This window comes from Lolium perenne, chromosome 6 (genome assembly GCF_019359855.2).
Source record: "Lolium perenne isolate Kyuss_39 chromosome 6, Kyuss_2.0, whole genome shotgun sequence".
NCBI classification, from domain to species: domain Eukaryota; kingdom Viridiplantae; phylum Streptophyta; class Magnoliopsida; order Poales; family Poaceae; genus Lolium; species Lolium perenne.
The window spans coordinates 5,478,901-5,550,989 of NC_067249.2; the positions used below are offsets into that span (position 1 = coordinate 5,478,901).

Consider the following 72,089-nt stretch of genomic DNA (forward strand, 5'->3'; position numbering starts at 1 on the left):
TTATGATTTCTAGGGTTTGTGCCTCTTTTATATGAACCCTGCTTCTATCCTTGCATTGACACACAAGCCTGGCTTGCTTGGTGACTATGTCGTTGCATGGCCTTGTTTGTTCGCCTAGCACACTTGAGCTGTGTGCTCTCATATGCTGAAACTTGAGCCCCTGGTGTGTGCTCGTGTTTGGTCTGCTGCTTCTGCCCTTATCTTGTCTTGTCCCTGGTTTTGGACAAGCACAAGTGTGTGGTGACGATTTGCACTGTCCAAACTGAATATTGTGTTATTTGCTAACTGTCCAAACTGAACCTTGTGTTAACACTTATATTCTGGCTAGTGTTGGTGTTTTATTATTGCAGGTTTGTGAAGATGGACATGGCCAGAAGATATACTTCAAGTCATATAGTCTAGTTTTAGTTTAGGAATAATAATGTAATCTTCATTTTCATTTCTGTTTATTATTCATCAATTTTTGTATCAAGAATATTGTAAAGACTTTGTAATCTGTGTTGTGATATCAATAAAGCCCAAGTTTTTGTTTATGAGCTTTTGATTTATGTAATATTTATATTCTGGAATGAATATTGTATTTATGATTCCCTTTGAAATTCAAAGTGATTTGAATTCCTAAATTGTGTTTTAAATTATGAATTCCATTTTATATTGTTCAATGTTTATTGTTAAATGTTTTAACACTTGTCAAATGAAATCAATTCCCCAAATCAACAAGATACAAAAGAGATCATGTCGAAATTTCCCTAACTCACATTGCCTAACCCTAAGTGCAAAATGAGAGAGAACCTCGATCCCTCTTAGGTTTAGTTGCAATAAGGCGCGAAAATTTCCCCCGTTTTGCGATGAAATGCACATCCCATTTCTAAATCTACCCTTCGTTGTTCCTATGTTCTGGGTTATTACAGCCTCTCCCCCTTAACAGAAACTTCGTCCCGAAGTTAAGATTGGTACCTGAACATCTCTGGGTAAGACTTTCTGAGTTCTTCTTCCGTCTCCCAAGTGGCTTCTCGCTCAGGATGATGTTGCCATTGCACTTTACAGTATTTGATTGCCCTGTTTCTTAACTTCTTCCATTGTACTTCTAAGATCTTTTCAGGCCTTTCCACATAGGTTAGATCAGATTGCAATTCTATTTCTTCATATGTGATAGGATCGTCCGGTGCCTTCAAACACTTTCTGAGTTGTGATACATGAAATACATTATGAACTTGACTTAGTTGTGCCGGTAACTCCAACTCAAAAGCTGTTCCTCGATTCTGACTGATTATCTTAAATGGTCCAATATATCGAGGGCTTAGCTTTCCTTTCACTCCGAACCTCTTAAGTCCTTTCATTGGGCTAACCTTCAGATAAACCATGTCTCCCACTTTCGGTTCCCAATCTCTTCTCTTTAAGTCAGCGTAACTCTTCTGACGACTCTGAGCTATTTTGAGTCTATCCCGGATCACCTCGATGACGTCTTGTCTCTCCTTGATGTAGTCTGGTGTAAACTCCTTGTTTCTCCGGTTTCAAACCAACAAATTGGTGATCTACACTTCCTTCTGTACAATGCTTCGTACGGTGCCATCTGAATGCTACTCTGATAACTATTGTTATATGAGAACTCCGCTAAAGGTAAATGGTCCTCCCATGAGCCTCCAAAGTTCAGAGCACAAGCTCTAAGCATGTCTTCTAGTATCTGATTGGTTCTTTCGGTTTGTCCTCCGGTTTGTGGATGATATGCTGTACTGAAATCCAACTTGGATCCCAAAGATTCTTGTAGTTGTTTCCAGAATGCTGATGTGAAAATCGAACCTCTATCTGAGACTATCTTCTTTGGTACTCCATGCTTACTCACAATTTCCTTCACATATATATCCACAAGCTTTTCTGCAGTATCTTTTGTGTTTACGGCTATGAAATGAGCACTCTTGGTAAGTCTGTCCACTATTACCCATATCATATCCTTCTTCTTACTAGTCATTGGTAAACCAGTAACAAAATCCATTCCTATTTCATCCCATTTCCATTCCGGTATCTCTAGTGGTTTGAGTAATCCCGCAGGACTCTGATGCTCTGCCTTCACTCGTTGACATGTATGACATTCCGAGACATATTGTGCTATTTCTTTTTTCATGTTGTTCCACCAGAACATCTCCTTCAAATCCATATACATCTTCGTACTTCCCGGGTGTATGGAATAAGGGGTTTCATGTGCTTCTTTTAATATGATTGACTTCACTTCTGGATCATCTGGTACACAGATCCTTTTCTGGAAGTATAATGAATCAAAATCCCCTAGATGAAATTCTGATGGTCTTCCTTCGCCAATCCTCTTGATTTCCTCTTGAATGAACAAATCATCCGCTTGCCTTCGGATAATCTCATATTTCAAGTCTGAGTACATTTCATCCATAATCCTCATGGTTGCTATACTTCCTTTGACATCACCTTGAATAAACAAGATCTGAGCATCTTCTAACTCTTTTCGAAGTTCCTTTGGAATCTCCCATTCCGTAGGTTGATTCTCCGTACTCTTCCTACTTAGGGCATCTGCTACTACATTAGCTTTGCCTGGTGTATAGTTGATCTTAAGGTCGTAATCCTTAATCAACTCCAACCATCTCTTCTGCCTCATGTTTAATTCCTTCTGGGTGAAGAAATATTTCAAGCTTTTGTGATCGGTGTATAACTCACACTTGGATCCATATAGAAATTGTCTCCAACTCTTCAAAGCATACACAACTGCCGCTAACTCGAGATCATGTACTGGGTAGTTGTGTTCATGTGGTTTCAACTGTCTTGATCCATAAGCTATTACCTTCCGATCTTGCATAAGAACACATCCAAGTCCATTCTTGGAAGCATCACAATACACCGTGTAATCCTTTCCAGGTTCAGGAACTGCTAACACCGGTGCTGTGGTTAATTTATCTTTGAGTGTTTGGAAGCTGGCTTCACACTCATCAGTCCATACAAATGGAGTATTTTTCTTGAGTAACTTGGTCATTGGTCCTGCAATCTTCGAAAATCCCTCTATGAATCTCCGATAATAGCCTGCCATACCAAGAAATCCTCGTATCTCCTTAGCATTTTTGGGTGATTTCCATTCCAATACGGACTGAACCTTGCTTGGATTCACCGCTATGCCTTCTTTGGTTATAACATGTCCAAGAAATTCAACACTATCTAACCAAAATTTGCACTTGCTGAACTTCGCATATAGCTGATGTTCCCTCAAAGTTTGCAGAACTATCTTCAAATGCTTGGCATGTTCTTCTTTATCTTTGGAATAGATTAGAATATCATCTATGAACACTATCACAAACTTGTCCAAGTACTTCATGAATATCTTGTTCATCAAATTCATGAAAATTGCTGGTGCATTTGTTAGTCCAAATGGTACAACCAAGTATTCATGGTGTCCATACCTTGATACAAACGCTGTTTTTGGTACATCCTCCTTCTTGATCTTGATTTGATGGTATCCTGACCTTAAATCTATCTTCGAGAAGACTCCCGCTCCTTGAACTTGATCAAAAAGATCTTGAATTCTGGGTAAAGGATACTTGTTCTTGATGGTTACATTGTTCAAATTTCTGTAATCTCCACACATTCTCTTTCCTCCATCTCTTTTATCCACAAAAATAACTGGTGTACCCCATGGTGACACACTTTCTTGAATAAATCCCTTGTTCCAGTTCATCTATCCGAGCTTTTAGTTCCACTAACTCCTTTGGCCCCATCTTATATGGTGGTTGTGCTATTGGTGCTTGTGCACTGAATCAGATCGATTGTGAATTCTATCTCTCTATCGGGTGGCATACCCGGTAGTTCCTTAGGAAATACATCCTTAAACTCATTCACTACAGGAATATCTTCAATTCTCACTTCCTTCAAGCTATTGAGTTCCAATCCGATCTCCAACTCACTGTACTTATCTCCTTGGAACACTATTCTACCTCCGATGGAGTTGCGAAGTGATACTGTTTTGTCTCCACAGTTAATCACCGCTCCATTTTCTGTCAACCAATCCATCCCTAAGATGACTGATATGTTCTTCATGGGTATGATGAATAGGTCCGCGAAATATACACAGTCACATATGGTTAGGACTTGTGCTTCTTTCACGTGGGTTACTAAGATCGTTCCCCCCGCGGATAGAACAGTTATAGGGGTTTCTAACTTAGAACATCTAAGCCCGAATTTTTCCACAAACTCCAATGCAAGAAATGATGTGGTTGCCCCAGTATCAAATAATACTTTGCCAGGATGAGTAAGAATGCTTAGCGTACCTAAGACTGTTTGATCCGACTCTTCCGCTTGTTCCAAAGATGTGCAATTCAGCTTTCCATAAGGCTTTCCCCTCTTATTGTTGTTGTTGTTGTAGTTGCGGTTGTTGTTGTTGTTGTTGCGGTTGTTGTTGTTGTTTCCACCTCGTCCTCCAGAGCTCTGTCCGCTCCAAGATGACTTGTTCGGACACTCCGGCTTGATGTGTCCTTCCTTCCCACAACCATAGCAGATGATTCTGGGTTTCTGACAGTCCTTCTGCAAATGACCCTTTAGGCCACAATTGTTGCAGATGATCTGGTTAATTGGGTTCTGACTCTCGACCTCCCGGTTGTATTGATTACCGTAGTAGGTCCGTATCGGGGTTTGAAACTCCGATCAGGGGTTGGTTTACTGATTGTACTTCCTTGGCTCTATACGAGCCCTCTTCCTTCGTCCTCCTGGACTTGCCTCGTAGTCATCCTCGAAAGTGATTGCCGAGTCAATCGGTTCTGGAATTCGGCAGTCCGTGCCAACCTCAGTTGCATCTTCATGTATGGATTCATGCCTTTCATGAACCGCTTCTTCCGCTTCTCCTCGGTATCTACATCCTCAGGTGCATACCTGGATAACCTATTGAAATCCCGAACATACTGCATGATTGGTGCAGTATTCTGTCTTAGTTCTTCAAACTCTCTCTTCTTTAGCTCCACCACGCTGTCCGGAACATGAGCATCCCGAAACTTCTTCTTGAACTCCTCCCAGGTGAATACCTTATCTGGAGGGTGTACTGCTACAAGGTTCTCCCACCATGATGCTGCTGGTCCTGACAACGTATAAGTGGTATATCTGATCTTCTCCTCATCGTTGCAACCAACGGTCTTCAATTTCCGTTCAGTATCCATGAGCCAATCTTCAGCGTCCATTGGTTCTGGAGCTGATGTGAATGGTAGTGGTCTTGCATTTTGGAAGTCCGATAGTGTTACTCCCTTGCCTTCATTACCCTTCTCATTAATGACATGGGTAAAGAAATCCTGCATGTTTTTGCTCTGGCTTTCCTGGTAACGCCTCCTATCTTCCTCCATTGACCTCATATACTATTGGAAGTCTGGGTGCAACATTGGGTGTGGTGGTGGTGGTGCGTTTTCTGCTCTAGCTGCTGCATCTGCCTCCTCTTTCTCTCTTGCTTCCCGCTCTCTGCGAGCCTCTTCGGTTTCTACTAACGCCATTTCCCCCTAGTCCTGTAACAAAGAGCGATTACTCATAATTACACCATGCGAATGTTTTCTGAGCTCAACTCATTGCCCAGAACTAGTCACACAATGAAATCAAGAAGCAAATCCAAAACAAACATTTATTATGTATATACACCGTATAATACATAACACACTCACAAACTTATATTACATGTGGTACATATAAACCACTTATTTGGCTCAAAGCCCAAGCCAACGGGAATTTAAAATACGTTCTATTACAATACCACCTAGATTACTTTATTCTTCCTTGGAGCTCTACTCCTCATCGTCTTCATTCGCCTCCGCGTACATCCCTGGGGTCCATCCGGTACAACGGTCTGTCCTCCGAAGACCGTCCGGAATGAAAGTTCTTCCCGTAGGTATGTAGTCTGAATCGGACGAAGTGCTGAGACAGAGATCTATCATGCCAAAGTAACTAGATAAAGACTCATACATATCCCCAGTGGAATACAGCTCCTCTTCTCCAGTCATCCATGGAGGATTCCTATTCACTTGACCCCTTATCTTCTTCTTCTTCTTTTTCTTTGTTCCAGAACTCTCACCTACGACGTACTGGAATGTTTTGGGTAATCCCATCTCCAAATCTAAAGAAATGGAGTTGGTGTCTTTCTCTTTCTGCTCAAAGCTTTGGTTAACATTCTGGTTATCCGCATCACTCTCATCTCCTGTATCACATGGAATTGGCTCCTCCTCATCACCGAAAGGTTCCCCGAAACGCCAACCCGTCGAGTTCTCGATCGGTGACTCCGAGCAGTTTATGTTCCATGACTGGTCTCCCCCATATCCAGTATCATACGATGCTGACACGTGTGGATAGTGCGGAACAAAGTTAGGTGTAAGTGGATCTCTTGTAAGTGGATTTCTCTTGGACCACTGGTCACTCAAATTTACATCACTGTCTGGGTTAAAGAAAGGTGTAGTATGTTGTGGTTGTGCCCTCAAATCACGCATCCGAGTTTGGACTTTATCAGGGTCCGTGAACTCAGCTAGCATGTGGTCAATCTCACCTCTCATCTTCATGTGTAAAAGGTACATCGTGGTCAATAAAGACTTACAGCTATCCATGTGCTGTGCTGCAGCTTCAGGACTTCTGTGTGCTAACACCAAATGATTCAGAGTGGGATCCTCATCTTCCTCGGCATGAGGTATATGAGAAAACTCTGAACATAGCAGTTCTACTGACTTGTGCTGCCTTATCTCAAGGATTGCCTTGAATAGGCCCATATGGTAGGCTGTGGTGATAGTTTTGGCTTCTCCGTATGGCATTATACGACTCATCAGCAGTTTTTCAGGTAGTTGGACCGATACTCTGCACTTGGCTAGGATTTCCCCATCATAGTAAGTATACTTGATAACAGGTATCCGTGGATCGCAATGAAGTTCCTTCAGCATCCCACACAGGAGAGCTGTTATTGGTCCATCATAATCACCGAGCCAACCCTCAACCTTCCTCAAAGTCCTCTTAGGAAAAGTATTCGCCATTATGGCTGTATACAAAAGCAGAATATTAGTAGTGATAATGCATCATAATAGCTATAATAAAGAATTATCGCACTAAAATATATGGTTTTGCTATTCTCAAGTGAATAATCACCATATTTCTAGAGAATCCTTTACTATTTCTACTAGACTCCTACAGGTTTCTTCCCTATACTAGGTTTTTCCAACCTAAGGTCGCAACATTTGCTCTGATACCAGCTGCGGTGACCCAAAGATACCACCGCATGTTGTAGTATACAAGTCGTTGATATGATCTTTGTGAAGGGGCTTCCTCACAAATTGCCATATCCCTCGTAGTGGTACAACGAAACATTGCAGGTCATAACACTCCATACTTTATTACAAACATTGTCTTAACAAGTTGGTATTCTCACAGGTCCTATGAGAACACCCTAAGATACTACTTAAGTACGATTACAACTCATAACAAATATAAAGAGCTCAACAACTTATTTAGGTAAGTTCTACGTTGCTCGGCTCTAAGATACTAGGGTATGTCACTACTCCTCCACCTCCGTGTCATCTGGTCCGTAGACTATCCCATAGTCTACGCCTTCCACTCCGCCGCTAAGATCAGGTTCTTCGTAGACCAGCTCGTAGCTTCCTTCTGGTGCTCCATCGTTGATAGCCTCCACTTCCGGATCACAGTCTAGCAAGGGTGTCGAAAGAAAGTGAGTACAGAGGTACTCAGCAAGTTCTAAAAGAATAAAAGGTGTTTGATGCACTAGCTACGACCATTGATCAGGAAATCGCAGGTCAATGCATGTTTTGAAAACATTTCTTCAAAAGGTTGCTTTTATTATGAAAACTATGCCCGTCAGTCTTCACAGGTTGACTAGAACTTCGTGGAGTTCCTTTCCTGCCGCGTTCACAGTTCCCTTCCCGGAACAGGGAGTGACAGCCACAATTTGATACACTCTGCAGAGGTGCGTTACTTTTCCCACAAGAGATCTCACCCTTTTTGCCATCCGCAGGGACTTGCCCCCGTTCACACTTCCTTTGGTGTGAGGCCAGGTATAAAGATCCAAGCCCACACCGCCTTCTCCGCGACTGCAAACCCACCCTTTTGTCCACCCGCACACCTCCAGTAGACTTCCGATAATACGGCTTTACTCATGGTGTACTTTGGACAATCCTTCATAGATCGTAGAGCCATCATCACTAATGGATGGGGATTTAAAAGGCTATCCCAACCTACGGCAGTGCCTCCAGCACCCCGCCGGCTCTACCAATCCGTTGGCGTGCAGAAGGGAAAAGATACAGCTGGCTTCCCCAGAGCCATTATAGATCTCATGGTCAACGCGATTTGTACGGCGCTAGAATCACTGGACGGCATTGGTAATTAATCCTAGGGTGATATAACCCATTGCAATGGAACCTCCACCATATCAACACATACCATGGTTCCATTGCCAGCCACATAGTCATATTCATAGTTGGAAAATAACATTTCATTTGCGATGCAGGAATGATAAGTATATAGCTTTGCATTAAAGTAATAGAAAATAATCAAGTTGACATGAGCAAGGGTGAACTTGCCTGTGGACTGCGAGATAGTGCAGTTCAATGCAGTTGATGGAACCTGGACCTCGGGTTCTGTAAGAAGCATCATTGTCCGGTAAGGACAATGTTATAAAAATCCAAATAATGCAATCATGGATGTATTATTTTATGTTGAATCCCTTTACCCCGTTGAGTTATTACAATTTAGGGTTGTATTTAAGATTTATGTCTTTGACGGTAATTTACAATTGATTTAAAAGTATTAATCATTGTAATTCACACAAAGTATAACAATTCAAAGTAAAATGGTTTTACTTGATGATTACCTTAGTCATTTCAAAAATAATTTGAAATTATAGAGTTACCTCCATAGTTTTTGGAATAAAAGGGAATATAATATTTTTCTGGGAAAAATACCCTTTTTCAAAAGAAATGACTTGGAATAATAGAATTTCATTTTGAAATGTTTGAAAATAAGTATTTGAACTTATTTGAGATTTTCCTTGAATTTTAAATACAAGGAAATAATAATTTAAAATTCCAAGTTATTATTTAAATTCTGAAAATTCATAATTTTGAATTTGTTTCATAAATTCCATTTCATATTTTATTCTGGTTAAGATTTATTTTTCATTCATAAATCCAATTTTTATTGGATTTTTAGAGTTGTTTATGATTTATTAAAATTTGGTAAAGTTTTGGTCTTTTATTAAATGTAAAAAGACCAAAATACCCCCTGGACTCATATTGGGCCCAGCCCAATAACCTAACCCAGGGACGGCCCAATAAGGCTGGCCCCCTTTTGGGTTCGGTGGCGCCGAAGCGGCCCACCTCACTCACTTTCACTTGACCCTCTCACTCACTCGACCTAACCCTAATCTCTGGCGACTCCCGTGGCGATGGCGTCGCCGCCATGGCCGCCGCCCTGCTCCGGCCATCGCCGGCCTCCTCTGCCGTAGCCGTCTACCGCTCCTGAACCGCCGCGAGACGATCTATCGATCTGTCCGCGTGGTTTCCTCGATTGCTTCTTCTCCTGGCGAATCGCCTCCCCTCTGGATCTCGTGGAGAATCGCCTCGGGCGATTGGGAATCTCCGACGAGCTCTCGCCCTCGCCGTCGACGTGTGCGCCTCCGAGACCGACCTGGCGCGGGTGCTGCTCGCAGCGCCTGTGCCGTCGTCTCCATGCTGTGCTGCTGTGGTGGTGTTCGTCGGCGTAACGCCGGCGACTTCCCTGGCTTTGCAGCTGCTATGGCCGCGCGGGCACTGCCTCGCCATGCCATAGCTTCTGCCTCCAGGCGCGGGTAAGGTCTTCTGCTCCTCCTCCTTCTCTTCTGTGCGCCTCCCTTGCCACTGTTCTTCTTCCTCCTCATGCTCTGTTGCTCTCTGGTGGTCCTGTGATCACGCAGAGCCATGCTATTGCTGCGCAATCTTCCTGTGCCTCGGTTTACTGCACGCTCAGGGTCAAATTACCAGTTACTGGTACTGGCACATGTCGATTTGCTTGCTATTTATGCTGTGCTTAATTCTCTGCTGCTCCTAGCATGCTCTGTACTTGCCATGCTCTACTGTGCTTGCTCAAGAGCTATCTATGCCATGCTATGATTGGTTATGACTTGCTTATGCTTACTGGTCTATCATGCTTGCTTGGCTAGGTGTATTTGTGATGCATCAGTGACACTTGTGTGTGTGCCAGTGGTGCCTGTGATACGCTTCAGTGCTTCCTATGCAAGCCAATGATCCTTTGGATCATTTCTTGCTTGTTGGCTAACCTCTCTGTGTAACTTGGCTTGCTATGATTGATCCATTTGATCAATTGATTGTCAGTGATTGTTTACTGGCTAACACTGTGGCTATATGATTCACTTATCTGGTGATGCTGATGCTCAAGCATCACTGTGCTGTTGCTTACTTGTGCTGTTGCTTATTTCTAGCTATCTAGACTTGCTCTAGTGGCTATGAATTAAGTTGTATTGCTTAACAGTATGCTGCTGTCATGCTTAGCATGGATCTGTGATAAATTCATGCTTGGATTACTTAATTATGATGAACTGCTTGTGCAGTGATGATTTAAATGACTTGCTTGTATATGAATTTGCTGTTCATGATTCTTTTACAAGCAATTAAAGTCTGAATCCATTACTGGATAGTGATGTGATCTATTTGGCTTTCTTTTAATTGGTGCTAAGTGTGATGTGACCTCGCAGCCTTGCTACCGATCGGTTGCTCACCTAGTTGGTTGGATCTTGTTGGCTACTCATCTTTGCTTGCATATTTGGGGATCATAGTAACTATGAATGCCAATATGCTTGCCTGTGAAGAAATCTAGGGTTTCTGATGGTTGCATGCTTAGGATTTTCTGTGTAGTCTTAGCTGCTAATCCTTGCTATCTACTGGTGCTATCTGTGCATGTGATCTTGCTAGTGTGTGCATCTGTGCATGATTTCTAGCTTCTGTGCACATGATCTATATCTGGATGGTTTCTATCTAAGTAGCTTTTGACTGGCAGTAATCCTTGGTGAAAACCAAGTGATGATCTACCCATATGAGCATCTCGCTCATCCCATGCTTATGCATATGATGGATTAGATCCATTGGATCTTTTCCAGGAACTAGGTATACCTTGTTCCAGCTCCTAGAAAGAAATGTTTTGTTGATGCAGACTTGGGTTTGTTCACAGCCCTTCACCTCCAGATCTTGGATGATCTTCTAGGTCACCATGATTTCTGGTGGCTTAAGTGGTTGTGTGTGTTGGTTCTGTTCTTGCTCAAGAACTGGATGAACTGAGCTTGTTCTTGCTTCACCCTTACCTGGTGAATCTTTATCTGGTCGACTGGTTATGATTTCTAGGGTTTGTGCCCCTTTTATATGAACCCTGCTTCTATCCTTGCATTGACACACAAGCCTGGCTTGCTTGGTGACTATGCTGTTGCATGGCCTTGCTGTTGCTGCCTAGCACACTTGAGCTGTGTGCTCTCATATGCTGAAACTTGAGCCCCTGGTGTGTGCTCAGGTTTGGTCTGCTGCTGCCCTTATCTTGTGCTGTCCCTGGTTTTGGACAAGCACAAGTGTGTGGTGACAGTTTGCACTGTCCAAACTGAATATTGTGTTATTTGCTAACTGTCCAAACTGAACCTTGTGTTAACACTTATATTCTGGCTAGTGTTGGTGTTTTATTATTGCAGGTTTGTGAAGATGGACATGGCCAGAAGATATACTTCAAGTCATATAGTCTAGTTTTAGTTTAGGAATAATAATGTAATCTTCATTTTCATTTCTGTTTATTATTCATCAATTTTTGTATCAAGAATATTGTAAAGACTTTGTAATCTGTGTTGTGATATCAATAAAGCCCAAGTTTTTGTTTATGAGCTTTTGATTTATGTAATATTTATATTCTGGAATGAATATTGTATTTATGATTCCCTTTGAAATTCAAAGTGATTTGAATTCCTAAATTGTGTTTTAAATTATGAATTCCATTTTATATTGTTCAATGTTTATTGTTAAATGTTTTAACACTTGTCAAATGAAATCAATTCCCCAAATCAACAAGATACAAAAGAGATCATGTCGAAATTTCCCTAACTCACATTGCCTAACCCTAAGTGCAAAATGAGAGAGAACCTCGATCCCTCTTAGGTTTAGTTGCAATAAGGCGCGAAAATTTCCCCCGTTTTGCGATGAAATGCACATCCCATTTCTAAATCTACCCTTCGTTGTTCCTATGTTCTGGGTTATTACAGACATGTCAGAAGATTATAATATGTTTGGTGAAATTCCGCCCTTCAAAGTGAACACTGACCCAAGCATTAAGTTAAATGATGAGGATGCTCCATGGATACGGCACAATCGTAAGCAAGCAGGGACACAAGGGAAGAAATGATGTGTAATAATTTATTGTACCAAACTTTGTTGAATGGATCATGTGAATTATATTATCTGTGATGTGTTTGGTGTCCATTTTCGAATGATTCGATTGATTCGAGATACCACTGATGATACATGAAATTTGGAGTGATTTAGTCATACTCCTGCCTAGGCGTATAATATGCATACTCGTAGTCTTCATAGTCGCCGCCGTTGTACTGGTAGTCGCCGCCTTCTAAGTTGCCGCCGTCGTCGTCGCTGCCATCGTCGCTGTCGTCGGGCGGCGCTCGTGGCTCGAACTGAGGGTAGCGCAGGCGGGGGATATCACCGGCCATGATGTAGTCCATGACGCTCTGTAGAGTCCGGCCGTACCACCATAGCCGACAGCCGGCCTCGTGGAAGTTCCCAGGAGGCAGACCGTCCTCCTCATACCTGGCGAGCGCCCTCTCACGCCGATTGACGAAGAAGGCGTCCCAAGTATGCTGGTTATCGGGATGCCAGCGGGGATTCATCCGCTGCTCCGGCGTGAGGTCGAGGTAGTAGTGGTTCGTGATGGCCGCCCGGCGCGCAGTACCCTGAGGGACGGGAGGGACCTGCACGCCTCCGGCGCTCAGGCTCCAGCCGGCGGGGACGCGGTAGCCCGGTGGGCAAGGGTAGTTCGAGGCGCAAAGCTCCTCCACCTGCTGGTAGGTTAGAGTAGGTACGGTGGAAGCCATGAGAGAGTGATGAGAGATTGTAGAGATGTGATAATGCTGGCCAAGCCGGGCTACATATATGTAGTGAGAAATGGCGGGAAAAATGGGAGCGGGAAGATAGGAGGCGGGAAGAAAGAGGTGGGAAGAAAGAGGCGGGAAGACATGGAAGAAATGGCGGGAAGAAGAGGAATCCAGAGCTGGTCATCTAACCTTTAGTCCCGGCTGGTGGGTGCAACCGGGACTAAAGGAAGACAGAGGCGGGAAGACAGAGGCGGGAAGAAATGGCGGGAAGACAGAGGCGGGAAAGAACTGGCGGGAAGAGGGGCGCGGGAAGACAGAGGCGGCCGGGAAGAACTTGTGGGAAGCGGGGGGCGGGAAGATTGGAGGCGGGAAGACAGGAGGCGGGAAGACAGATGAGGGAAGAAATTGGAATTTTCTGAATTTTTTGATATATTATTTGTATTTTTAACATTTTGAAATGAATTAGTTTTATTTTTCTGAATTTTTTGATATATTATTTATATTTTTAAGATTTTGAAATGTATTAGTTTTATTTTTCTGAATTTTTTGATATATTATTTATATTTTTAAGATTTTGAAATGAATTAGTTTTATTTTTCTGAATTTTTTGATATATTATTTGTATTTTGAAATGTATTATTTGAAATGAATCTGGAAAAGCACCTTTAGTCGCGGTTGGTGTCCCCAACCGCGACTAAAGGTGGTTTCCGCGGGAACCGCAAAAACTGGCGAAAAACAGACACCAACCGCGACTAAAGGGTGACCTTTAGTACCAACCGCGACTAAAAGCCTATGGGTATAAAAACTCGCGCGCCGCCCGCCCACTTCATCTTCTTTGCAGTTCATCGCGCCGAAGGCGTGCCGCCGTCGCGCTCGCCCTCGACAACGCCGTTGCCGCCGCCGCTGCTGCCCTCGCGCGCCCCGGCCGCCCGTCCTCGCCGTACGTCCCTCGCCGGCCCGCCGCTCTCACCCGGCCGCGCGCCCTCGCCCGCCGCGCCTTTGACCGCCGCGCGCCTTCGCCCCGCCGCTCTCACCGCCGCCCCGGCCTCCGGCCGCGCGCGCCCGCCGCCCCGTCATACAGTGACAGAGAGAGAGGGAGATCGAGCGTGAGAGGGAGAGAAGGGGCCGGCCGGCCCTTTTTTGTTTTATTGTATTTTTTTTGTTTTTTTCATTAACTCACAATTTGTTAATCAAAATTGTAAACTTAAAATTTTGTAAACTTAAAATTTGCTAATTAAAATATACTTCTAAGTAACTTAAATTAAAAATAGTTCTAGGGCACTGTCCCCGCGTGTAGTTGTAACTTAAATTAAAATTTGCTAATTAAAATTTTTGTTTTTTTACGAGAGAGAGAGGATCGGAGTGGGCGGCGAGGGGGCGGTGCACTACCGCCCTTTCGCCACCGCCACCGCCACCGCCCTTTCACCACCACCACCGCCCTTTCACCACCGCCACCGCCCCTTCTAACCGGGATTAATTAGTTTTTACTACATGTTTTCAGGAGTGACATATGGCGGACGATAAAGCCGACCCGATTAGGGAAAACTATAATGCGGAAGTTGAGGCACATCTTTCCGGCATCATAAACGGTGACATTCCTTATGTGCCGGCCGAAGAAGATGAAGAAGAGGATGTCTCTTCTTATCTGAACCTTGACGGTGAAGGTGAAGGAACGGACACTGTCGATGGAGGTCAACCGTCGACAAACGACGATGGAGATAAGCAATTAGCAACCACCTCCGGCGAGGTATATATATACATTGAGCCTCTGGTGATACAAATTTACCAATTTGAATAAATATGTGTATTAACTCGACTCTCTTTCTTATTTTAGCCCTCGGCCGGATCATCGAAAAAATCGGTGAAGACAAAGCGTGGCAAAACCAAGACGCTGAAACAAGGAGTAACATATAACATCGATGTTATCAGTGCAACCGGCAAGCCGCTGGAGCCCGAAGCGCATTATACCAAGTTCATCAACCAATGCGGAGTCGTTGTTAGAGACAACGTCCCGATCACCGCCCAGGAATGGCATGAGCCAGTGAAGGCACATGTTGGTTTCAGTTTCGTCAGCAAGAGAACGAAAAAGGATTGCTGGAGAAAGCTTATGGAGCATTTCATTCTACCTCCGGAATACAACAAATACGATGAAGAGGGTAACGAGGTGGAGGGTGGACGTCAGAGGAGGAGGCTAGTCAAAGAGTTCGCTCTTCAGAAGATGGCCGAAGCATTCCGGACCTACAAGAAAAATTTAGCGGCTAAATATGTCGAGAAGGGGAAGACTCCGGATTTCAATGGACAGTATGAGAAGCTGAAAAATGATTGGCCCGAATTTGTGAGGCAAAAGCAATCGGAGCATTTCAAGGCCATATCGGAAAAAAATAAGGCAAATGCGGCTAAGAAAACGTACAATCATATTATGGGGCCAGGAGGATACCGCCTTTTGGAGCCTAAGTGGTAGAAGATGGAGGACGACCTGAGGCAGCGAGGAATCCCTCTAGGTACAGAGGGATGGGACCCAATGGCCAAAAGCTGGTGGTACGGGCATGGGGGATCGCTAGACCCGGTGACAGGGGAGTGTGTTCACCGACAGACAAAGTTTAAACCCACCGAAGCCCTTATTGACGCAATGACCAAAGCTCAAGAGGGGAAGATCAGGTTCAACAGAGAGAACGACGCGCTGACATTTGCCCTCGGGAATCCTGAACATGGAGGACGTGTACGAGGCAAAGGCGCCATTCCGTGGAAAGTAGGGTTTTCCCAGGAAAATGACCCGTACAGTTACAGAAGCCGTAAGAGAAAGACGGATCGGGATACAGATCTTGTGGGGCACTTGGCATCGGAACTCTATGAGATGAAGAAAATTGTGACTGAACTAGTAAAATAAAGATCATCGTCACGGCCGCATGAAGATCATCCAGCGGATGTCGGAAGCCAGCAGCGGAGAAGCAGCGTGGCTTCCACGGAGGCCCCGCCGGCTGATGCTAATGCACCCTTGCTGGCTCCGGCTGGTGCTAATGCACCCTTGCTGGCCCCGGCTGGTGCTAATGCACCGACGATCGATATTACTGCACCGGAGCCTCCTCGCTACCCCGTGGACGATGTAAAGGAGATGAAAGAATGTGATCTGCATTATCCAATGGGGAACATTTCCATGAAGGTAGCCATCGGCACTGCTTTACCCTGTACACCTGGAGCACTCCACCACAACAACCCCATTGAAGATGGTTATGCTCGTGTCACGGTGGAAGACATAGTCCAAGGGTTTGAGGACCTAGAGATTGACTATGCTACACCCGAAGGGGCGAAAATACTTGGAGATGTCAAGCGCCAGTTCATTCTATGGAAAAAGAAGTTCATCAAGTTTCCAGGCGAGGCGCCAAGGCCAACAAGTCCACCCCCCTCCGGTGGTGGTGGTGGTGGCGGTGGTGGTGGTGGTGGTGGTGGTGGTTCACCTACACCTCCTTCACGTCAGCCGACGCCGCCCCCCAATCCACCTCCGGCGGGTAAGCAGCCGCCGCCCCCCAGTCCGCCTCCGGCGGGTATGCCGCCCCCCAATAATCCACCTCCGGCGAAGAAGTAGAAGCAGTCCTGGACTATTAACCCTGACCCTTATGTACCTAAGACCACAAAGGTACCGGAGCCATCACTGAAGCCTCTCCTCCCAAGGCCTTGGGAACGTAGTGTCGAGGAAAGTGACGCGGCCGCGGCTGCTCACCATGAGAAATGGAAGGCGGAAATGAAGGCGAAAAGAGAGCCTGAGCCCAAGCCAGTATTTTCTGAGAAGGAAAAAAAGTGGGCTAAGTCATTTTTGAGCACACCGTCCCAAGCCGAGAAGAATATGCCTGACGACTATGGACGTGAACTTCGTAGGCAATCACTCATATTGAAGAAGAAGAAAGACTTGGCGGAGAAGGAGAAGAAAGCCTTGGAGGAGGAGAAAGAAGAAAGTAAAAAAGCGGGAAACAAGTTGCCCAGCTCGGGGAACAAAATAAACAATCGATCCCCCCGCTCATAGTGAAAGCCGCCGGTCCGGATGCTGAACTAATGGACCCCGCTATCATAGAAGCTGCGGCAGCACAGGGAATGACTGTAACGGGTGCTAGAGAAAAAGCGGCCAAGATCGGTATAACTCTTCGTGCAGTGTTAGGCCTTGAGGAGGCGCCAATGAGTAAGTTAGCAATTACATATGTGCCGAATGGGCCTCTCGTTGAGCCTGCGCAGGAAGAGGATCTACCAGCACAAATGCAAAATCTGCTACGTTGGTACAAGGGTTACATAAAAAATAACGCCGACAAAGAATATATTTATGCGGAAGTTAGACATGAGCATCACTTCAAACATTACTATATAACAGTTCATATTAGTGAATTGTTCCAGCTGTTCAATCTGCGCGAGCTCGACAAATCTATCATCAGTTGCTACGTTCTGTAAGTGATTTATTTCTACCTCATCTTGTTCATTGCCTGCGCTATATATATTGTCCTAACTATATTGTTGTGTACGCTATTATGCAGAATGAAGATTGGGGAATGCCAAAAAAGGAACATCCATGATGTTGGGTTCATTGACCCACATATCGTTAATGGATATGTGTTAGAAAGACACCCCCGCGACGTGGAGCAAGACCTGTGGGATTTTCTTACAAAGCAGCAACTCAAAAATCAAATTCTATTCCCTTACCATTTTGGGTGAGTGTTTCTGTCTTGAGCACATTCTCTTTTGTTTACTCCATGCATGGTATGTCTAATCGATGAGTTATGCATGACTGTGCATGTATTGTGTCCGCAGGTTCCACTTGATTCTGCTCATAATTGAATTTCACACCTCCAGAGTTCTCATCATGGACTCTCTGAATATGGATCCAAAGCTTTGGGTCGACATGAGAAATATGCTGCAAAAGTAATTATTTTCAATCATTTGCGCTCTATATCGATCGGCCTCTTTCGTTCATTTCCTAATATGAAGTAATTAATAACTCCCTTGTTCATTTAATTTTCTTTGCCCTGTAGGGTTTGGAGACGGTTCTCAAATCAAACGGTCGGTGAATTCAAAAAAGAGCTAGAATTTAGAAGGTTACTGTCTGGGGATATTCAGCCACCGGGGACCAATCTATATGGATACTATGTTTGTGAGTTCATCCGGAGATACACCTCTGAGCGGAAGCCGTCGGATAACAACGTCAAGAGGAATAACTTCCGGAAGACGCTTAGTCCAGAAGCTCGCTTCCGACCAATTCAAGAGGAACTAGCAGGATTTTTGATGAGGGAAGCCCTCCATCCTAAAGGAGAACACTATTACGAGGACTTAGAACTTCTGATGCCGTAAATTGTGTATGGAAACTTGTTCGAAATTGTATATGGTCATCCGAGATTGAATATATATTGTATATTCCTCTTGAATTCTTCTTGGTTCTAATTTCAAACTTGTTTGAAATTGTACATTCATATGCATGTATATAGTAGCGTAGAATATGTGTACTGAAACTTCTTCAAAATTAAAATAAAACACAAAATAAAATATAAAAGAAATAAAACAATACAAATTAAAAAGAGACCAGATTTAGGGGGGGGGCTAAAACCCTAAACCTGCGGAGGCCTTTAGTCGCGGTTGGCAAGGTCCTCCGCCCCGACGCACGCCTGCCGCCCATGTGGACGGGCCTTTAGTCGCGGTTCATAAACAACCGCGACTAAAGGGGGGCCTTTAGTTGTGCATATTTAATCCCGGTTGCGCAACCGGGATTAATGGCTGTTGCGAACCGGGATTAATTGCCCTTTTTCTACCCGTGCGACTTCTCTTCTGGTAATGAAAGGGAATCGCCGAGTAGCACGCACGACTCAATTGATCGAGGAAACGCTACAACTGGGCTTTTATAAGCACAAGATTACTTCCTTTGTCGTGCTGGAAGTGGAGTTTCCATCGGATCCACCAATCTCTTTCCCGATTGTGACGAAATCAGATCTCCGGCTGTGACCCAGTTAGCAGGATCGAGTTTGTACCAAACATGTTATCTATTGTACGATACGATGAATCGTGGGACAGACCAAGGCGTTCACAGCGAGGGACGAAAATATTGTGACGGACCAAACCAGGGAAACACTTCGTACTTTATTATTAGGTATAGATATAGATATAGATATAGATTATAGATTAGAGATTATAGATTATAGATATAGATTATAGATATTATAAAATATAGACAGATATTCAAACAAATTCACATGATAAAAATTTAAAAAGATATTCACAGACACAAATTTAACGCGATATACTTACAACTTCAAAATTAATTAATTAAATATGTTACTAATAAATTCGAAATTAAATTACGTTAATTAAAATTCTTAAATACTAAGATTATTTTTGTGGATTTTTGCAGGACCTTGGAGGCTGGCGAAGCCAACGATTCAGCCTACGGTGTATACAGTGGTTGTGTAACCCCTACTTGGTACTCACCATATGCATCGTAAACTATATTTAACAAAGATAAGATTCTTTCAAGCTTTTTCAAGTCTTAATTTTACGGATGTGTTTTTTGTTGGAAATATGTTCTAGAGGCAATAATAATATAGTTATTATCATATTTCCTTATTCATGATAAATTTTTATACTCCATGCTAAAATTATATTGAGCGGAAACATTAATAATTGTGTGATTTGTAGACAACACCGTGTCCCTAGTAAGCCTCTACTAGACTAGTCTGTTGGTTAATGATGGTTAAGGTTTCCTAACCATAAACATGTGTTGTCAATTAACAACGGGATCATGTCATTAGGAGAATGACATGATGGACAAGACCTAACTAAGCAAAGCAATACGATCGTGTCAATGTTTAATTGCCGTAGCTTTCCAAATGTCAAATATACCAATCCTTAGACCATGAGATTATGCTACTCCCTAGTACCCAAAGAATACTTTGAAGGTGTCAAACGTCACTTCGTAATTCGGTGATCATAAAGGTATCTTTGGGTATCTTAGAAAGTACTTGTTGGGTGGTATGTATGAAGAGTGGGATTTGTCAATCCGTGTAACGGATAGATATACTCAGGGCCCGCTCAGGTAACGCACATTCTATATCGCTTGCAAGCACGTGATTGATGGGAAAGGAGAGGGTCAGTCTAGCGCCAACATGATGCAGAAGAAACCCTACAACAAGAACAAAGGGAATAACAAGCCCGCTTTCAATAAGCCTGTAAAGACTACAACCGTCAAGAAGAAGAAGATCAATAAAGCTGATCTAAGCTGATTTATCTGTGGAGAGGTTGGCCATTTTTCTATGGACTGCCCAGAACGTGCAGACCGCAAGAAAAAGACGAAGAATGTCAACGTTGTGACCGCTTGTAATACTGATGTGTATGGTAATCTCTTTACTGTTTTTCGGTATTTCAATCTCCATGTTGGTGGATTGATACGGGTGCTAATATTCATGTGTGTTCTGACATCTCTATGTTCACTTCTTACCAGATCATCCGAAATTCTTCCGTCTTGATGGAGAATGGGTTACATGCTTTTGTTCGTGGTGTTGGCACGGTATATCTGAAGTTCACTTTGTTTGTTGCGGAGAGGGAGTCATGTTGGACGATGCACTTATCCCGTCTGCTTAACTCTTGTAAATTTTGGTGCTGTAACAAACTGTGGCGCGTTTCCTTGCATATTAGATGAGAGAGTTTTTTTTAGTGTTGTCCGGTGGCATTCGACATGTAATTAGTGAGAAGTGTGACACCATATGAGGTGTGACACCACCACGGGTTTCACCTTAATAGTAAAGATATGTAAATATACTCGCCATGTCCAGAATTACTTGTCGCAGATTTATCTAGATACGTATATATGAAAACGTGTTTTAGTGTATAAATACATACAAATCTGGACAAATCTGTGAAATCTAATTCGGGACAGAGGGAGTATATAGTTCCGTGTGCTTTGTTTTTGACACACGGAGATTGTACTCTTCCCGACTCGGCCTCCCAGTGTACCTTTTCCCGGGAAACAAACTATCCCGCTGTGTGTTTTCCCTAATTTCCCTTGTGTTCTTGGCACACGGGAAAGATGCATCATTCGAAGATGAATCCAGCCATTCAAGATGAAGCATTCAAAGATGAATCCACTAAAGACTAAACCATTGAAGATTAAATCCATTGATAACCATATAAAACGAACCCACTGACACCATTAAAGATGAAGCCATTAAAGATAAAATATGTTGATAACCCTACAAAATGAGTCCACTAAGCCGAAATTGCATCGGGTAGTTATTATGTACAAGATGAATCCATGGATCCGGAAATGCGTCGAGCCAGTACTAGATAACCATAGAAGATGAATCCACTGAGGACCACAGAAGATGAATCCACTGACCCGGAAGTGCATCGGATCAGTATTTATATAACCATGAAGGATAAATCCATTGATAACCATAAAAGTTAAATCCCCTGATAACCATAAAAGATAAATCCACTGACCTGGAAGTGCCTCGGGTCAGTATTATTTACGATAAAACCGATAACAACCATATAGATGAATCCACCGGAAGTGCATCGGATCAATATTAAATAACCATAGAAAATAAATCTAGTCATACCCATAGAAAATGAATTCTCTAGCCCGGAAGTGCATCGGGTCAGTATGATAACCATAGAAAATAAATTTACTAATAACTTGATTTCTGTCCAATATAGTAGCGCTTGGCCTCATCGCATAAGTACACAACTTCTTCCAATATCATAATTGCAGTCAAAATAAATGGTTATGCCTATCGTAACCAATAAATTCTCTTGTAGGAGATTTTTTTTACGTAGATGAATTACAATAAAAGATTAACATCCAAGAAAAATTATTGTTGAAATATTCTAACGAGGAAAAAGACGTGTTTATGCATTTGATAGCCAGGTACTTGAATGCTATATCAATTAGGTCATTGCCTATATGAATGAAATAATGCGCAGAAAGAACGGGTTACTGATGAGTTTTACTTCGCAGTACCCGGATAATCGAGTGTGTTTACGGTAACGATGTAATGGCGCAGCCCCGAGTGTCGGGTGTGGCGAAAGTAAATAAATAATTAACTCTTGAAAGAGGGACACTTAGCTTTATTATTGGATGCGGCGGAGTCGACGTTGAAGTAGGTCGTCCGGCAAACGGAGTCGACGAAGTGGACGCAGCCGATGCAGCGGAGCCGTGCGGCGTTTAGCCGAAATATTCGACACAGTGGAAGTAGTCGGCATGGAGGAGAAAATCGTCGAGTTCGTGACGGGCGAGCCCCCGGGCGAGGCGAGTGCGCGTTATCGGGTTCACGGCGGGCGAGCTCCCGAGCGAAGCTAGTGCGCGCTGTCGAGTTCGCGGCGGGCGAGCCCCGCGCATGCGACTGCACGCGGCGAAGTAATCGCAGCTTGTTCCGATCTGAAGTTGTATTGGAATGCGGAAATCTGCGCGCAAATAACAGCACAAGCCAAAAAAATATTTGGCCAAATAAATTTTACGAATAGTAATTAATTGGAAATATAGCACATGATGATCTCTTTGTCGGATGACGAAATCGTGACGGTATGTCCGAACAGGATGAGTCCATGACTGCAAATCTGCGAAAGTGTCCGATCTACGGTGGTTCCGTGTCGATGAATCGGCGATGGGCGTGGCGAGTACATGCACAAATAGCGAAAAAGACCAGTGTTGCTAGTACAAAGTAGACTAGTTATATCACGAGACGTATGGCTGACAATTTCTTTTTTCTTTTAACGAGAGAAAACTAGTAGTAGATGAGCTAAAAACTTAGCTGTGTTTATCGGCGTGAAGTAGTAATTGAGGAAAACAAAACCGAATTGTGCTCTTCCTCCGGACTTGATCTTTTTCCTTATTCGTGGAAATTGTTAAGACATCTGGTTGCTTGCATCCTTGACGTCGCACGCGACATGCTGCTTGAGGCGACGCGTACTGTCGGGTACAGCTTCGGTTGTCCGTGACCTTGATTTTTCCGAGAAGCGCACCAGCTCTTGCGTACGCGCCTTTTTCCGATTGACCACTGCCGCAAGTTGGCGATGAACCGGCCAGATGAGATCTTGGCGATTGTTGATGACGAACTCAATGGATCCCGCCCGGATAACGAAATCCAGTCATCGCGTTTCCCACAGACGGAGCCAATTGACGAGGGATCACCTCGCCCATGCCTACAGATTGTAGACTTGGGTTTCGGGAAAGAGTGACGATGGAGATTCCGGGAGCGAGATTGGGTAGACGATATACCCAGCTTCGGGTCCCCTCGGTGGAGGATCCCTACGTGCTGCTAGCAATCTAGTATATGATCACAAGTATGTTTACAGGGGGCCGCCCTAGGCGGAACTATGTTGTCTATCTTGTCTATCTTCCCCTTTTTTCTATATGGGTGCCCTGTTTGGCTTTATATATACAACCAATCTAGGGTTTTACAAGAGTCCTAGTCGACTACTTCTTCGGGTTGCCTTCTTGGGCCTTCTCTATATTGGGTCGAGCCGGGTATGGTAACAATGGGTACCCGAAAGGTATGCCCATGACAGAGCCTTTGCTAGAGTCACTGGAATATTGGGCCCACATGTCATACTTCTTATTAACTCCATAACCATAGAGATTATGTGTTTTCTGTTTGTACTATTTAGCCATAGAGTTGTGCGTACCGGTTAAAAGCCCCTAGACTTGTGGTTTTGTGTTACCCTAGCCTTAAAGGTTTGTGTCTTTGTGCAATTTCCTGTAATCAATATAGCTCTCACGTTAAAAGCCACTATATATTCGATTTGGGCCACGCATCAAAATTCAGCGTTTAGTACAAGGGAGAGTCGCTCGCTGGAGTTGGTAGCTAGTCCAAATCCGACGGAAACCCCATAGCCAGGAACATGCCCTCTGCCAAAGACAGGAATCTGTCCCATAGCTAGGACCACCAAACAAGGAACAAGTCCTCAATTCCAAAACTTCCAAAGTGCAGCCTTACACCGAATCACTAATGGTTTTTTTTTTCTGCAGAAATAATGGACTTTAGAAAACAAAACATAGTTAGAGATGTATAATTATTTGCCCGTGACTTATTTAATATTGGAATGATGAATTCGTTTACTATAAATTTATATGTCTGCGTGCAAGAGTGAACAGTGTGAAATTCCATGATATGGACTCTTTTCATATGTCTCTCTCAAGACTGTGCACCACTATGTAGCTAGCCGAGAAAATTCAAGAAAAGGATTGTCCATATAGCACCATAACCACCCTATGCCGACCTATCTGATTAGACGTCCTGTTGTGTTTGTGATGCTTTGTGACTCTCTGTGTCATTGTTGGGCAGTGACCTACACGGTCTATCCATTTATCTTGGATCAAAATTGTATGCCACTGATGTTGACTCATGATAAGAGGGCTCGGGACCTAGTTTAGTTGGGTGTCAAAATGGTTGGTATAATCTCATTTTTCTGTTTACATGTGTAGCACATGCTCAATTTCTTTTGTTTCACTATATACTAAAAAAAGCTAATAGCAGCGTAGCTACAATTAACATGCACAATGAATTCAACAGATCAATTGGATTACGTTCACAAATAAACAGGATTAGTTACATGTACATATTCCCGCACAGCATGATTAGTTACACATATTCCTGCTCGTATATTGAGCAGCACAACTTGTGGACGTACACATTGCACGTATAGTACATACACAAGTAACACCGGCCGGACTAGCTTATTGAGCCTCGCATTACAAATTTCGATTTTGGAGGCACGTATGGTATGGTAGCTAACGTAGCAGCATGTCAATGCAATCCAAAGCAATCGCGCGCGGTGTTCATAGTAGTAATCATAGATCAAAGCAATCGGTCGACCATGGCGGCGGGAAGAAGGGTTGCTGCGGCGGCCACCAGGTAGGCGGCGGCCAGTTAGAGTAATTTCTGCAGCTGCAGCCTCCCTGGTTTGAGCAGTAGCATGGCGCCGGTGTTGCAGGTTTGCAGCCGCAGCCGCAACCGCAGCCGCCGTGGTGATGCGACTGCGAGCACTCGCTGGGCTTCGGCTCCGGCGGCAGCGGGGGTGGCTTGGTGGCGGGGCAGCAGCGACACTGCTGCGGAGGGCAGTTCCAGCTGCACTGCATAGGGATAGGGTACGGCACCGGGTACGGGTATGGCATGAACTTGTATGTTTGTTTCGGCGGCTCCGGGTCTGGGGGGCGTGTTTTGGTTGGGCATGTTTTTGGCTGCTTAGTCGGGCATGTTTTTTGCGGTGGCGGCGGCCATACGTCGACGATGATGATCGCCTTGACGGCGTTGCAGGCCTTGCACCAGATCTTCTTGCAGAGCTTCTCCGCGTCGAACTTCCCGCGGACGATCACCTTGTTGGCCTTGTCCTCGAACTCAATCTTCTCGATGCAGTAATCCTCTGCCACACACACACAAACAAACACGTAATTAAAAACGATTTATTTATTAATCCGTAACTGCATGATTCCTCGTACACTACTTAATCGAAAAAATGATTCCTCGCACGATCTTCCATGAATAAAAAAAACTGTATAATATGAAGTGCTCCACCAACAATAATAAATCTAGAATAATTTCCCGGCTCCAAGATACCATTTCCCAGCTGGTTTTACGTACCTCGGAGGCACTCCAGGACATTCTTGATCTTCGTCCTGCAGCGGCAGCATTGCAGGTCTACCGTAATCACCAGTATACCCATCTGGTGATCACCTCTCAACTCCCAAGTATGAAGGTTGATGAGTTGAGAGGAGAAATGGAGGTGGATGAAGCAGGCAGAGGAGAACCATATGCGTTAATTCCTTATATTGGGGATGACACCGGTGTACCAGGTTTGATCAATTGCTCAACTCCCAAGTATGAAGGTTGATGAGTTGAGAGGAGAAATGGAGGTGGATGAAGCAGGCAGAGGAGAACCATATGCGTTCCTTATATTGGGGATGACACCGGTGTACCAGGTTTGATCAATTGTAACAAGTAGTTTTGCCACAGGGGGGTCACTCTACATGCTTAGACTATAACCATGGAGATGCAAATTCTACCGGTGTCCTGTGCACCCTGCTAGGTGAATGTAGGTACGCCCCTGTTAGCAATAACCTTGCCTAATCATGTGGAGTCTGAGTTGGATTCACTAGCTTAGGAAAGTATTAAGATTTCATGGCAAGTTTGGTTTGTACGTCGTGGTCTTAGCTGAGTTGTAGGTGCATTGGTAACAATAAGTGTCCAAGTTGTAATCAAGAGGTTGGCTATGTGTGCTGTCCGTGTAGTGCTAGGAAGCTGTGTACGAGTAGGTTTAGGTTTACCTTAGGTCGGTTGTTGGCCGTGTATTTATCATAGTTTAAAATAGGCGGCTATTTCATTTAGCCGCAACGTTTTTAGAGGCTAAGAAAAGCTATAGCCGGGCTATAGCGGGCTAATCTATTTAGCGTTTTTTCAAAAATATGAAACATTTCAGTCATATCTTAGCAAAAAAAAGAGGAAAACTATGACTAAAACACGATTCAAGTTACAACTCATTCAACTATTCAAGTCAAACATGTATTCAGCTATTCAACTCACAACTTTTATCGAATTATATGGAACACAAATTAAGAAAACAAGAGATAAAAAGGAGAAGAGAAGAGAAATTCAGAAAACAGCAGATTTAGCGGCTAAATTAGAGGCTAATTAGGGGCTAAATGAGGCTATTGATGGCTATTAGCGGTTTTTCTCATTTAGCCTGAGGTTCCAAAAGGCTATAGCCGGGTTATAGCCAGGCTATAGCCGGCTATTTAAAACTTTGGTATTTATACACGAGCAAGACGTGAGTTTTAAAACAGAAAATTGAGAAGCAATAAAGAAAAAAAATATGGGCACGACACGTGCCCTTGGCAATAAGATTTTCTTGCGTGTATGTTTGTCTAGTTTCATGTGATCGATCCGTGGGCAAATTCTAACAATTGGTATCAGAGCGAGGTTCAAGATTTGAGGCCACGCTTGCCCCGGGGAAGCGACCCTACTAGCGCCTCGGGGCGGGCGACCGTTGCTCGGCAGAGCGACCAGGTGGAGACGGTGGCACGCCATCGTTAGCGACACGGCGGGCGATCGTCGCTCAGCGGTGCGACATGGAGGAGACGACAGGGTGTCGTCATCGGCAAGTCGGTGGAGGTCGATGATCGTTGATGGGAGAGGTGGTGCCGAGTTGCGGTATGAGAGTCTCGTCAAGATCGTCAACCGCGGTGAGAGTCAAGGAGTCATGGTGTGCAAGTTGGCACATCAAGTCGGCGTCAAGTCTGGGAGTCGTCGTTGTGTCCAAGTGCTCGTCTCTGTGAGGATCCGTTGCAGTTGAAGCGTGTCACGTTCGAGGAGTTGCCCTGGAGCAAGGATCGACGTGCGCGAAGATAAGGTGGCAAGATGGCCATCTCCGTGTCTTGGCGAGGAGATCAAGCTCGGCGTGTAGTGGGACAGTGACTAGTTAAATTGGTTCGATGTGAAGACTGTCTGTGTGTCAAGTCTTGTACGTTGCACGTGTAGATGCGACCGTGTGGGCTGGTAGTCAAGACCAGAGAAGTATGAGGAGATGACAAGTCAAGATTAGGGGGAGATTGTTAGCAATAATCTTGCCTAATCATGTGAAGTCTGTGAGTTGGATTCACTAGCTTAGGAAAGTATTAAGATTTCATGGCAAGTTTGGTTTGTACGTCGTGGTCTTAGCTGAGTTGTAGGTGCATTGGTAACGGTAAGTGTCCAAGTTGTAATCAAGAGGTAGGCAATGTGTGCTGTCATGTATGGCAGCCTCTCTGTGACTCTGAAATCTGATCCGATTGACAGGACGAACCCGTGGGACTATTGTACGGCCAGGTGTGGCGTTAAAGCTACTGGATAGTTTGTTGCGCAAATTGGTTCTTCCCCTTGACTCCCAGGTGCGTGGCTTTTTGTATGGAGGGATTTCATTACTCCCAATCAACATATCTATGGCAAACATTGGTCACTTTCCTTAGTTTGACTTTTCTCCTCTTTATTTTTGGGATCCTGGTGAAATCAGCAAAATAGGTGCGCGCGTGCGTGGTAATAAAATACTAAAAGTCCTATGTCTACGTATGCAAAACATTAAATAAAACATGATGTAAAATGCTCTCATCAATGAAACTTATATTACAGTAGTCGCGGTTACAAAGTATAATAGTCACTAGTTGAAAACGGAGCTTTAGTCTCGGTTTGTTTGGGGCTTTAGTACCGGTTACGTAACCGGGACTGTGCAATCAGGACTCAAGCCCCCTAGTCCCGGTTGAAATACAAACCGGGACTAAAAGGTCCTCCACGTGGGCTGCGGACTACCAGTACTAAAGGCTATTTCGTCTATTTTTTTTATCCAATTTTTTTTCTAATTATTTTCCACTCCCTTTCTTTCTATTTTTTTCAGAATTTCTAGTATTTCAATTATTTGACAAGTTTAGTCTCTGATACTTAATCTCTAGTCAAATTACTTACTCATGGTCAAACTTCCCGCTCGGTCACTCATCATCCCACTACTGCAGCACTAGCACGCTTAACTTCCGAGTCCTTCCCTTCCCGCTTTTTCCAAGTGCTTCACGCGCATGATATTGATACTAGTATCATATTAATCCTATTAACATGTTGGTCACGATGTCACACTTTTCTTTATTGTTTGAAATCCAAATAATTCTTTTAATAAATAAAAGTAATGATGTAATAATAATCTTGAATAAATAAATAGACAATAAATGTTTAATAATTTTTAATTTTTTTAAAAAATTAAATTTTTAAATAAATAGTAATCTTTATGTAGGATTTAATTTTTTTTGAAAAATAAAAAATATATAAAATCCTAAATTTCAAGCAAAAACTAAAATCTTCCTGCTTTCAAATTTCCATTTGGAATTTTGAGAATCTAAAAAAATGGCAACCGGATGTAACTTTTTCCCACGATCATTTTGATATATTATACATTTTTTCTTGATGTCGTATGCAAAAGATAATGCCATTTTACCTTTTCATAAACTTTTTTTGCAAAAAAAGTCAAAATTCAAATTTGTTAATTTCCCCTAATAGTAGGTTGCGTAACATACAGGAATCTCAAAAGATTTTTTTTTTAAATTTTCTCTCATTTTCTTTTGTATTTTACAAATCTAAAAAAGGCGATCCGGCGGGGGGGGGGGGGGTGGGGTGGGGTGCGTGGGGAGCAAAAAAAACATAGAAAACCTTTAGTCCCGGTTGCTAATACCGACCGGGACAAAAGGCTTTCGCCCCGGAGGCAGCCTGCTGCAACCCCTTTAGTCCCGGTTGGTATTGACTAAAGGTTCCAAACGAACCGGGACTAGAGGGTTTTGTGGCCCGCGCCGTTCGAACCGGGACTAATGCGGCCCATTAATCCCGGTTTGTATTTAGACCGGGACTAAAGCTCCCATGGGCTTCGGACGAAAGCCCTGTTTTCTACTAGTGAGTACTAGTGAGTATTATCTCACTTATTTTGGCCTAGTACCCAAGCTCTACAATACGTTACACGCATTACAATACAATACTATAGCAGGCTATGTCTTCTACTGGCATCCCTCATTGTATTTCCCTTGAATCCATCCGTGAAAATGTGAAGTGCATCTAAGTGATCCTGGAACATTGACTCTAGCACTAGCTCCTTGAAAGGACACGGATGTTGCCTGGAGGGGGGTGAATAGGGGGTTTAAAACTTCTACGATATTGTCTTGAACAAATGTGGAATAACACTAGCGTTTAATTTGTCAAGCACAAAACCTATATATACTAGGGTTCACCTATGTTGCTAAGCAATACAAGCAACCAGGTAATAGCAAGATATATAACTTCAAGCACGACGGCTATCACAAAATAAATGGCATAAGTAAAGAGCTCGGGTATAGGAATAACCGAGGGAACGCGGAGACGAGGATGTATGCCGAAATTCACTTCCCAAAGGAAGCTAGTCTCCTTGGAGCGGTGCGGAGGCACAGTGCTCCCCAAATGCCACAATGGCTCACCGTAATCTCCTCGCGCTCTTGCACAATGCAAGATGCCACGATCCACTAGGGAACCCTTGAGGGTGGTCACCGAACCGGGACAAGCTTGGGGTAAACTCCACAACTTAATTGGAGGCTCCCAAGTAATCGACCGCGAGCTTTACACCACAATGGTTGAGCTCCGCGACACCACCAAGTCACCAAGCCGTCTAGGGTTCCAAGAACCCAAGAGGAACAAGCTCCGGGTACAAGCACCCAAGAGTAAGTAATTAGCCCACAAACTTTCACTTCCACGTATCACCGTGGAGAAATGAAACCAATGCACCAAATGCAGTGGCAAGTCCTTCACTCCCAAATTCCACCAAACCTACAAAAGCTATGGGGGAATAAGAGAGGAAGAACAAAGGAGGAGAACACCAAATTTCTCCAAGATCTAGATCCAATGGAATCCCTCACTAAGAGGGGATATGGATTGGTAGAATTGTAGATCTAGATCCCCTTTCTCTTTTCCCTCATGAGGGTGCAAGAATCATGGGCGGGAGAATGAGGAAGCAAGCTCAAGAGATTCAACAATGGGGGACAAAAATGAGGTCAAGAAGTGTCGGGGGGATGACCCCCGGTAGGTCAAGAGTATGGCAAATGTGCCTAAGTGAGATGGCCAGAAACCGGTTTACAAGGTAATCCGGACAAGCCCATCAATCATTAAAGATAAGGGCAACCGGTTTAAAGGTTGCCTGGTACGTATGGTCCGGTATACCGGGATAGGTATCCTGGAGCAGGAGATACCGGCATGACTATGCCGAACGAGTCTAAGTTAAGCCAAATTCTCAAAGAGCATAACAGGCGAAGCTCCGGTTTACTCCGGGTAAAATTGTTATGGATCCGCCATAGGACCAACGGTCCGGTGCTGGTTAAAGATCCGGTCGCCCTCTACGGGACATTGGTGAGATAAGCAAGATCAGCTTTATGACGAAGCCCTGAGGCAAAAGCACGTTGCTGACGAAGGAGCAGCCGTAGGCCGACCAATTCGGGTCACCAGACAAGGGACGCAGGCGAGGACATCACGGCCTGAGCCAAGGCTACTATATAAAGGTGGCTGATGTAGGCATAGATTCCCTCCTTGGTTCTTTCTCTTGTAAGCCTCCTCTCCACTATATAAGGAGAGGGGCAGCTCCCTTGCACGGGAGGTTACATTACGATCCCAAGGGTTCCTGCTAGCTCTCTTAGGGTTTTCTCCCTATAGCTTCATCTTCAACCTTTGGCCAAGAGCTGAAGAACACCATTGTAGCTCCTTGTTGAGTTCATATACTACAGACATGCAGGAGTAGGGGTCTTACCTCCTCACGAGGGCCCCGAACCTGGGTAGATCATGTGTCCCGTGTGCGTTTGCTTGAGTTTCATCTCCATCCTCCCCTCCTCAGGATCCCTCGGTGTATATTTGGCCCCAACATAAGCCTACCCATGGCATCTGTTAGTTCACCACGACGATAGTTGGTGCCCACCGTGGGGCTCGCAGCTTGCACCGGGTCTACGTCGGCACTGTGCCGGCACGCCGGTACCCTTCAGTGGGGCTGGTGGCACCGGATCCACCAATGTCGCGCGCAGCCGGGTCGCGTACCGATCGCACCGCTGGCAACGTCGAGGTGATGATGGCTGGCGCGGGAGATGCCGACAAAGCAGCAACCGGTGGCAACAACGCCCCCACCAAGTCCTCGCGCCCGGCCAAGCCCGCGCTAGAGCGAGATGAGAACATCGCCGGCATCTCCAACGTGCCTCCGGCAGCAACTCCGCTTCAAGCCGCCATGGACGTGCTGTCAACGCCTGTCGCGCCCAATGCCGATGCGGTATTGACCCAGGCCGAGCTTGAGGCGCAGCGCCATATGCTTCTTACCGGAGCCACCGAGATCGCTCGTGCCCAGCAGGAGCTCAACATCACCCTACGTGAGTACAATGCAGCCCATGGCTTTGCTTCTGTTAGCGCAGATCCTGCTAGAGTAGCTGCTACCCGGCTTAGAGGTCGTAACTTAGATAAGGACTTGCGCCGGGAAGTTCATTCCGGTAAATCTATGTCAGCATCCCTTTCGCCGGCAGAGAAGCCGAAGTATAGCACTCCGGATAAAACTCTTAGGGCTGCTCAAGCCGCAATAGAGGCACTAGAATCTCTGTCGGGTGATGCTCTGGTAAAACAGCAAGCCCGGGTTAAAGAATTACTTGCTATGGCTACTAAACAAACTGCAGAGGCTGCCCGGAGCAAGCAAGGTGCCGGTGCATCCCAAGTCGTTCATTCGGCTAGGGATGCCGGAGAAAAATCGCATGGGCAGGCATCGTCCCCCCATCCCGACAGAAGAAGGGAAAAAGGTATTAACACCGAACATATGACGGTGTATGATCCGGTCTTAGTCGGAAAACAAAAACCCAGGCTGAACAATGCCGACAGAAGAAGCCATGGGGGACGCCACGGCAATGCCGGAAATGGTTATGCCGGAGACGGTGAAGCCGGGCAAAATTATCGCCCGGCAAGAGCGGCAAATGCCGGTGGAGAAAGGCCACCACCGAGATACCCGAGAGCCAGTGATGCATTACCAAGCCGTTATGATGATGGTGACTCAGAATTCGATAGAGCCGGTTATCACAGAAACCCTCTAGGAGATCGTGTGGGAGAAAGATTTCTGCTGGCGCAAGATGTGCGGCACAGGTTGGACAGAGTCTACCTGTCCGAGATGATCGAAGCTGAAGGTCCTCCGGGTCCGCCATGTTTCGGCCCCCGGATCATGAGGGAGGAGCCTCCGGTGTGTAACTTTCAATTGCCCCGGGACACGAGGACTTATGACGGTAGCACTAAGCCGGAAGATTGGCTCGCTGATTACATCACGGCAGTATATGTAGCCGGAGGAGGAAATCGCCGTTGGGCGGTTATATTCATACCGTCAGTATTGGTGGGACCGGCACACATCTGGTTGAACAACTTGCCCAGAGGAAGTATAAATGGGTGGCTAGATTTTGAAGAAGCCTTTGTCAGTAACTTCAGCAGCACGTACAAGAGGCCGAATCGTCCGCAACAGCTCGCCATGTGCCAGCAGCGCGAGAACGAAACCGACCGGGAATATCTAACCCGGTGGAGTGCAACAAGAAACTCATGTGAAGGAGTGATAGAAGCTCAAGCCATCAGTTGGTTCTGCAATGGATGTCGGAAAGGCTCACCGTTGTGGCAAAGGCTGCAGAGAAACATGCCAACCACTCTGGCCGAGATGAGCAAGGTAGCGGACAGTTATGCACTGGGTGATCCGATGCAGCCGGCAATTGCGGTAGACCCACTGCCGAGATACCCGCCACGCCAAGATTTCTGGAACAACAACAGCCACCACAAGAGGAGAGAAGATTTTCCTGATAGAAGATACGGCATGCAGCAAGTGGCAGCGGTGCAAGATAACCCAGAAGCCGGCGGAAGCCAAAGACAGAAAACCGGAGGTCAGCCGTGGGGTGGCCTGAAGAAACAGTGGGGGGAAAAGAAGCACTGGCACGATCAGCCCAAGTATACCATGGAGTCAGCGATGAATCAGCCGTGCAGGTTTCACACTCCTCACCCGAGTAAGCCGGCAAACCACACAACCCGGAACTGCTCTTGGACCCAGCGGTTGATGAAGGAAGGCCTTGGTGGATTACCACCTCCACCTCCTCTTATCGGAGCAAATGCATAACCGGTTCAAGCTCCTGCAAACTGGCCACAGCAGCAGGAATGAGTCCATCAGGCGGACGATGGTAATAATAACAATGCAGCGCCTCGCGCGCCTCTGGGCCGGAATGTATATCAAGATCTGGACATGTGCTGTGTGGTCTCTGTGGCCGAGCCGACGGACCGACAGAGCTTACATCGGCGCTCCATGGAAGTGAATGTCGTCATACCAGCCGTTCCGAGATACATGCAATGGTCGTAGCAAGAGATCACATGGTCTTTGAAGGATTGCTGGCGTGCTACAGGGATTGCAACGGCGCCAGAAAGTAGCTTCCTTGTGACGGTAAAGTACTCATCCGTTGGGAACCCCAAGAGGAAGGTGTGATGCGTACAGCAGCAAGTTTTCCCTCAGTAAGAAACCAAGGTTTATCGAACCAGTAGGAGATGAAGGCCACGTGAAGGTTGTTGGTGAAGGAGTGTAGTGCGGCGCAACACCAGGGATTCCGGCGCCAACGTGGAACCTGCACAACACAATCAAGATACTTTGCCCCAACTTAACAGTGAGGTTGTCAATCTCACCGGCTTGCTGAACACAAAGGATTAATCGTATGGTGTGGAGAATGATGTTTGTTTGCAAAGAACAGCAGAGAACAATGATTGCAGTAGGTTGTATTTCAGATGTAAAAGAATGGACCGGGGTCCACAGTTCACTAGTGGTGTCTCTCCAATAAGATAAATAGCATGTTGGGTGAACAAATTACAGTTGGGCAATTGACAAATAGAGAGGGCATAACAATGCACATACATATCATGATGACTAATATGAGATTTACTTAGGGCATTACGACAAAGAACATAGACCGCTATCCAACATGCATCTATGCCTAAAAAGTCCACCTTCGGGTTAGCATCCGCACCCCTTCCAAACATTAAGTTGCAAACAACAGACAATTGCATTAAGTATGGTGCGTAATGTAATCAACACTCATATCCTTTGAATAAGCATCGATGTTTTATCACTAGTGGCAACAAAGCACATCCACAACCTTAGAACTTTCTGTCACACGTCCTGCATTCAATGGAGGCATGAACCCACTATCGAGCATAAATACTCCCTCTTGGAGTTACAAGTATCAACTTGGCCAGAGCCTCTACTAGCAACGGAGAGCATGCAAGATCATAAACAACACATATATGATAGATCAATAATCAACTTGACATAGTATTCCATATTCATCGGATCCCACCAAACACAACATGTAGTATTACAAATAGATGATCTTGATCATGATAGGCAGCTCACAAGATCTAAACATGATAGCACAAGAGGAGAAGACAACCATCTAGCTACTGCTATGGACCCATAGTCCAAGGATGAACTACTCACGCATCAATCCGGAGGCGGGCATGATGATGTAGAGTCCTCCGGTGATGATTCCCCTCTCCGGCAGGGTGCCGGAGGTGATCTCCTGAATCCCCCGAGATGGGATTGGCGGCGACGGCGTCTCCGTAACTTTTCTCGTATCGTGGCTCTCGGTACTAGGGTTTTCGCGATGGAGAGTATAAGTAGGCGGAAGGGCAGAGTCGGAGGAGGCACGGGGGCCCCACACCATAGGGCGGCGCGGGCCCCACCTTGGCCGCGCCGCCTTGTGGTGTCGGCCCCTCGTGGCCCCACTTCGTATCCTCTTCGGTCTTCTGGAAGCTCCGTGGAAAAATAAGACCCTGGGCATTTGTTTCGTCCAATTCCGAGAATATTTTCTGTGTAGGATTTCTGAAACCAAAAACAGCAGAAAACAGGAACTGGCGCTTCGGCATCTTGTTAATAGGTTAGTACCGGAAAATGCATAAAAATGATATAAAGTGTATATAAAACATGTGAGTATTGTCATAAAACTAGCATGGAACATAAGAAATTATAGATACGTTTGAGACGTATCAAGCATCCCCAAGCTTAGTTCCTACTCGCCCTCGAGTAGGTAAACGATAACAAGGATAATTTCTGAAGTGACATGCTACTATCATAATCTTGATCAATACTATTGTAAAGCATATGAGATGAATGAAGTGATTCAAAGCAATGGTAAAGATAATGACTAAACAACTGAATCATATAGCAAAGACTTTTCATGAATAGTACTTTCAAGACAAGCATCAATAAGTCTTGCATAAGAGTTAACTCATAAAGCAATAAATTCTTAATAGAAGGTTTTGAAGCAACACAAAGGAAGATATAAGTTTCAGCAGTTGCTTTCAACTTCAACATGTATATCTCATGGATAATTGTCAACACAAAGTAATATGATGAGTGCAAATAAGCAAGTATGTAAGAATCAATGCACACAGTTGACACAAGTGTTTGCTTCTAAGATGGAAAGAAGTAGGTAAACTGACTCAACATAAAGTAAAAGAAAGGCCCTTCGTAGAGGGAAGCATGGATTACTATTTTTGTGCTAGAGCTTTTATTTTGAAAACATGGAAACAATTTTGTCAACGGTAGTAATAATTCATATGTGTTATGCATAATACATCCTATAAGTTGCAAGCCTCATGCATCGAATACCAACAGTGCTCGCACCTTGTCCTAATTAGCTTGGATTTCCATGGATTCTCATTGCATTACATATGTTTCAACCAAGTGTCACAAAGGGGTACCTCTATGTCACCTGTACAAAGGTCCAAGGAGATAGATCGCATTTGATTTCTCGTTTTTGATAGATCTCAACTTGAGGACATCCATACCGGGACAACATAGAAAACAGATAATGGACTCCTCTTTTAATGCTTAAGCATTCAACAACAGGTAATATTCTCATAAGAGATTGAGGATTAATGTCCAAACTGAAACTTCCACCATGATACATGGCTTTGGTTAGCGGCCCAATGTTCTTCTCTAACAATATGCATACTCAAACCATACAACTCATGGCAAATCACCCTTACTTCAGACAAGACGAACATGCATAGCAACTCACATGATATTCAACAAAAGTTGATGGCGTCCCCAGAAACATGGTTACCGCTCAACAAGCAACTTATAAGAAATAAGATACATAAGCGACATATTCTTTACCACAATAGTTTCTAAGCTATTTTCCCATGAGCTATATATTGCAAAGACAAGGAATGAAATTTTAAAGGTAGCACTCAAGCAATTTACTTTGGAATGGCAGAGAAATACCATGTAGTAGGTAGGTATGGTGGACACAAATGGCATCGTTTTTGGCTCAAGGTTTTGGATGCACGAGAAGCATTCCCTCTCAGTACAAGGCTTTGGCTAGCAAGGTTGTTTGAAGCAAACACAAGTATGAACCGGTACAGCAAAACTTACATAAGAATATATTGCAAGCATTATAAGACTCTACACTGTCTTCCTTGTTGTTCAAACACCTTAACCAGAAAATATCTAGATTTTAGAGAGACCAATCATGCAAACCAAATTTCAACAAGCTGTACAGTAATTCTCCACTAATAGGTTCAAACTACATGATGCAAGAGCTTAAACATGATCTATTTGAGCACAACAATTGCCAAGTATCAAGTTATTCAAGATAATATACCAATTACCACATGAAGCATTTTCTGTTTCCAACCAAATAGCAATGAACGAAGCAGTTTCAATCTTCGCCATGAACATTAAAAGTAAAGCTAAGAACACCTGTGTTCATATGCAACAGCGGAGCGTGTCTCTCTCCCACACAATGAATGCTAGGATCCGAATTTATTCAAACAAAAACAAAAAATAAAAGCACACAGACGCTCCAAATAAAGCACATAAGATGTGACGGAATAAAAATATAGTTTCACTAGAGGTGACCTGATAAGTTGTTGATGAAGAAGGGGATGCCCATGCCTTGGGCATCCCCAAGCTTAGATGCTTGAGTCTTCTTGAAATATGCAGGGATGAACCACGGGGGCATCCCTAAGCTTAGACTTTTCACTCTTCTTGATCGTATTATATCATCCTCCTCTCTTGACCCTTGAAAACTTCCTCCACACCAAACTCAAAACAATCTCATTAGAGGGTTAGTGCATAATCAAAAATTCACATGTTCAGAGGTGACATAATCATTCTTAACACTTCTGGACATTGCACAAAGCTACTGAAAGTTAATGGAACAAAGAAATCCATCCAACATAGCAAAAGAGGCAATGTGAAATAAAAGGCAGAATCTGTCAAAACAGAATAGTCCGTAAAGATGAATTTTTCCGAGGTACTTAACAGGCTCATATGAAGAAGCTCAAATTTAATGAAAGTTGCGTACATATCTGAGGATCATTCACGTAAATTGGCAGATTTTTCTGAGTTACCTACAGAAGGGGCTACTCAAATTCGTGACAGGAAGAAATCTGTTTCTGCGCAGTAATCCAAATCTAGCATCAACCCTACTATCAAAGACTTTACTTGGTACAACAATGCAATAAAGTAAAGATAAGGAGATGTTGCTACAGTAGTAACAACTTCCAAGACACAAATATAAAACAAAATTGCAGAAATAAAATAATGGGTTGTCTCCCATAAGCGCTTTTCTTTAACGCTTTTCAGCTAGGCGCAGAAAGTGTAAATCAAGTAACATCAAGAGAAAAAGCATCAACATCATAATTTGTTCTAATAATAGAATCAAAAGGCAACTTCATTCTCTTTCTAGGGAAGTGTTCCATACCTTTCTTAAGAGGGAATTGATATTTAATATTTCCTTCTTTCATTACTTTTAGGCTTATAATAGTTCTTTGGCTTAGGCACCTTAGAGACATACATGAACTTTTGCTCCTTACCCACATAAGCTTTCTCCTTAAACTTAAGAGAAGAAAAAGTTGAACCCAAGGTTCCCATAGCTTCTTCAAGTTCACCAATCCTATGGGTTTGATTATCATGGATAGCACAAGTTTCTAAGACGGCAATTCTTTCATTAATTCCTCCTAGAGATTTATCAAGTTTATCAGTATTATCAAGTAATATTCCCAACTTAGTCTCAATACTTGGAAGATTTTTCTCTATGCACTCCAACTTTTTCATGACATCTTCAAGAGAGATTTCAATTTTAGCTTCATTAACAGGTGGTATTCCAACTAGACTCTCAATAATGCAACTATCTTCTAAAGCAGGAGTGCCTAGGAAATTACCTCCCGCGAGAGTATCAAGAACATACCTATTCCAGCTAGAGATACCAACATAAAAGTTCCTAAGGAGGATAATAGTGGAGTGTTTCTTAGTGCACCTATGATGAGCATCACTAATTCTATACCAAGCATCCTTAAAACTTTCTCCCCCTTGTTGCTTAAATGAACGAACTACAACTTCAGGATTACTCATTTTAGCAATAAAAATAAACTAAGCAAAACTGAATTAAGTAAAGTAAATGCAAGTAACTAATAATTTTTTTTGTGTTTTTGGTATAAAGAAAGCAAACAAGACAGAAAATAAAATAAAGTAAAGCAAGACAATAAACAAAGTAAAGAGATTGGATGTGAGAGACTCCCCTTGCAGCGTGTCTTGATCTCCCCGGCAACGGCGCCAGAAAAAGAGCTGCTGGCGTGCTACAGGGATTGCAACGGCGCCAGAAAGTAGCTTCCTTGTGACGGTAAAGTACTCGTCCGTTGGAAACCCCAAGAGGAAGGTGTGATGCGTACAGCAGCAAGTTTTTCCTCAGTAAGAAACCAAGGTTTATCGAACCAGTAGGAGTAAAGGCCACGTGAAGGTTGTTGGTGAAGGAGTGTAGTGCGGCGCAACACCAGGGATTCCGGCGCCAACGTGGAACCTGCACAACACAATCAAGATACTTTGCCCCAACTTAATAGTGAGGTTGTCAATCTCACCGGCTTGCTGAAAACAAAGGATTAATCATATGGTGTGGAGAACGATGTTTGTTTGCAAAGAACAGCAGAGAACAATGATTGCAGTAGGTTGTATTTCAGATGTAAAAGAATGGACCGGGGTCCACAGTTCACTAGTGGTGTCTCTCCAATAAGATAAATAGCATGTTGGGTGAACAAATTACAGTTGGGCAATTGACAAATAGAGAGGGCATAACAATGCACATACATATCATGATGACTAATATGAGATTTACTTAGGGCATTACGACAAAGAACATAGACCGCTATCCAGCATGCATCTATGCCTAAAAAGTCCACCTTCGGGTTAGCATCCGCACCCTTCCAAACATTAAGTTGCAAACAACATGTGACAATTGCATTAAGTATGGTGCGTAATGTAATCAACACAAATATCCTTAGACAAAGCATCGATGTTTTATCCCTAGTGGCAACAGCACATCCACAACCTTAGAACTTTCTCGTCACCGTCCTGCATTCAATGGAGGCATGAACCCACTATCGAGCATAAATACTCCCTCTTGGAGTTACAAGTATCAACTTGGCCAGAGCCTCTACTAGCAATGGAGAGCATGCAAGATCATAAACAACACATATATGATAGATCAATAATCAACTTGACATAGTATTCCATATTCATCGGATCCCACCAAACACAACATGTAGTATTACAAATAGATGATCTTGATCATGATAGGCAGCTCACAAGATCTAAACATGATAGCACAAGAGGAGAAGACAACCATCTAGCTACTGCTATGGACCCATAGTCCAAGGATGAACTACTCACGCATCAATCCGGAGGCGGGCATGATGATGTAGAGTCCTCCGGTGATGATTCCCCTCTCCGGCAGGGTGCCGGAGGTGATCTCCTGAATCCCCCGAGATGGGATTGGCGGCGACGGCGTCTCCGTAACTTTTCTCGTATCGTGGCTCTCGGTACTAGGGTTTTCGCGACGGAGAGTATAAGTAGGCGGAAGGGCAGAGTCGGAGGAGGCACGGGGGCCCCACACCATAGGGCGGCGCGGGCCCCACCTTGGCCGCGCCGCCTTGTGGTGTCGGCCCCTCGTGGCCCCACTTCGTATCCTCTTCGGTCTTCTGGAAGCTCCGTGGAAAAATAAGACCCTGGGCGTTTGTTTCATCCAATTCCGAGAATATTTCCTGTGTAGGATTTCCGAAACCAAAAACAGCAGAAAACAGGAACTGGCGCTTCGGCATCTTGTTAATAGGTTAGTACCGGAAAATGCATAAAAATGATATAAAGTGTATATAAAACATGTGAGTATTGTCATAAAACTAGCATGGAACATAAGAAATTATAGATACGTTTGAGACGTATCAAGGATCACCCAAAAGTGATGCCCAATCCCGGTGGTTATGCACTGGTGGTTGACCCCATAATGCACGGACCATCAGTACGAGTCCGGTTTAGCAAGGTGCTGGTGGATAATGGCAGCAGTATCAATATAATGTACCAGCACACGATGCATACGCTCGGAATCACCGAGAACATGCTGGAGCCGAGCCACACCACGTTCCACGGCAAAGTTCCGGGTTTATCGTGCTCACCATTGGGCGAAGTTCGAGTGGATGTCTTGTTTGGTGGCAAGGACAACTGCCGAGTTAAGAACATTCTGTTTGAAGTGGTTGATCTCGACAGCCCATATCACGCTTTGCTGGGGAGGCCAGCATTAGCGAAGTTCATGGCCTCAACTCATGTGGCTTACCTCAAGATGAAGATACCGGCACCCAACGGAATCATAACGGTGGTGGGCTACTACAAGATCTCGCTGGAAACCGCTTCAGCTGGATCATGCTTGGCCGAATCATTGGTCATAGCGGAGGAGAAGAGAAGAATCCAGACTGCTGTCGCGCTGGCACAATCGGCATAGCTGAACATGGCGGCAATGAGCAACCCGCTCGGCGGAACGGCTTTCAAACCACCAAAGGAGACAAAGGACATTGTTCTGGATCCGGCATACCCGGAGCGCACCGTCCGTATCGGTGTCGGATTAAGTGAGGCATCGGAAAGCGCGCTCGTCAACTTCCTCCGTGAGAATCGGAACATCTTCGCCTGGTCTACTGATGACTTGGTGGGTGTGCCGAGGGAGTTGGCTGAGCACTCTTTAAATATCCAGAAAGACGCTAAGCCGGTAAAGCAGCCCTTGCGCCGCTTCGCTGAAGACTGACGGAAGATCATCGGTGAGGAAGTCACCAAGCTGCTGGTATCCGTCTTCATTGTGGAAGTCTTGCATACCGAATGGCTGGCCAATCCAGTCCTCGTCAAGAAGAAGAAGGAGGAAGACCCAAAAGCGCTGAAAGCTTGGCGCATGTGTATTGACTACACGCATCTGAACAAGGCTTGTCCCAAAGATCCGTTTCCGTTACCTCAGATTGATCAAGTGATTGATTCCACTACTGGGTGTGAGTTGTTATCTTTTCTAGATGCTTATTCTGGTTTCCACCAGATTCCCCTGAAAAAGGAAGATCAAATAAAAACTGCGTTTATTACCCCGCACGTGGCTTATTGCTATGTCACTATGCCTTTTGGTTTGAGAAATGCCAGCGCAACATACCAGCGATGTATGCAAAAATGCTTAGATAACCAAATCGGTAAAAATGTGCAAGTGCATGTCGATGATGTTGTCATAAAAACAAAAGAAAAGGATACCCTAATCGGTGATCTGAGAGAAACATTTGATAACTTCAGAAGATTCCGGATGAAACTTAATCCAGCAAAGTGCACCTTCGGTGTGCCGGCTGGAAAATTACTAGGCTTCCTAGTTTCGAGCCGCGGCATAGAAGCTAATCCGGTTAAAAGCCGGGCGATAGAAAGAATGGAGTTGCCACAAACTCTAAACGATGTACAAAAGTTCACCGGGTGCTTGGCATCTCTAAGCCGGTTTGTGAGCTGGTTGGGAGAAAAAACTTTGCCCTTGTATGCATTGATGAAAAAGTCGGATAAGTTCATCTGGACTTCGCAAGCTGATGCAGCATTCAAGGAGCTGAAGATAATGTTGGCCACAGCACCAGTACTGGCATCTCCACTGCCCAAAGAACCAATGTTGTTATACATAGCGGCGACAAACCGGGTCGTAAGTGCTGTGGTGGTTGTGGAAAGAGAAGAGGAAGGAAAAACCGTGGAAAGGCAAGTATACTACCTAAGCAAAGTACTCTCCCTTTCGAAACAGAACTATCCCCATTACCAAAAAATGACCTGTGGCGTGTTCATGTCCTCCAGGAAACTTAAGCATTACTTCGAAGAACATCCAATGACGGTAGTGTGTGAGGCTCCAATCTCGGAGATCATCGGCAATAAAGATGCCAGCGGCAGGATAGCCAAGTGGGCGATTGAACTATCTCCTTACGTGCCTCGGTACGAAAGAATGGATGCCATGAAGTCGCAAGCGTTGGCAGATTTCCTCGTGGATTGGGCCGAGATACAATATAAGCCATTCAAGCTAGAAATGGAATACTGGAAAATGCACTTTCATGGCTCAAAGCTCAAGGAAGGCCTTGGTGCCGGAGTAGTACTCACCTCACCAAAGGGGGATAACCTCAGATATGTGATGCAGATCCATTTCAGGGCATCTACCAATGTCGCTGAGTATGAAGCTTTAGTACATGGGCTCAAGCTGGCAAAAGAAGTGGGAGTACGCCGGATCATTTGCTATGGAGACTCGGATTTGGTGGTACATCAATGTTCCGGAGATTGGGACGCAAAGGATGCCAACATGGCATCGTACCGGTTTCATGTGCAGAAAATTGCCGGTTTCTTTGAAGGTTGTGAGTTTCACCATGTGCCGCGAGCAGAGAACGAAGCAGTGGATACTTTATCTAAACTAGGCTCATCTAGGCAAGAAATCCCTCCCGGAATAGCCTTGGCTCATCTCCGGAAGCCGTCGATCAAGCCGAGCCCGGAATCTGAATCAATCTTTGTTCTGGAATCACGTGTGGTCCCGATGGACATTGACAAAGTAAACCCAGGGACTGCTTCATCTAACCCGGGGACTTCGGGGTCGAAGCCGGAAGAGGCTATGTCGGTGGATTGCATGGAGGTTGATATGCCAGTTTTTGTCGTTCGGGAAGCACCATCTTGGGTAAAACCGATCATGGAATTTTTGGTCAATGGCGGTTTACCGGCTGAGGAAGTCGAGGCCAGAAGGATTCAGAGGAGAGCAAAAGCTTACACCATCATCAATGGTGAGATGTACAAGAGAAGTGTTACAGGAGTGCTGCAGCGCTGTGTGGAGCCAGAAGAAGGCAAGGAGATACTCCGGGAAATCCACCAAGGGGAATGTGGGCACCATGCCTCATGACGAGCCTTTTCGCGAAAGCTTTCCGGCATGGGTTCTATTGGCTCACTGCGCTGGAAGATGTGGAAGACATGGTCCGGAAGTGCAACGGATGCCAGAGATACAGCAAGCAGAATCACACTCTAGCCTCCAGCTTAAAGACCATCCCAATAACTTGGTCGTTCGCGGTATGGTGCCTTGATATGGTTGGACCTTTCCGGCCGGCATGAGGGAACATGACTCACATTTTGGTCATGGTGGATAAATTTACCAAGTGGGTGGAAGTCAAACCAATCCGGAAATGCGATGGACACACAGGCGTGAAGTTCCTGAAGGACATCATCCTGCGGTATGGATACCTGCACGGCATCATTACGGACAATGGGACAAATTTTGCTGTGGGAGAATTTGCTCGGTTTTGCGAGGATAAAAACATCCGGCTTGATATTGCCTCAGTGCCGCACCCTCAAACCAATGGGCAAGTGGAAAGAACAAACGCTCTGGTGCTGTCCGGAATAAAGCCACGGCTTATCGAGCCTCTGGAAAAAACTCCGAGATGTTGGCTTGATGAACAACCATCTGTGTTGTGGAGTCTAAGAACCACACCAAACCGGTCAACCGGATACACGCCATTTTTCATGATATATGGAGCAGAAGAGGTTATCACAACCGACATCATCCATGACTCACCACGAGTGCAGTTATATACAGAGGAAGAGGTCAAAGAGGCCCGGGAAAATAATGTCGATCTGCTCGAAGAAGCAAGAGAATTGGCACTCACCAGATCAGCTGTTTACCAGCAAAACCTCCGACGCTATCACAGCCGGACGGTAAATCCACGGGTTTTCCAACAAGGAGACCTAGTGCTACGTCTAGTGCAACGCACTGCAGGACATCATAAGCTAGCATCCCCATGGGAGGGACCACTCATAGTGAGCAAAGCTCTGCAAAATGATGCGTATTATCTTATAGATGCGCAGGAGGCAAAGAAAGGCGTCGCAGATAAGTCGGGTGACGAAACCAAATGCCCATGGAATGTAGCTCTTCTTCGCCCTTTCTATTCCTGAGGATGTGATGTAAGGTGTTCTTGTACCCTCTCAATATTTACTATAAATGAAATGCCGGCATCCCGAATGAAACCCGGGGACTGCCTTTATCAAACTTGCATGTTATATGTTTTTTTTCTGTGTATGCCGGTTGGCTTATTTCAAATTTTATGTTCCGGCTTAGTAGTGTGTTTAAACCGAAGGTTGATCTTCGACTTAGCTGGTGTCTGCAACCCGGCTTCATGGCAAGCAAGAAAAACCGGAGGAACTTGAACACGTGAAAAACGAATAAGAAGACAAAAATAAGCGATCCGGAATAAGATTTAACTAACCCCGGTTATACCGGTTTTTTGCAAATTTTTTGGCTTACTCGATTTTTTTTCCTAAACTTCAAAGATTGTTTGCTTGGCAAAAGGGCTTTGGAACTCATACGTCGAACGCCCAAAAGAGGTAGACAGAGCCAAAGTCAAATAACTAAGCAAACACTAAATTGAACTCAGGGACTGAACCCGGAGTACTTAATAATTAAGGTCTTAAATGGCATAGTATAAGAGTAGCATCAAACCAATAGGACTTAAACTGTATATTACATAACCAACCCGGCATACCGGGCTTTTAACGAATTCAATGTTTTGAGACACCAGATAACAGTTTCTTAAGCCGCACCGGCTTCGGGGGCATCAGAAGGGGAGCTTCCAGGAGCTTGGCTGGAAGAAGCCGGATCTTGGGGTGCGGGGTCGACTGGCTTCGAGGTGGGATCTTCAGCGATAATCTCTTCATCCACGGCTTCTTCATCCTCAGCATCGCCCTCTTCATCGTCACTCTCCTCGTCTTCAAGTTCCAGCGGAGCCGGAATGAATTGGCTTGTCGGAGCATAGTGAGCGAGCTGGTAAGCCCGCTGCTGGCATTTGGCCTGGAGTGCCGGATCAGTATCAGTGGTAGCACCGGACCGAAGAGTTTCCAGCGCATCAAGGTCGATGCCCTCATACCAAGAGTAGACGAACCTTAGTGCGGTATCAGCACCAGAGCATGCGGCAGAACGACTCCATTCATTAAGCCGGGCGATGCTTCCCATTAGGCGATGACCTCAACGTGGTCCGGTACCTTTTCCTCGAGCCACATGGTGGAAAATACGCGGATGGCGGCGTCAGGCAACTTGCCGAGTTTACCCATGTAAGAAACACGGGCAGACAAGGCCGTCAATTACTCCTCAGTAGTCCAAGCATCGGCATCAGATGCCGGATCTCCATGCCGGGTCTTCGCAACGGCCTCAACGGCTCGAGCTTGGGACTCCAGGAAATAATAAATGATGCCGGTATAAGAAGAAGCCGGTATAACGAAGAAACTCACAAAAGACGGAAAAAACTTACTCCGGACTTTTTCATCCAAGTCAGCGATGATCTTAGCCTGAGTGCTTCGAACTTCTTGAAGGGCATCATTGTGCTTTTTCTCTAGCTCGCGCAGATCCTTCTCGGCTTTGAGCTCCCCATGCAGCTGGTCCTGTACCTCTTTTATCTCGCGGGCGTGCAGCTCAGTTAGCTCCTTCCGGGCGTGGTCCAGCTCGTCCTTGCCAGCCTCAACAGCTTGCTTTAAATCAGTATTATGCTGCAGCGTCAGCTGGATCAGCTCCACTTTCAGGCGAGCAGTTTCCTCCCTCTGTTTTTGAAGTTCAGCCAGATGCTGAGAAGAGAGAGTCTCCTTTTCGCCTATACCAGAATAGTGAATATGAGCAAATGTAACATGAGAAGTGCAAACACAAAACACAAGAAACAAACCTTGGAGGGCCAATACACGGCTGACAAGTTCTTCCAGCTGGGAGGAGTCCTGAGGTTTGGCTGAATAAAAGCAAAACCGGTAAAGCATAACCGGCATGAAAAAGATGCTGGTCAAAGAAAAAGATGAAAGCAAGAGCTAACCTTGGTGTGCAATTTGAAGCGTCTTGTGAGCGTTTGAAAGCTCTCGGTGCTCCCGTAGCAGGTCCTCATATAGCTTCTTCCGGGACTCCAGCACCACCGGTAAGATATTAAACCAGAAAGGAGGTTATTCCGGAAGAGACTATGGATACCGGATTTTTAAGCAGTTTCGTGCTAAGTGCTACGCGCTTAACCCGAAACTCGGGGACTATGGATACCGGATTTTTAAGTAGTTTCGCGCTAAGCGCTGCGCCCTTAACCCGAAACTAGGGGACTATGAGTATCGAATTTCGCAAAGATTCGCGCTAAGTGTTTCTCACTTAACCCAAATCTCGGGGACTATGAGGATACATATGTTTCATATCTAAGCAAGTATTAATTATAACTGTGCTATGAAAATTATCTCAGAAGAGAGATGCTTACCGACACGTTCTTGTCGACATCAAACCATGCCATGTCGGTTTCTCACATGCAGCGTTTAAGCCCGCCCAGCTATTGGATTATTGGTCGAGGCCCGCGAGAATCAATGGTGGCTTGGCCGTCCTTCCCAAGCCCAGAGGTAACATCGGTTAAGTCCGAGTTGTTCCATGCATCGGCATAATGCTCCAGCGAGCCCAAGCTTTCATCACTCCGGCTTTTCTCCATTTTCCGGCCGGTATGCATCACCAGATTGTCACTGATAGAAGCGGCGGCCCTGCTGGTATGGAGCGTGAGAGCCTTGAAGCTGGTCGGGGCAGCCACGGTGGCTTGCAGAGCACTGGAGAGCTAATCCGGGGTGACCTTAGGAGCCCTCCGGGAAGCAACCTTCTTCTTGCTCTTGCCGACGCAAGGAGCAACCGGAGGCTTGCCGGGGGAAGAGATGGTCTTGCCGGGTGACTTGGTCGGTGGTGCTGGCGGGATCACGGTAGAACCTGCCGGTCTGAAGTTGCCGGCGGAGGTGAAGGTGGAACCGGTATAGAGGAAACCGGTGGAGCATCAGCTGAACTTTTGTCAAGGACGGACGAAACCACTTCGGGTTCCGACGGTCCGGATTGGTCAAAGCCGGCGCCCATGTTGCCGGCGCCAGGGTCTTCATCTCGGTCAGGTGGCGACATAAAGCCAGCCCCATCACGGTGATCTTCCTTATTCGGGGGCGTGTTCCCCTCACTTGTTGGTGGCTCCTCAGGAGTTGAGCGGGATCCACCGGCATCAAGCCCAGACGAGGAAACCCGGTCAGTATTGCGCTTGCCCTTAGAGGGGCTGGGCATCTGGAGAGGAGCTTCTTCTTCATCTTCTTCGTCCTGCGGTGTGTTGTTTGTCTTGGGGGGCAGGGGAGTCCTTCCGGGCGCGCTCCGGTTAACCTCGAGCCCGGCGCTGAAAACAGGAAAACAATAATTGATAAAAGAAGTACAGTTATACCGGGATGAAATGAACGCGGAAGACAAGCCGGAATAAAATCTTACCCGGTGGAGGTCGGAATGGCTCTGGATCTTTTCTGGGCCCTAGCCGGCCCTTGGCTATGTGTTTTTCGGCGCTTGGGGGCTACGGTGACGCTGGGTCCGGAATCCTGAGTCCTCTTAGCACGGGAAGTCTTGGCCACTGTAGGCTTCGCGACGGTGAGCAGGACGGCGTTCTCCACCACCTGAGTTTCCGGATCAGCGGAAGCCGAATCCGCGGGATATGCGTAGGAGATGGGCACAGGGTCATATACCTCTAGCATTACGCAGTCATCATCATCGCTGCCGGAATCATTGGCTTGAGCTCTTGATGAAGTGTGTGCAGAAGTCTTACCGGAGCCAGAATCAAGGATGGCGTCCATGTCGTGTACCGGGGTGTTTTGAACAGAATCTGGATCCTCTTGATCCCACACCGTTCGGTCAGCGGTGAACTCGGCAGGTTCCTCGCGAGCTTGGCGACGAAAGTTCTGAAAAGGACGAGTTAGTAGTTAGAAAGATGCTAATTTGAACATTCCGGAAAAGGTATTCCGGAGTCCCGCGAAGCCCTTACATTGGGGGGCGGATTGGCACGGGAGAAGGGTTCCAGACCCCACTTCCAATCGATCAGCATCTTGGTCTTGGCGATGGCCTTGACCTTGACGACCACATCCGGCTTCGAAAGTTTGAAAGTTAAAATCCTAGTGGGGTCTAGAGGCCCACTCATCTGGCATATCTTGTGAACACGGCGCTGAAGCGGCAGAACCTGGCGCGTGATAAAAGTGCGCACGATGTCGTCTGCCGTTCGCTCGTGATCCTCTTGGAGCCCCTCGATATACTGAAAGATCCGATTGGTCTCCTTGTCGGATTGCTTGGGGTTGTATAACCAAATGACCCAGGAGGGTTCGCCAGCAACATAAGCCGGAAGATTAATCAAGTCAGCGGCGCCGGTATTCTTGACATAGAAGAAAGTCCTCTGCCACTTCCGGCATGATTCTAAACCGGCCATCTTCACGTGTGGGCTCTTCTGGCGAGGAACCACTATACAAGCTCCACACTGTACGATCGGCTTGGGGAGCGGTACAGTGGGATCTTGGATGGAATTAATCCGGAGAGTATACAGCCGGGCCCACAGCTTGAGAGAGGGCCAAAGCCCGGCATACCCTTCGCAGAAAGCCACGAAGGAGGAGAGAATGAAGACGGCATTTGCTGGAAGATGATGTTGCTGGAGTTCATAAAAATCCAAGAAGGATCGGAAGAAATTGGAAGCCGGCTGTAACATCCCAAAACTTTCCAAGTTTTGGAATGATTAATTAATAAATAAAGTTGATTGAACCTCTTGTAAATTCTCAAGGAAAAGAAACTTTTCAAACTTGTTTTAACTTCTATCAAACTTGATTTAAAAATATTTCTTAGCGAGCCAATAATGATGACTATCCAACTTCATTGTATTTTCTTCCTAAACCTTCTAAAGTGGTGTTCAAAATATATGAATTTAATTTTGTTTCAAACAGAAAACTTAGTTTGAAGGTTTGCCAAATGGCCCGATAAAATAAAAATAAAAATGTCAGCTTGGGAAGTGTTTCAGTTTTCAAAACGTTTACAAACATGGTTTACTTAAAAAAAACAAAAAGCCTATTTCTAGTTTTGGACAAATAGCCCATTAGGCCAAATGCACAAAATATATATATCTTTGTGTTTTGTTTGGACGCCCCATATTTTCTTCACATGCAGTATTGAGATTTTTACAAAATTTTCGTAACTTAAATGAGTCAAATTTTGTGACTTAACATTCAGTTTGTACAAAGGATTAAGAGAAGCAAAAGAAAAAGGAAAAAAAAAACGTGACCAGCCAAAGCTAGTCGCCTCGGGCCATCTCCAACCTCTCATTGGAACAGAACGAGCACGTTCCCTGCGAAACCGCACGAACCCGCCCCACGAGCTCCACTCTCCGCGCCTCTCCGGCCGAGCCGAGCCCTTTCCCTTAAAGCCCTCGGCTCCCTCTCCATTTTCCCCCAAGTCCCGCACTCTATCGCCGCCAGGCTGCTACGAATCGACACGCCGGAGATTCGCCTGCCGCCACTGTTTTTCGTTGATTCCGGCGAACCCAAGGTACCTCGCCGCTCGTTTTTGGTACCGTTAGACTCCTCTGGTTCTTGCGCCTCGTGTGAGACCTTTTGGCCTTTCTATTTCGCAGAGAATCGACGCCTTTGTCGACACCCGAACGACACAGATGCAGCATCATACTTTGGCCGCTCCTCGTCGTCATTTCTGGAAAAAACAAGGCGATATCGCCACCACCATTGTCGTTGCCTATTCGACGGTACTCCAGAGGAGGGATCCTCATGGAGGGAAGAAGATGTAGGGGCCATTGGGCGGAGTGTCCTCGGGATGGTGGTACGCGATTTACCCAGCTTCGGAACACCTGCGCGAGGACAGGGCCTCCTGCTGCTTGTCTGGAATTATCTGGGCGCTTTCGCGTTGTTATAATGAGTTGTGGTTGTCTCGTTGCTAGTTCGAGAGCTGCCCTAAGGGCTCCCAGGATCCGGCTTATATAGGCTTCCGGATCTAGGGTTTCTATGGAGAGTCCTACTCGGAATACAAGTTGCCTAACTACGGAATATTACATTGCTGTGTACGTCAAGGATCCACCTATGCCTAACTTGTCGTCATGGATCCGGCTTCCTTCATGGGCCTTCACGGATCTGACTCCTGGCATAGACCTCCAAGGATCCGGCTACCTCCATGGGCCTCCAAGGATCCGGCTACCTCAGTAGGTCGGTTGGGACCCGGCTCCTTGTTCCTGGGTTGGACATCTTCCATCTTGATGAACAGCAACTGGGCCGCCCGGTGCGCCATATGCCATCACCACCATCTGTGGGCCACCTGGACTTGCCGGAATCGGACCATGTCGATGGTATACCTCTGAAGTATATCCACAACAGTAGCCCTCGGAGTTCTCCGAGATTCACCGTTCTTCCGTCCAGCTCAGCTTGCGCATGTATCTTCATCCTTTGGCTGGAACGAATAATAGAGAATCTTGATGGACTCCAAACTTCATATCTCCAACCAAGTATTGGTAGGAAAATTCATGATCCAATGGAGATTCTTCGGAGATTCCATCCAACGGTCACTTCATGTAATCTTCGGTATGGATCCGACTAGCCAAATGTAGGTTCGGATCTGACTAGCCAAAATATAGGTGCGAATCCGACTACCAAAATGTAAGGTGTGGATCCGACTACCAAAATTGAGGTGCGGATCCGACTACCAAAAAACAGGTACGGATCTGGCTACCAAAAATTAGATGCGGATCCGGCTACCAAAAATTGAGGTGCGGATCCGACTACCAAAATTGAGGTGCGGATCCGACTACCAAGATTGAGGTGCGGATCCGACTACCAAAAAATAGGTATGGATCCGGCTACCAAAAATTTGTTGCAGATCCGGCTACCAAATATAGATATGGATCCGACTAGTTAGCCAGATTTTCGCCATCTTTGAAAATTTTCTTGACATAACCATATGTAGCCCCCGAGCGTTGAGTCGGCTTGATCCAAGGAGACTCGATGCTCAGAAACTTAGCCCCCAAGTGTCAAGGTGGAGTTTTTTCGGCTTGTTGCTCCAAAGAGAACTTCATCGATTTAGCCCCCGAACGCCAAGGTGAATTTACTTGAAAATCCGGCTTGGAGCTCTTAGAGTAGTGTTATCTTTATATGTGACTTAGGAATAGCGTAAATCCCAAGCATCTCGGCGGAAATTTCCAGCACTGATACTCGAAAGGAAACACACTTTTCAGCTAAGATCAAAATCGCAGCCCCCGAGGGTTGGTTCCGGCTAAGCATAGCGGAATCAAGACTCAAGTTGCTTTTCCAGCTGTGCACTCCACGGATCCGCCTAACCTTCTCTCATATGAATCCGGCTAGCTTCCCCCGGGCTTCGCGCAAGTGCTAGGCCTGCTTGAAAACACCTTAGTTCGAGGATTGTTGAAGGTCCAGGCGTCATGTACCTGATATATAAACACAAAAACACATTTTTATTAAATTGTTTCTTTGACCATGTTCAACGAACAAATGCAAGGCGGAACAAAAGCAGCCTTTGAACAAATGTTTTAAAGCTGAAACTATGCAGCAGTTGAACAACATAAAACTGTCAAGGCGGAAACAACTCGACTATCTTGAACGGTTAATGCAATTTATATGTTTTAAGCAAGTGTTGGTTTATCCGTTCTTCTGGTTTATATGCTTGACTTTTCGCGAGACGACAAACTTTTAGCACAGAACATCTGCTGAGGCGATAGCGCTTAATAGCGAAACAATCAAGAACCTCAGAAACAGAGGCCGGCTTTAAGTACCGAAATGTCACTACTAAGGAATCCACACATAAAACAACAGAAAACGTGTAGGCCAGAAAACTTAAGCTAATGTCCGAGGGTGGAATTTTTGTACCGTACTGGAGCCTTAGGCGGCAAAAACAGTACAAAGTTTTTCACGAGCGCGAGGCAAATCATGGAAAAGATATGACCAACGGTCAAAGCGGTAAAAGACTCAGGATATGAGTGAACCAATCTTAATCTCATGATCATAAAATTTTAAAATATTAAATATAAATAGGGACTTAGCTGTTTGGAGCGGAGTCAACGTCGGTCGTGGCGGTTTTTCTTCGGCGTTCCGTCGAGCCGGTGCGAGATTGATTATCGCGGTGGTCCTGTAGGTGTGGATCCGATCACCAAAGTATAGGTGCGTATCCGGCTACCAACAATTAGGTGCGGATCCACCTACCAATTTTTATGTATGGATCCGGCTACAAAAATATAGGTGCGGATCCGACTACCAAAAACGTAGGCGTGGATCCGACAACAAAAAATAGGTATGGATCCGGCTACCAAAATATAGGTGCGGATCCGACTACCAAAACTAGGTTTTGAAATTTTCAGATCTAAGGCGGAGTCTTCCTTAGGAAGGTCCAGCAACTCAGATCGAATCTTTGCAGCTGTGTCCAGCTCAGCGGCGGACGTAGATGTGTATCCCGCCGATTAGGATGATGAAGAACTTGACGGGGTCTATCCTAGCCGGAATCCAGAACTCGTCCGGAGGGACGATCGGGAAGTTGCCGGCGTATAAGACACGTCCCACTGCGATGGAGTCGTTGAAACTTCCCATGGCGGAACCCTCCCGGTTCCGGCCTCCAGACGCCGCTGGCCCCACGGTGGGCGCCAACTGTCGTTGCCTATTCGATGGTACTCCAGAGGAGGGATCCTCATGGAGGGAAGAAGATGTAGGGGCCATTGGGCGGAGTGTCCTCGGGACAGTGGTACGCGATTTACCCAGCTTAGGAACACCCGCACGAGGACAGGGCCTACTGCTGCTTGTCCGAAATTATCTGGGCGCTTTCGCGTTGTTACAATGAGTTGTGGTTGTCTCGTTGCTAGTTCGAGAGCTACCCTAAGGGCTCCCAGGATCCGTCTTATATAGGCGCCCGGATCTAGGGTTTCTATGGAAAGTCCTACCCGGAATACAAGTTTCCTAACTACGGAATATTACATTGCCGTGTACGTCAAGGATCCACCTATGCCTAACTTGTCGTCATGGATCTGGCTTCCTTCATGGGCCTTCACGGATCTGACTCCTAGCATAGACCTCCAAGGATCCAGCTACCTCCATGGGCCTCCAAGGATCCGACTACCTCAGTATGTCGGTTGGGACCCGGCTCCTTGTTCCTGGGTTGGACATCTTCCATCTTGATCAACAGCAACTAGGTCGCCTGGTGGGCCATATGCCATTACCACCATCTGTGGGCCACCCGGACTTGCCGAAATCGGACCATATCGATGGTATACCTATAAAGTATATCCACAACAACCATCGCGTTCACCCGTCGCTCGGAACGCCATCGACCAGTCCCCCGTCGCGGAGGATCGCCACACCGCCATCTTCATGCACGTCCGACCCGCCAGCGTTGAGACTTCACGTCAGGTTCCGCCACTGTAAGACAGCGACATCTCATTACTCGATTCACCGATGAATAGTTTAGACTAAATCGGTTGGATCGTAGGCTGTTAGATCTGAATCCGAGGGTTCCTGTTAGCTCAATAAAACTGAATCGGTCAACCTTTTTCCGATCGATCAAGTGTAGGTTGTGCTAGCTCTATCACGTATAAAAACTTTAAAATTCCATATCTTTAGATTTATATCCCCATTTTAGATGACTCTTCTTGCATTGATTTTATAATTCAATTCTCTACAACTTTTGTGTAGAAAGTTTTTCCATCAGAGCAACTTTTTCTGACGACTTCTCGAGTAAAATTATTAAAAGACCGCGAAACGTTTAATCTTGTAAAAATTATAGAAAAACTATTACACGTACAAAATTTGGAAATACTATACCACTGGATTCATAAAAATGAGTAGAACACAATTATGAAATAAAAATTGACTCTGATAAAGATTCAAAATATTCAAATTTGAATATGAGAATTTGAGTATATTTGACCTAATCCAAATACCAGAAATCTAAATGAAATGATTTTTTTTGCAAATGGATCATACCGATGTCCTACATCGAATAACATCACTGCCCAAAAATATTTGAACCCATTTACAGATATTCAAATTCAAACATGAGAATTTGAGTAGTTTTGGCATAAAACAAAATCCCTAAATCATTTTAAAATGATCCCTTTTGCCCTTGGTTGAAAATAAATTTACCCAAACTAGTAACACCAACCCCCAAGCTACTTAAACCCATTTTGAAATTATTCAAATTCAAATATGGGGATTTGAGTATTTCTCATCATATATGTATCCCCTAATTATTATGGACATGATTCCCTTTGCAAAAGTGAGCCTATGACCATACCCATCTATCAAAATCATATAGATATTTCCACCATGTTTCAAGAGTCATTTTTATCCAAATCCTTTTGGCCTAGATCACCTTATCCAAATTTCTAATGAGACATTTTGGGTAAATTGTGATTATTGTTTTCTTTTGTGCAAATTTTGTGTTGAGATGCTCTACTCAACTGCACATGTGTTCAAAGCCATTGATGCCCATTAGAATACTTGTTTCCCATCTTCAGTGCCATCCAAGTCCTAGCCAAGCCTCATGCCATTCAACATCATTGACTTAATTTGAGCTATTCAAATTACAAATGATTATTTGAGTAATTCCAATTCCAATTCCTTAGTTCCTACCTAATCCCAGGTGCAAATCAATGCTATTGTGATGAGTGTTGTCACACTTTGCTTAATAGTATTCCACATGCACCATTGATGCTCATGTGATTCCTATCACTTTGACCATTCCAATTTACCCAATTCTCTTGTAGTAAACCTACTCCTTCCAAATGTATCCATAGTGATATATTTTTCCTTCCAAGTATTTGACCTAGCCAATTAATCATTTGCAAATACATATTGGATGGTACACTCTCCAAGTATTTGGCCACACCATTCGATCTCTCAAAGCCAAATGTTGCAAGCCTTGCCTCCTGGCATACCTTCAATTTCCCAGTCAACCATAAATTAAATGGAAACTAAAATACAATGAATAACAACTTGTTGTTGCCTTGCCTGATTTTGTTGTTGTATGAATGGTGTGTTTATGTTGTGCTATATTTCTATCTTATAGTTTGTACGGAGAGGCACGTGTTTTGATTGAGCGAAGTGAACGCATTTCGACTACCAAAAAGGCAAGTGACATTCAATCCCTACCTATCTTACCTATGCATTGTTGTTTTTTCTTTTAAATAGTAAGCATGGTAGGGTTTTGTTTTAAAAAGGAAAAGTATTATGCTATGCTTAGTAATCCTAGTAGTGTGTAGCCACTCCTGAACCCACTACTAGAAATGCCTAGTTTGCCTAGCAACATCCAATTGTCGATACTGTTTCATTGGTTGGTTGTGATAGCTGGATGGTTTAAAATTAACAACCTTAATGAAACACCTGGGTGGAATTGTTGTATGGTGGGCGGCTGCTCAGGACCACGTGCCCTAGAAGTTTAACTAGTGGACTGAAGTGGGGCATCTGAGAGTTCGCAGTTGTAGAGTGGTCGCTTTTGACTGCACACCTGGTGTTTCACCAAGGGATCGTGTGGGGGTTTACTACCTGTGAGGGGTTTTAAGCCAGTAAGTTCCACTTGTGGTTGGCCACCCAGGATTAAAGAGATTTCCAAGTCGTCCATGTTTTAGATAGCTTTTAGTGCAGCCTAATGGTATTATGGGCTCTGCCGAGATTAATTAAGTTGTGAAGATTCAACTTGTTGCTAGACAGTGGGTTGTGGCGACGGACAAGGGAATGATTCTAGCTAGTATGGTTGAATTTTTCCTTCTGAAAGATCTTGTCTCATTCTTCTCTTGGGAAGGGTGGGTCGTAAGGTGAAAGTGCACAACCTCTCGAGAGTTAAACCTAAGATCTTAGCCGTGTCCCCGATTATGGACAATTTGAGCTCCTGGACAAGGAACGTACGGAAGAATCTCATCACCTTTTCTGAATGTATTTAAAATTTGTGTATCAACCTTGTAAAACTCATGGGAGATGTAACCATATGATTATTCTAAAACCCATGGAGGATTTAACCATGGTGTGTTTTATAATGTCATTCAAGGATTTCAAAATGTTTTGTTTTAAATAAAATATAGGATAAAATTGGCTTTATGCAAATTAGCCCAAGACTCCACTAGCCAAATATCATGTAGTTGGTCTTTTCACGATTGCCACCAAATAAGTGTCATTTGCGAGTATATCATTGTACTGACCTCCATTCGTGGGGCTGCATATTCAAATGTGCAGGATTTTCTGAGGAGAAGTACTCGGTAGGATCTCGAGTCTACATTCCAACATGACTGCCTGTGGCACATGAAGATGATGAAGGCTCATTGATGATTACTTTCCGCTGTGTTTGTTCTAAACATATTACTTGAGCTAGTCCATGTGACTATGCAATTTGTAAGGTTTTACTTTACCCTCTGGATCAACAATTTAGTAATTTGATGCTATTGCAATAATTATTATATTTTGTAATGTGTGTGCTATCAGTGATCCCGGGAATAGCACGATACACATGTATCTTACCTTTATTAAAAGGTAGGGTGCTACACCGGCAATCCTAAACCGCGCGCAAAGTGCGCGGTAAAAACTACCACTTCGCCAGGTTCCGGTGCCGGCACCAGCTCATCCTTGGGGATCCAGCATGCGACGCCTTCCGGTATGCACCGAGACCGATATAGCCATTCAATCTCGGCTTCGGTAACATCGGATCCGTCCCAGCGGCCGCGGGAATAATCCGCAGCGCTCGGACCGGCTTCTACTTCCTCCGTGACTACTATCTCCTGCTCTTGCTCTTCGGAATCCATTGGACGGGGAGTCGAATCCGGAATACCACAAACTACTCTCGCTCAAATCTACGTGCAACTGTCGATCTAAAAAAGGAAGGAAATAGAACAAGATCGTAAGGAGATTGCTTAGGTCCTAACCGATGCAAGCACGAACGCGAAGAACGCGAGCGAAGTGAGGAAATGGTAGATTGGATCTACTGACCGCGGGGAAACGGCGGCGGAGGACTTGACCGTGGCGACGGAGGGCTCACCGGCAAGGGTCGTGGTGATACGAGCGGTGCTTGTACGGACGAAATGCACGGCGGCGGAGGCAGCGCGCAGAGGTTACTGCGGGCGGCGAAGCGTTGCAAAGGGAAGAAGTGAAGTTGAAGACGAAGGGGAACCGCCCGTCCCCCTTTATAGGCGCGGGGAGATCGTGGGCCATGGAACCGCTCGGCCCACGATGCCCGCAATTGTCCACGTGGCGCGATGGTACACGTGGATAAACGGCCACACAGAGGGCCACATGGATCAAATACGGAGCAGTTAATGCGCGTGGAAGACGGAGCGATTTGACCCTCGCTGACCACTGCGCTGTCAGGAACAGTGGCGCATGTCTCTGACAAGTACAAGTTTTGAAATATTCTCACTACTCTCGAGGTGGGAGAACCTGCGGAGCCTACCGGAATAGATCCAGTTGAGCTATTAACGTTCTCGATTTAATACAGTTCTCAGATTGGAAGTTGGCAAATAAGGATGCTGCCGGTTAAAATGGAAACCGGAAGAACTAATCCGGTGCGAGTATTACAAGAACCTGATGCGGCCCATCGGCTTGCTCCACTGGACCACACCAGCTTCGGGGACTAATGTCGGGGGGATGACCCCCGGTAGGTCAAGAGTATGGCAAATGTGCCTAAGTGAGATGGCTAGAACCCGGTTTACAAGGTAATCCGGACAAGCCCGTCAATCATTAAAGAGAAGGGCAACCGGTTTAAAGGTTGCCTGGTACGTATGGTCTGGTATACCGGGATAGGTATGCCGGAGCAGGAGATACCAGCATGATCTATGCCGGACGAGTCTAAGTTAAGCCAAAGTCTCAAAGAGCATAACAGGCGAAGCTCCGGTTTACTCCGGGTAAAACTGTTATGGATCCGGCATAGGACCAACGGTCCGGTGCTGGTCAAAGATCTGGTCGCCCTCTACGGGACATTGGTGAGGTAAGCAAGATCAGCTTTATGACGAAGCCCTGAGGCCAAAGCACATTGTTGACGAAGGAGCAGCCGTAGGCCGACCAACTCGGGTCACCAGACAAGGGATGCAGGCTAGGACATCACGGCCTGAGCCAAGGCTACTTTATAAAGGTGGCTGATGTAGGCATAGATTCCCTGCTTGGTTCTTTCTCTTGTAAGCCTCATCTCCACTATATAAGGAGAGGGGCAGCTCCCTTGCACGGGAGGTTAAATTACGATCCCAAGGGTTCCTGCTAGTTCTCTTAGGGTTTTCTCCCTCTAGCTTCATCTTCAACCTTTGGCCAAGAGATGAAGAACACCATTGTAGCTCCTTGTTGAGTTCATATACTACAGACATGCAGGAGTAGGAGTCTTACCTCCTCACGAGGGCCCTGAACCTGGGTAGATCCTATGTCCTGTGGTCTTACCTCATCTCCATCCTCCCCTCCTCCGGATCCCTCTGTGTACATTTGGCCCCAACATAAGCCTACCCATGGCATCTGTTAGTTCACCACAACGACAAGAAGTTTGGTGCCTTTGGGGAAGAAGACCCCTTGAGTAGGTACCCATAAAATACAACTATTATGTGCAGAACATGCACGGGCCAGAACTTCTCCATCCCGGGACCGGAAGTTCTGGCTAGGAAGCGAGCTGCCCAACGGTCACTTCCGGGCGGAAGTAAGGCGGTACTACCGGCCAATGGTAATACCAACCTACCGCCGGCCCAACTTCCGCAATTGCGGTTCCGCACACATAACACAAACAGAGCCAGAAAACCCAATTCCGTAAGTAGCCCCAGTAGAAGGATAGTACTACCGGCTGGCGGTAGTACCGGCCCGAGGGAGCAGAACTTCTGGTCAAAGAACACACTTTATGAAAACTGCAATAACTTGAGAATGGAAACTCCGATTGAGATGAAACCAATTTTGTTGGAAAATCTTAAGAACCAGCATGAGAGATTTTTCCAAGAATATAGAGGTGAGGAACCCCTTTACGTGAAAACTGGTAAAACCTCCAACATAAAAAACGCAACAAGTTTTTCATATGAAATCCATTTTCGCTGAACTAGAGCTTGTCATGAGAATAATCACAAGCTCTAAATCCACACATGGATAAGATCCAAATAAAAACCAAGAAAGATGATGCCAAGGATGCAAAGGTTTGAACTCTTTCTGAATGATACGATCAAGATACTTACTCAAGGGCCCCTCTTGATAGTACGGCTAACTATCCTATAAACCGATCTCTCAACTAACACCGTGAGACCAGTAAGAAGGAAACCCTATCAAGAACAAACCTTTGCCTTGCGCATATTCCACTTGAGCTAGAAGATGGAGATCTTGACCGCTTCAAGATGGAGCGCCTTTCTTGATTGTGCTTACTTGGTGAAGTCTAGCAAATTGCTCCCCATAATCTACTATGGGAGAGCCTCTTCTTTGGGCAACTCTTCATATATCCATTATCACCATGAGGACGGCAAGCTTCAAGCATATGATCTCTTCGATATGGCTCATCTTGAACTTGCACTTCATTTTTTCTTTCTTCATTATGTTGATGTCTTGATGATACACATGAGAGCTCACTCCATCTTCTTCTTCAAAACATACTTGCCATAGGCTTAGCTCTCTCATGACCAATCTTTGGATCACTCCTTGATTAACGCCGTGGTCATCACTTTATCTTCTTCACTTTATTCTTCCTGCAACCTTGAAGCCAACATATGGTTCAAGCATTGTCTATGGACAAATCCTACAATCATAACTCAATGCAAACTTTAGTCCATAGTGATTGTCATTAATTACCAAAACCACACATGGGGGCTTCCATGCACTTTCACTCCTGATGGACGATAATCACTATCTGAATCCGATCCAAGAGTCAGATCAGTCATACTAAAGAAATTATCCAGGCAATTGTATGTTGTAGTACTGTTGTCATATTCATCACTAGACTCAGCCATATCAGTTTGGTCAGATCTATCCGTACCAAATGGCATTGGTATTTCTTCATCAACCCCCATGTTTGCATTTGCTGGATTACCATAACTTCCTTAAAAGTACAGTGTATGTGTTCTTGCATCATCATCAATGTAAATAGGAATTGGGTTTGTGCATCTACCAAAGGTTCATTGTGGTGCAACCATATACCTTGTAGAATAATCATCTCCTGACTCAAACTGTATTGTGTCACTAATTGTACCTGCATACAACTCCATTTCCCAATCTTTAGAATTGTCGATTGGTCTTGACGCTTTAGGTATCTCCAATTCTCCTTGATTAGAATATTGTACAGGTTTAGTAGGATCAACACTTGAGTTATAGGTATGGCATGGCTGAAATACAGGTGTTTCAGGCTCAGTGTCTTCTTCTTCAGTATCAGTGTAAACACCTGGTCTCGGTGGTGGATTGTGATGCCCTAAACGTGCTTCAGAGTCTAACTTCCTTCTTGTGGCTAGGAAATTAATTGGGTCTATGAACTTGTAGATCATGTCTTCCATCTCTTCAACTAAACTTTGGTGAGTTCCCATAAATGCCTTCAGCATCTCAACACATTTGTCAAGATACTTGGTTGCTTCTTCTGGGTCAGACTTGATGAAATTCAGATGTTCTATCTGTTGGAAATATGCCCTATAGACAATAATAAATGTGTTATCATTCTATTATCACGGTCATGATTAAGTTTATGTTCTATGCTAGAATTGCATTAGTTCCCGTATATGAGATTCAGAGGAAACCTAATTGCATGTGTGGAGTAATAAACACCAACCAGGTTCCTAGTAAGGCCTCTGTACTAGCTCATGTATTGTTGTTGGTCTTGCTTTCCTGACCATCGGCACATTAAGAGTTACAAGGATGCCGGAAATAATGAGAGCACATTGTTAGGGTAACATTGGTGCTGAACAGACCCCGTTGATACACTGTGAGACATATCGTCAATATGTTGCAAGTATTTTCTCATAATACATGTTAACGTTTACAAGCATCCTTAGACCATGAGAATACTGTAGACCTAAATACCGGATGGTTACTTAGGAGACACCAAACGTTACTCTGTAACTAGGTAATCATAAATGTGGCTTTCGGGTATACCACAAAGTATGACGTGGTATTAAATATGTCAAGACTGGAATTTGCTCCTCCGGCGATGGAGAGATACACTCTGGGCCCACTTGGTATTACGATGACCATTCTCACCTGGCCAAGTATTGTGACTATGTGTTAGTCGCAAGGGTATCAAAATATGGAAACGCGAACAGAGTACATGCCAGGTAACGAGGATAACTAGGTATAGTGATCAAAGAGTTGATCATGGGATACCCTTATAGTCTCGCCTCGTGTTGTGTAACATATCATGAAGCAAAGGCAAATATATACGGGAATACTAAAGGTTCGCACGATAAACATCTCCACTGATATGTGCGAATCATAATGGGTATTGTAGTCGTGGTGAATCGACAGATGCCATGGGATGGCTTAAGATGGGGGCTGGATGTGCGCAAGGGGATCCGGGAGAGGGGAAGGTTGAGAGAGAGAGAGCTGTAGAGCCAAAACTATGCATGTATTCATGAATTCGATGGGGAGCTACAGAACCGCAGCCTCTAGCCAGAGGTTGAAGATGTACGGCAACTAGCCTATCTCTACTGAAGTTACCCAAGACTCGATATTCCGATGTCTGTCCTCCCGCACAGGGGAGCCCCTCCTCTCTTTATATAGGGGAGAGGTGGCTTACAAGGGAAGGAGCCCTAAACGGTATCTTTGCTGACCTAAGCTGCTTTATAAAGCTTCTTTGGCTCCAGGAGTGACGCTCCCTTCTTTAATCGATGGGCTGATGACCTCCTCCGGTATCTTTTTCGTCATCTCCTCCTTTGACCTCAGGCCTTCGATTAAATCTGAACTGCTTCGCTCATCTTGTCCTTTGGTCCTTGGGGGAATCTTGGACCAGGGTGCCGACATGCTACAGTTGAGACTATGCCGGATCCCCGGTAGCTTTTCCTGCATAAACCGGACTCCTGATCTTCTTATCCTGAGACTAGCTCTCTTGGGCGTGGTTCCGGCTTAGACATACCGGATGCCCTTACTCCGGCATACCCCCTTCTGGTATACCGGAATGTATCTTTCAATAACATTAAACCAAGTTCTTATAATCCAGATTATTCTTTAAACCAGTTTACAAATACTTTATCATGGTATATTTGCCATAGTCTTGACCTACCGGGGGTCATCCCCCCGACAGTAGTCCCCGAAGCTGGTGTGGCCTAGCTGAGCCATCCGACGGACCGCACCAGGTTCTCATAGAGAGCGTACCAGATTAATCATTCCGGTTTCAATTTAATTCGGGCCGGCATCATGCCAGATTCATCCAGGTGTGTCAGATAAACCGAACTCCTCAAAAACCTTTCCGGTCTCTTTCCGGCGGTTCCTTCGTTTTTAAGTTTCCTTGGCGAAGTCGAGAATATATAGATACCAGCGCTGTCAGGGACATGCGCACTGTATCAGAAGCCGCAGCGGTCAGCGAGGGTCAAATCCCTCGTCTCCCATGCACATTTAAGACGCCGCATTTGATCCGTGTAGCCTCCGGTGTGGTCCTTTTAATTCCGCGTGTATCTTCGCGCCACGTGGCGGCCCAACCGCTGAAGCGACGTGGGCCGAGCAACTTCCGACCCGTTAACCGCCCACTTCAATTTAAGGGGCGGCGGTTCACCATCGCACCCATCGTCTCCCCCATTCTCGCCATTCTCGCCTCGGACTCACTGCGAACTGCCGCTCGCTCTCCTCCGCTGCCGTTCTCCGCCGGAGCCCGTTTTCCACCGGCGAACTCTGCCGCGCCACCGAGGATGGTCTCCGCCGCCCATCTGAGGTCCGTGTGCATTGTATTGGTGTCTTTTTCTTTCTAGTGTTCATCGCGTTCTTCACTACGGGCGGTAGATTTACTCATATCATTTCCTTTCCTTTTTTCTTGTCCTTAGATCTTCGCGAGCGAGTAGAATCTGTGAGAGTTGTTTATAGCTAGCACCGGTTTAGTTATCCTGATGGCCTCCGAAGAGTCCGATTTAGAGCTCTCTGGCGACTCCAGAATGACCGGAGAGAATGAAGAAGCCGAAGGGCCCGAAATATCCGGGGGGCATGAAGATGCCGAGGATCAAGAAGCCATCGAGCAGGAGCAAGAGGCCGGGGATCAGGAGCAAGAAGCTGGCCCTAGCTCTGCGGCTTATTCTCGAGGCCGCTGGGAGGGTTCTGACGTATCCCAGGCCGAGATCGACTGGTTATACCGGTCTTGGAGGATACCGGAAGGGGTGATATGCCGGATTCCTCGTGACGAGAGGGAACCCAAGGTGGAACCGGGCGAGGTAGTGGTCTTTACCGCTCACTTCGTGCGCGGCTTAGGCTTGCCGGCGTCGGACTTCTTCCGGCGCTTCCTTGACTTCTACAAACTCCAGCCCCATCATCTTCCCGGCAATGCCGTCTTCTAACGGTCTGCTTTTGTTTCTTTTATGGAGGGTTATGTCGGCCTCTTGCCCACCATCGAGGCTTTTGCCCGATTCTATAACCTCCGGATCAATTCCATCCAGGATCCGAAGATACCACTCCCCAAACCAATTGTTCAGTGCGGGACGTGCATAATCACGCCCCGCCAGAAGAGCCCATACTACAAACTCTCTGGCCTAGAATTTTGTCGGAAGTGGCAACAAACCTTCTTTTATGTGAAGAACTCTGGACCCACAGACCTCATCAACTTACCGGCCTATGTTCCCGGTGACCCCTCTAGAACCAACTGGCAATTCAACCCGAAGGATAGCCATGAAGAAAAAAACCGGATTGTCCGGTTCCTCGCGAAGCTTAAGAAGCACAATGAGCTTACATCGGATGATCTTGTGCGCACATTTATTGCACGCCGGGTTCTTCCCCTTTAGCGCCGTGCTCATAAGATCTGCCAGATGAGCGGATGGTTTGATCCCACCCGGATCACTACCTTCCGACTTACTAGAGCCGACGTGGTCGCCAAGGCCAAATTAATCTCTAAAATGAAGATGCCGGTTGACTGGGAATGGGGCTTGGAGCCTCACAACCGCCGACACCCGCCAACATCCAAAGTAAGGTTTTGGGGACTCCGGAATACTTTTTCCAGAATGTCAAAATTCATTCTCTAACTAATTTCTTTATCTTGTGTGTTCAGAACTTTGCCCGTATCAGCGCCTAGCATCCGGCTTCTTTTACCCCTGACCGCGCTGTAGAGGACGAGGAGGATCCGGACTCTCTCCAAAACACTCCTACGCACGCGATGGACTCCACCCGCAACATGGGCTCCGGTAAGCCCTCAGCATTTCCTCCATCAAGAACTCGGGCCAATGATTCCGGCAGCGAGGAAGACGATTGTATTGTCCTTGAGGTACTTGACCCAACTCCTATATCTTATGCGTTCTTTGCGATACCGGTTTTAGCTGATCCAGATCGTCAGGTGCTGGAGAATATGGTGCCTCTCTCTGCCAATCCTGGCGCACCTCTGGCCTCTCGTACCCGGAAGACTCCAGCGACTGACAGCGCTCCTGGCGCTGCCCAGCCCACCAAGCGCCGGAAGGTACCAGGGGTGGGTCCATCACGGGAGAGAAAGAAGAAGGCCATACCCACCTCAACTGGGAAAGCTACAACTGAATACTTTTCGGTTCTTAACCTTGCATTTTCAGTATCTTTTGTAGCTAACTTCTTTTATACTTTTGCCTTCAGGGCTCCGCTTGAGCTCACCCGGAGCACCCCTGGCAGAACCCGGCTTCCTCAGAAAACCAGCCAAACTCTCAACAATAGTGAAGAAGAAGATGAAAACCCCTTCGTAGTGCCTAGTCCCTCAAAGGACAAGCACCGTACTTCTCGCGCAAGTCCGGCACACTCTGGTGCCGGCACGACTCCTTCTCCCCCTCGGGGGCCCCTAGCAAGTGAGGGGAACACGGCCCCTGAACCTGAAGACCACCGTGCAGAGGGGGACTTTGCCTCGCCTCCAGATCCAGAAAACCCTGGCGCCAGCAACACGGGCGCCGGTACAGATCAAGCCGGGCGGCCGGAACCTTTAATGGTTCCGCCCGTCCCTGAGAAAACCACTAAAGTCCCAACTGCTTCACCGAAAAAGACTTCCTCTTCTGCTGTGCCGAAAGGTTCCAAACCGGCCTCTCCAGCCAAAGGTTCAGCTGTGCTGCCACCGGCATCCTTCAAGAAGCCTCCAACTGCTCCTATCGCCAAGAAGGTCTCCTCCCGAATTGCACTGCGATTACTGCAGAATAGCTTTCCGGCGCGCTCCAGGCCACTGTAGCCCAGCCAACTAGCTCCCGAGCCCTTACATTACATACCAGCCGAGCTGTGGCTTCTATTTGCGTAAAGATATCCGCGCAAACTGGATGGATTATCGAGCTGAACCGGGGCGAGGCTAATCTGGTCTCGCTGCCGAGGTATGCCGATGAGTGGAACATCTCGGATATTACTGAAGCAACGCTTGGCTTGGGCAAGGATGGACTGCGGGTAGTGGATGCTCGCGGCCCCCGGAATACAATCCAGCACATGCATCGGCTCAAGCGCTGCATGCGCAATTTCGACAATGCCTGGTACGACGTCGACAAGAATGTACTGGTAAGTTTCTCCTCCGGATCTGAATTTCAATATCATACCGCTTTGTTTTTAACTTAGATCTTATGCATATCTACTCATAGTCCCCAAGTTTCGGGTTAAGTATGCAATACTTAGCGTGAAACTGCTCCAAAAAACCGGCATACATAGTCCTCGAGTTTCAGGTTAAGCGCACAGCACTTAGCGCGAAACTGCTCAAAAAACCGGCATACATCATACTTTCCCTTACTCTTTGCAGGGCGTGTTGGAGTCCCGCAAGAAGCTGTTTGAGGAGCTGCTATGGGAGCACCGCAACCTCTCTGAGGCTCATGCAACGCTCCAGCTTACCCACAGCCAGTGCAGAGGTTTGTTCTTTGATGTTCTTCTCTTTTCTGACCGGTTTCTTTCATACCAGTCCAGCCCCTGTTCAACTTTGTGAACCATTTTCTTTTCGTGCATCCCCGCTTCCGGAATCTTCCCAGCTTGATGAGCTCATCAGCCGAGTCGCCGCCCTCCAAGGTTCATCACATTTCTCAGATTCTTTTTCTTTTCACTTGTCAATTTTCATCTTGCTAACTTCTCTTATTCCGGTTTCCAGATGAGAAGGAAAAGCTCGCCCTCCAACACTAGAACGAACTGTAGGCTCAGAAGAATGAGACTGCCAGGCTAAAGGAGGAGCTGATTCAGGCCGGGCTGCGGCATGACAGCGCGCTAAAAGAGGCCATCAAAGCCAGAAAAGCTGAAGTTGAAGAATCCAAGGCCGCGCTGATCGAGCTGCACGAGGGGGAGATCGAGATACTCTGAGACCGGTTGTGCAAGGAAACCGACGTGGAAAGGGAGCTGCGAGAGATGGAGAGGCAGCGGAATAACCAGCTGGAGTTGGTCCAGATTGCGCACGGCAAGATCATCAAAGACCTGGATGACAAAATCCGGAGTAAGTGCCTTTCTTCATACCGGTTTGTTCTTATACCGATATCGCTTGTTCTTTTGTTGCCGGTTTGTTCTTATACCGGTGCTTCTTGTTCTTTTCTGCAGCCATCTTCCCTGAATCTCTTGTGTCCCCAACACACCTAATACACTTGTCAGATGTATAGGTGCACTAGTTCGGCGAAGAGATAGTGAAATACAAGTAATATGGATGATTGTAAGTAGTAATTGCAATCTGAAATAAAAATGGCAGCAAGTAAACATGTAGCAGAACTTGTTGGAAACGGTGTTTCAATGCTTAGAAATAAGGCCGAGTGATCATACTTTCACTAGTGGACACTCTCAACAATGATCACATAATTGTATAAATAAATGCTACTCTTAAACACTCTCTTGTTGGATAACAAACACCATTCATTGTGTAGGGCTACAAAGCACACCTCAAGCCGGAGTAAACAAGCTCGACAACTTCATAAAGGAATCACACACGATGCGCACACTGTCACCATCATACCGTGGAGAGTGAATCCGGAGTTCATATTAAAGTAACCTCTAGAGTGCATAATAGACCGTTGCAATTTAGACCGAGTACTAACATAGCATACACACTGTCAACAATAGCTATGAAAGGGGGAATAGATCACATCAATACTATCATAGTAATAGTTAACTTTATAATCTACAAGAGATTACAATCATAACCTACGCCAAGTACTACATGATGCACACACTGTCAACTTTACATCATGGAGGAGGAATAGACTACTTTAATAACATCACTAGAGTAGCACATAGATTAATAGTGATACAAAGCTCATGATCACATAAAGATCACGCCATGGGAGAGAGAGATGAACCACATAGCTACCGGTAGAGCCCTCAGCCTCGGGGGAGAACTACTCCCTCCTCATCATGGGAGACAGCAATGGCGATGAAGATGGCGGTGGTGTCGATGGAGATGACTCCGGGGGCAATTCCCCGTCCCGGCGGCGTGCCGGAACAGAGACTTCTGTCCCCCGAAACTTGTCTTCGCGATGGCGGCGGCTACGGAACTCTTCGTGGAATATCGTCGACTGTGTTAGGGGTTTCGCGATGGACAGAAAATATAGGCGAAAGGGCGGAGTCGGAGGAGCCAGGGGGTGGCCTCCCCACCTGGTGGCGCGGCCAGGGAGGGGCCCGCGCCCAGGTATGGTGTGGGGCCCCCTTGGCCCCCCTTCGGCACTTCTGTGGCTCTCTGGGTCCGTCTCGGAAAAATAGAAGGTTTGGCTTTTGTTTCGTCCAATTCCGAGAATATTTCCTGTGTAGGATTTCTGAAACCAAAAACAGCAGAAAATAGGAACTGGCGCTTCGGCATCTTGTTAATAGGTTAGTACCGGAAAATGCATCAAAATGATATAAAGTGTATATAAAACATGTGAGTATTGTCATAAAACTAGCATGGAACATAAGAAATTATAGATACGTTTGAGACGTATCAGCGCTCTCCCAGAGGACTCCGGTGATAGCCGGTTCTTTCTAATCCGGAATCGGCTTCATCATACCGGCTTGGTATCTCGGCATTGCCTCTTGGATACCTTGGCGGTGGCATTTCAGCACCGGCATATGCGGCTCTGGCTGGCCGATAGTTTTGCCCGGTTTCGCCGTTTCCGGCATTAGCATTTCCGGCATAACCATTTGATGACCCACAAGTATAGGGGATCGCAACAGTCTTCGAGGGAAGTAAAACCCAATTTATTGATTCGACACAAGGGGAGACAAAGAACACTTGGAAGCCTTAACAGCGGAGTTGTCAATTCAGCTGCACCTGGAAACAGACTTGCTCGCAAGATTTGTAACAGTTGTATAGCAGTAGCAGTAGTGAAATAACAGCAGCAGAGTAACAGAGACAGCAGTAGTGATTTTAGTAAACAGCAGGATTAAAATACTGTAGGCACGGGGACGGATAACGGGCGTTGCATGGATGAGAGAAACTCATGTAACAATCATAGCAGGGCATTTGCAGATAATAATAAAACGGTGTCCTAGTACAAAGCAATCAATAGGCATGTGTTCCATATATAGTCGTGCGTGCTCGCAATGAGAAACTTGCACAACATCTTTTGTCCTACCAGCCGGTGGCAGCCGGGCCTCAAGGGAAACTACTGGATATTAAGGTACTCCTTTTAATAAAGTACCGGAGCAAAGCATTAACATTCCGTGAACACATGTGATCCTCACATCACTACCATTCCCTCCGGTTGTCCCGATTTCTGTCACTTCGGGGCCATCGGTTCCCACAAAGGACATGTGTATACAACTTATAGGTAAGACCATAAACAATGAATATCTTGATGAAGCAATAACATGTTCAGATCTGAGATCATGGCACTCGGGCCCTAGTGACAAGCATTAAGCATAACAAGTTGCAACAATATCATCAAAGTACCAATTACGGACACTAGGCACTATGCCCTAACAATCTTATGCTATTACATGACCAATCTCATCCAATCCCTACCATCCCCTTCGGCCTACAGCGGGGGAATTACTCACACATGGATGGGGGAAACATGGCTGGTTGATGTAGAGGCGTTGGTGGTGATGGCGGCGATGATCTCCTCCAATTCCCCGTCCCGGCGGAGTGCCAGAACGGAGACTTCTGGCTCCCGCGACGGAGTTTCGCGATGTGGCGGCGTTCTGGAGGGTTTCTGGCGACTTCGACTTCTCCCCTGGCGTTTTTAGGTCGAGGCCGATAAATAGTCCGAAGGAGGGCGTCGGAGGCCGGCCGAGGGGGCCACACCACAGGGCCGCGCGGGCCCCCCCTGGGCCACGCCGCCCTATGGTGTGGGGCCCTCGGGCCTCCACTTCAATTGTCCTTCTGGCTCCGTTAGTTTCCTGGGAAAATAGGGCCTTCTGCATAAATTCCGAGGTTTTTCCCGAAAGTTGGATTTCTGCACAAAAACGAGACACCAGAGCAGTTCTGCTGAAAACAGCGTTAGTCCGTGTTAGTTGCATCCAAAATACACAAATTAGAGGCAAAACAATAGCAAAAGTGTTCGGGAAAGTAGATACGTTTTGGACGTATCAACTCCCCCCAAGCTTAGCTTATTGCTTGTCCTCAAGCAATTCAGTTAACAACTGAGCGATAAAAGAACTTTCACGAACACATTTGCTCATATGATGTATATATTCTCATGCAATGGCTAATACTCAAGCAGCTCATAATGAGATGCATGCAAATAAGATCATCTAACAGCTATGTCAATCATGGAGAGGTACCAACAATTAATAAGAAGCATCATGAATCATGTATATAAGAAAGATTGCAATGTTCATAAGAGAGTATGATAAAGTCGTATCTCGCTTGCCTGTATTTGATTGGCAAAACATAAATGCCCGGGCACCTTTGGAGTTCATAGAAAGACTAGAAGTATTGATTGTCAAAAGATAAATGCATCAAAGTTATACCACAATCAATCATATTTTGAGACAAGCATATTATACTAAGAATGACAGTTGTGCTCTCAAGATAGTGCTCAAAGAAATAATGGAGACACAACATAAAAGTAAAAGATTGACCCTTCGCAGAGGGAAGCAGGGATTAACATGCGCTAGAGCTTTTTATTTTTATAAAGACAGGAGTAAAATTATTTTGAGAGGTGTTTGTTGTTGTCAACGAATGGTAATGGGTACACTAACTACCTCGCCAACCGGACTTTCAAGAGCGGCTCCCATGAATTATTGCATATTTATTTGGCACTCCTTCCAACCTTTCTTGCACAAACCATGGCTAACCGAATCCTCGGGTGCCTGCCAACAATCTCATACCATGAAGGAGTGCCTTTTTATTTTAGTTTTATTATGATGATGAAACTCCCCCCAACCTTTGCTTACACAAGCCATGGCTAACCGAATCCTTCGGGTGTCGTCCAACAATCACAAACCATGGAGGAGTGTCTATTTAAGTTAATTAATTCGGGACTGGGAATCCCATTGCCAGCTCTTTTTGCAAAATTATTGGATAAGCGGATGTGCCACTAGTCCATATGAGAGTCCGTCAAAAGTAAATGACAAGGTTGAAAGCTAAACACCACATACTTCCTCATGAGCTATGAAACATAAACACAAATTGAGAAGCATTTTGAAGGTTTTAAAGGTAGCGCATGAGAATTTACTTGGAATGGTTTGAAATGCCATGCATAGGTATTTATGGTGGACACTTTGGAATAACTTGGTTTTCATGTGTTTGGAAGCACGAGCAGCGTTCCCGCTCAGTACAAGTGAAGGCTAGCAATAGACTAGGGAGCGACAAATCAAGAGAGCAGTAACTGTCATAATCATGCTTGCGGCAAAATAAATTAACGGAGACATAAAAGTGATACAAGAACTCTGAAGCAATATAGATCATCGAGGCTTAATTGACTTTTTGTTCAGTCATATGCATGCGTGAGCATGTGCCAAGTCGATATAAATGAATTATTCAGAGGAGGATACCACAATGCCATATTTACTTATGAATAAAACAATGCAAGCAAACATCCATGACATGCTACTCATATTAATAGATTGGAGCTAAACATGAGAGATCATGAACTACTAGACTTTCTCAAATAACATATACCTCACATGAACCAACTAAGCATGCTCACATGGATGAGTATATGTACAAAAATGAAAACAAATAGAGTTCATACCAGCCTCTCACCACTATCAGATTGTCGTAGATCGTCATTATTGCCTTTTCACTTGTGCAGCTTGGATAATATTAAATGAAAACCACGCTCCAGCCACCGAAGACCATTGAACTCATAAAGAACTTTACAAA

General features: G+C 45.5%; 1 protein-coding gene across 1 annotated transcript; it reads right to left on the reverse strand.

The window, feature by feature from the left end:
* Positions 1-24,621: 24,621 nt before the first annotated feature.
* LOC127309012 (uncharacterized) lies at positions 24,622-26,040 on the reverse strand. The gene is made up of 2 exons (XM_051339985.2): positions 25,702-26,040; positions 24,622-25,483 (listed from the first exon to the last, which is right to left on the reverse strand). The coding sequence occupies exons 1-2, from the start codon at positions 25,781-25,783 to the stop codon at positions 24,912-24,914; spliced, it is 654 nt and encodes a 217-aa protein (XP_051195945.1). The 5' UTR covers positions 25,784-26,040; the 3' UTR covers positions 24,622-24,911.
* Between the last annotated feature and the right edge of the window lie 46,049 nt (positions 26,041-72,089).

Excerpts from the sequence above, each read along its gene's own strand:
- LOC127309012 (XM_051339985.2), bottom strand. The coding sequence starts at position 25,783 with ATGGGTATACTGGTGATTACGGTAGACCTGCAATGCTGCCGCTGCAGG. Across the intron at positions 25,484-25,701 it reads TGTCCTGGAGTGCCTCCGAG|AGGATTACTGCATCGAGAAG; the intron begins GTACGTAAAACC and ends TGTGTGTGGCAG.